The sequence below is a fragment of the Trachemys scripta genome, chromosome 1, assembly GCF_013100865.1.
Source record: "Trachemys scripta elegans isolate TJP31775 chromosome 1, CAS_Tse_1.0, whole genome shotgun sequence".
Taxonomy (NCBI): Eukaryota; Metazoa; Chordata; order Testudines; family Emydidae; genus Trachemys; species Trachemys scripta.
Window position 1 is genome coordinate 88,340,687 of NC_048298.1, and position 55,730 is coordinate 88,396,416.

General features: G+C 49.3%; 3 protein-coding genes across 6 annotated transcripts in view; 1 reads left to right on the forward strand and 2 right to left on the reverse strand.

The window, feature by feature from the left end:
• Window positions 1-3,057, reverse strand: part of LOC117886230 — a 46,169-nt gene extending 43,112 nt beyond the window's left edge. Inside the window, exon 1 of the mRNA XM_034788287.1 lies at window positions 2,970-3,057. Within this exon, the coding sequence (XP_034644178.1) occupies window positions 2,970-3,057 (88 nt within the window). The remainder of the gene's footprint in view (window positions 1-2,969) is intronic.
• A 7,391-nt stretch (window positions 3,058-10,448) lies between these two features.
• On the forward strand, window positions 10,449-31,300 carry NAGA (alpha-N-acetylgalactosaminidase). 2 transcript variants are annotated; one of them, XM_034775043.1, is made up of 9 exons: window positions 10,449-10,587; window positions 17,931-18,108; window positions 22,755-22,929; window positions 23,205-23,382; window positions 24,301-24,395; window positions 26,644-26,805; window positions 27,283-27,480; window positions 28,074-28,217; window positions 29,052-31,300. In XM_034775043.1, the coding sequence occupies exons 2-9, from the start codon at window positions 17,954-17,956 to the stop codon at window positions 29,232-29,234; spliced, it is 1,290 nt and encodes a 429-aa protein (XP_034630934.1). In that variant the 5' UTR covers window positions 10,449-10,587; window positions 17,931-17,953; the 3' UTR covers window positions 29,235-31,300. The 2 variants fall into 2 exon arrangements, with proteins under 2 accessions (XP_034630934.1, XP_034630926.1); XM_034775035.1 differs by having other exon boundaries at window positions 10,468-10,706.
• Window positions 31,301-37,259: 5,959 nt separating this feature from the next.
• Window positions 37,260-53,163, reverse strand: WBP2NL (WBP2 N-terminal like). Of its 3 annotated transcripts, XR_004646387.1 has the most exons (9): window positions 53,048-53,163; window positions 48,053-48,161; window positions 46,233-46,368; window positions 44,102-44,194; window positions 42,997-43,203; window positions 42,280-42,417; window positions 40,478-40,554; window positions 38,120-39,423; window positions 37,260-37,652 (listed from the first exon to the last, which is right to left on the reverse strand). XR_004646387.1 is itself a non-coding variant. In XM_034775056.1 (8 exons), the coding sequence occupies exons 1-8, from the start codon at window positions 53,104-53,106 to the stop codon at window positions 39,376-39,378; spliced, it is 867 nt and encodes a 288-aa protein (XP_034630947.1). In that variant the 5' UTR covers window positions 53,107-53,163; the 3' UTR covers window positions 37,260-39,375. The 3 variants fall into 3 exon arrangements, 2 of the variants coding, with proteins under 2 accessions (XP_034630947.1, XP_034630961.1); XM_034775056.1 differs by having other exon boundaries at window positions 37,260-39,423; XM_034775070.1 differs by lacking the exon at window positions 53,048-53,163 and adding an exon at window positions 49,311-49,461 and having other exon boundaries at window positions 37,260-39,423.
• Window positions 53,164-55,730: the final 2,567 nt, after the last annotated feature.

The following is a 55,730-nucleotide window of genomic DNA, read 5'->3' on the forward strand; positions in this document are numbered from 1 at the left end:
CTGCTCGGTGTTGCCGCGGTACAAAACCCGGAGGGCCGCACAGCCAGTGGAACAGCTGGGACTCGGCGGGATCCATTCACACAATCCCGGGCGGAGCCGGGCGCCAGGATTCCGAGCGGATCCGGGTTTTCCACTAGGCTTGAGTTTACATAGAGGGGCGGCTGGTCGCAGTCCGTTCCCCCCTCTTCCCCCCCCCCGCCAGGTCCTGGGAGACACGTAAGAGCGGAACCCAAGCGCTACATCGCTTCTGATCTGACTCCTTTGCACTTCAAGCCTCCCCGTCCCCGCTAACTCTAGGTTAGGCTGTGCTTTTACACCGGGCTCCTGCTGTGGTATTGTTTGGTCCTGCATCCATGAGCCAAACTTGCACCCAGTTCAGCTGCAGAGAGGGGAAAAGTTACTAGCCGTGACTCCACAGGCACTTGCACGTGTCCCTATATAGGTGGGACAGTCCCTAGAGTGGATTCACCCAGTGGGATGGTGTCACAAAGCAACTGTCCTTTCCCCACCTTCCACTCCTGTGTATTTCAATGGCGTTAAAGGGCATCTTCCTGCTTTTCTCTCCTAGCTTTCGAATGCGCACAGCTGTGCCCAGGCGGCATAAAACCCCACACCCTGCTGGTTAACCGTTGAGCTGCCTGATCCTGCTGTCTTTAAGGATATTAGACAAGGCCAATTCTCCACTGCATGGTGGCTCTTTTATGTTGCTCCACTGCCATAAAGGGGCCATATAGCGGGTGGAGCTGGCTTCCCACTTGGCACAGAGCTATATGAAGGGCCAGCATAGTGGGTGTGACAAGGAGGGAAAGCCCAGCACTCCAGCTATGTTTGGCTGCTGCAATGGCCCATAACTTAAGGCTACAATTTTTTCACTGAGGTCAAGGATGTCATAGAATCCACAGATTCCAGCGACCTCCATGACTTCAGCCTGGGCTGGGAGCTGTGGGGCTCACAACCACAATGGGTGGCAGGGGAACCCTGGAGCTCCAAGCTGCCGTGGGCAGTGCGGGGACTCCAGAGCTCAAACCCCTATAGGTGGTGGGGACCCCCAGAGCTTGGAGAGGGTCCCTACAGCTGCCCAGATGCTCCAGGCAATGTGGGGACCCTGCAGCTGAGTTCCCCATTTTGTTATGGATATTTTTAGTAAAAGTCACGGACAGGTCACAGACTTCTGTGAATTTTTCTTTATTGCCCGTGACTTTTACTAAAAATATCCATGACAAAATCTTAGCCTTACCCATAAGGGCCCCCAGAACTGCTCTACCTTTCACCAGAACAAGGCTTAACACTACCTTTGCCCTCCTGATGCCTACTGCTGAGATGGAAGAGGGCAGAATTGCAGTCTGCAAAGCAATGGTCTAACTTCTGTGTTGTGACAAACTGGTTCACCCCATCTCTTAGGCCAAGTAAAAACTCACCAGAGAGGCATTGCTCATCATCCAAACCAAAATAAACTCTTAACTGTAAAAAAAAAAAAAAAAAAAAAAGTGTTTACCTCTTGAGCATCCTGCTTTTGGAAGCAGAAGCACTGGATGTTCCCATGAACAGCTATCACGGTATTTCTGGTATGGATGAAACTAGAGAAGTGCCAGAAATCTCCAGAGGGGTCTGATCTTGTGAGAGTTCCAGGCTAATTAAGCATCTGAACTTTTAGAAACTTATTTATGGATTCCAAGGCCAGAAGGGACCATTGTGATCATCTGCTAGTCTGATGATCTTATATAACACAGGCCATACAACTTCCCTGAAATAATTCCTAAAGCATATTGTTTTAGAAAAACATCCAATCTTGATTTTAAAATTGCCACTAAAGGAGAATCCACCACAACCCTTGGTTAATTGTTCCACTGGTCAATTACCCTCATTGTTAAAAACTTGTACCTCATTTCCAGTTTGAATTTGTCTAGCTTCAACTTCCAGCCATTGCGTCATGTTATACCTTTCTCTGCTAGACTGAGCCCATTACCAAATATTTGTTCCTAATGTAGGTACTTATAGACTGTAATCAAGTCACTCCTTAACCATCTTCTCTGTACAATTTGTGGTTCACACTTGTTAATAGTTGTGAGGCCATGGAGAGAGAAGGTTCCCTAACCATGTTTAATTGTCCTACAAGATGGAGACTCACAGGATGTGAGACAGACCCCTGAAAATCAGACCCAGTGAATTTCAAGACAGGCGGTCACCCCAGTTACCACACCGTTCATGTCTCTGTCATGTAACCCAAGAACCCTAACTGTACAAGTCTACAGATTGGGGTTCCTGGTTCCCTGCACGGGACTTGAGTCCCCTCTCCCCGTCACCAAAACAATCAGAACCCAGTCACAGCAGATATACCACAAGCACAGCACATTGTTACGTGAGACTCAGTGTCTGTTTCTGCCATTTTTGAATTAAATTATGTAATGTGCACATCATTTTATTGGCTCAGGTACTGCTGTGGCTCCCATCATCTCTGCAGTATCTGGGTAATTTATTAATAAATAATGATATTTTGCACTTCTCTAGATCCTTCCATATTAGGATCTCAAAGCAGTTTACAAACATCAGGGAATTAATCCTCACACCCCTCTTGTGAGTCGGGAAAGTGAGTATGGTTGTTTCCATTTTACAGGGGGTGAACCTGAGGCACGGAGAAAAAACTGTTGGTTTTTTTTAAACTGCACAGAGACCTTAATTAAAAATATCTGGGGGGGGGAGGTTGAGGGTTTGTTTGTTTTTTCAAAATAATTCTACAGCTGATGAAATGTGCTTGCCTGACAGAGCTGGAGACTGCAGTCCTCTGTTTATCTGCAGAAGGATGATAAAGACACTGGCTGTGCATGCATCTCACAGCTATCCCCTGCCAGTCTGTCCATTCGTCATAAAAAGGAGGTGACAGCTTTCGGTGGGGGTTAAGTCTTATAGCTCTAGATCCTTAGCTTCTCTGCTGAGACTGCCAACAAACAAACTTTGCCTGGGTAGCCAACCATCCCGTTTGTCTACACTGGGAGGTGCCACCTCGTCGTATTTCTTCTGTGGAACACCATCATTACATGACAGCGTTTGTTTCTTCATCTTGCTAACTTGTTTTACATGCAAACATTAATTGTGGTTTGGTTCTTAGATATGGTTGTGATAACTGCCATCAAGTTCCACAGACTGACATCGTTGTATTGTGCCAATGGATGATGAGGCAAAGCCTGAAATAAATGTGGAATTCTTTAATATTTCTTGGCACACAGGAAAGAGCTGGGAAATGGGGATTGTACAACATATTTCAGTTCCCTGCACTTAGCAGCCTGCATCCCTTAACAAGCACCTGTAACAGTAGGCAGACAGCTGGCTCCTGTGACCACTGTCTTTCATGAGGACCAATGTAGTCCCATCATTTCTTTCTGCTCCCCCTTTGTTTTATCCACGTATTGCCTATAGACTTACACTTTGACTGTAAGATCTTTGGGGCTGTGGCTGTCACTATTATATCTATCTGAGGTACTTATTAGGCTGCCATTATTGTGATATCTGAGCATCTCACAGTCTTTAATGCAGAGGTGGGCAAACTATGGCCCGCGGGCCACATCCGGCCCAGGGGACCTTCCTGCCTGGCCCCTGAGCTCCTGGCCCGGAAGGCTAGCCCCCAGGCCCTCCCCTGCTGTTCCCCCTCCCCCACAGCCTCAGCTCACTGCGCCGCCATGCAATGCTCTGGGCTGCGGGGCTGCGAGCTCTTGCCGGCAGCACAGCTGCAGAGCTGTGCCCTGACCCGGTGCTCTGTGCTGCGCGGTGGCATGGTGCCTGTCCTGATGCTCTGGGTGGCACGGTTGTAGAGCCACCAGCCACCGGTGCTCCAGGCAGTGCAGTAAAGGGGCAGGGAGCGGGGAGGGGGGTTGGATAGAGGGCAGGGGAGTTCGGGGTGGGGGCGGGGGTGTGGATAGGGGTTGGGGCGGTCAGAGGGGGCAATAGGAGGTTTGAATGGGGGCACGGGGTCCTGGGGGGGGCAGTCAGGAAGGAGAGGGGGGGTGGATGGGGCGGTGAGGGGCAGTCAGGGGCAGGGGTTCTGGGGGCAGTCAGGGAGAAGGGGTGGTTGGATGGGGCAGGGGTCCCGGGGGAGCAGTCAGGAATGAGAAGAGGGGTTGGATGGGGCGGTGGGGGGCAGTCAGGGGCAGGGGTTCTGGGGGCAGTCAGGGAGAAGGGGTGGTTGGATGGGATAGGGATTCCGGGGGAGCAGTCAGAATGAGAAGAGGGGTTGGATGGGGCGGCGGGGGCCAGTCAGGGGCAGGGGCTCTAGGGGCAGTCAGGGGACTGATATGGTTTATCACATCGCGGTAATTGGCCTTGGTAATCTCCTCGAATGTCTCATCCAGAATGTGTGCAATGCGCTTGTGCAGGTTTATCGGGAGAGCCAACATGGTCCTTATCCCAGCCAGGCTAACATGTCCGCGCCATTGTGCAGCGAGGGGCGGGAGGACCATTGCTGCACACAGGCAAGCTGCATATGGGCCAGGGTGGAAGCCGCATTGCAGTAGAAGACCCTCCCTTGCTTCCCAGGTCACCCTCAGCAGCGAGATAGCGCCCAGGACAAACTCCTGTGGAAAATGTTGGGACAGTGTTCAGTGTAGGTGCCCCCTGAAGCTGTTGGCTCTCCCCAAGGCACAGAAACCCAGAGGACAGTGCAGCCCTGAAACAATCAGTCCCCCTTACTCACCATTTTGCGGCTCCCGTGGGATATGTGTGCTCTGTTTCGGATGGGAAAATTATGCTATTGTGTAGACCCTGTGTGTTTTCTACTCCTTAAGTGCGGGGGGAATCATTACTCTGTCTGGTATAAACAATGCTGCCTCTGTTAAATGTTGCATTTTGCCTATACAGCTGCATCAACCTTGAGACCTCAGCCGTCCTTCTTATCGCCTGCTCAGAGACTGCAAAGACTCAGGAAGAGACCACGAAAAAGCAAAGAAGACATGCTGCAAGAAGTGATGTGGCAATCTATTAAAGAGAATGAGAAAGCACAGAACTGGAGGGAGAGAGAAAGCAGGATCCGCCAGGAAAACGCAGCGCACCAGCCTCAAAGCACTGATAGGCTCATAAGCATCCTGGAGCACCAAGCAGACGCTATCCAGGAGCTGGTAGCCATGCAGAAAGAGAAGCAGAACCGCAAACGCAAACGCCCCCCCCCACAGCCCGTGTCCCAAAACTCTTTCCGTTGTGCCCCACTGTCACCTCCAACCCACTTTCCCCAACTTCCGTGTTCTTCACGCCACCCGCTGCCTCCAACACCAGTATCTTCACCAACCAGCCCTGAAAACCACGATCCTTACCCTCTGCACTCAACCCCCATCACCATGCAGTATAGCTATCCTGAAGTGCAGCACTCACTGCACAGCACACCAGACAGGACATACGCGAATCTGTGATTGTACTGTTCTCCACTCCACCCCCTTGTTTCTTTTCAATAAATCTTTTTTTTTCTTTTCAATAAATGGATTTTTTGGCTTTGAAAACATTCTTTATTATTGCATAAAGTACAAGACTCCTTAGCCCAGGAAATAAACAGGCACTGCAAGTCTGCTTGTCTGCTTAGCAGACACTGATTCCTAAAGATTGGAACTACTGCACTTCACTCCCATGCAGGGCACCAGATATCACTGCTGGTTTTCAGCCTCAAATTGCTCCCTCAAGGCATCCCTAATCCTTGCAGCCCCGCGCTGGGCCCCTGTAATAGCCCTGCTCTCTGACTGTGTAAATTCAGCCTCCAGGTGTTGAACCTCGGAGGTCCATGCCTGAGTGAAGCTTTCACCCTTCCCTTCACAAATATTATGGAGGGCACAGCACGCGGATATAACCGCAGGGATGCTGTTTTCGGCCAAGTCCAGCTTCCCATACAGAGATCACCAGCAGCCCTTTAAACGGCCAAAGGCACACTCCACAGTCATTTGGCACCGGCTCAGCCTGTAGTTGAACCGTTCCTTGCTGCTGTCAAGGCTCCCTGTGTAGGGTTTCATGAGCCACAGCATTAATGGGTAAGCAGGATCTCCAAGGATCACAATGGCCATTTCAACTTCCCCTACCGTGATCTTCCGCTCTGGGGAAAAAGTCCAGGCCTGCATCTTCCTGACCAGCCAAGTGTTCCAAAAGATGCGTGCGTCATGCACCTTTCCAGGCCAGCCTGTGTTAATGTCAGTGAAACGCCCACGGTGATCCACAAGCGCCTGGAGAACCATAGAGAAATACCCCTTCCGATTAACCTACTCGGATCCTAGGTGGGGTGATGCCAGAATAGGAATGTGCGTCCCATCTATCGCCCCTCCACAGTTAGGGAACCCCATTTGTGCAAAGCCATCCACTGTTTCCTGCACGTTACCCAGAGTCACGGTTCTTCTGAGTAGGATGCGATTAATGGCCTTGCAAACTTGCATCAACACGATTCCAACGGTCGACTTTCCCACTCCAAACTGGTTTGCGACCGACCGGTAGCTGTCTGGAGTTGCCCGCTTCCAGATTGCAATAGCCACCCGCTTCTCCACTGGCAAGGCAGCTCTCAATCTTGTGTCCTTGCACCGCAGGGTGGGGGCAAGCTCCTCACACAGTCCCATGGAAGTGGCTTTTCTCATCCGAAAGTTCTGCAGCCACTGCTCGTCATCCCAGACTTCCAAGACGATGTGATCCCACCAGTCAGTGCTTGTTTCCTGAGCCCAAAAGCGGCGTTCCACAGTGCTGAGCATGTCCGTGAATGCCACAAGCCATTTCATGTCGTACGCGTTACACGGCTCGATAGCATCGTCGGACTCCTCACCCTCACTCTCACTGTCACTTTGGAACTTAAGGAATAGTTCGACATCCAAACGTGATGTGCTGGCGAGACTCGTCAGCATACGCCTCAGCAGTTCGGACTCCATTTCCTGCAGACAGATCGCACTACACAGAAACCGTTGAAAGATGGCGCCAAAGGTGGACAGAAACAAAGGGATTTCTGGGATGCAAAGTGATGCATCACGAGGCATTGGGACAGCACCCAGAATGCCCCGCACCTACGCCCCCTTTCCACAACCCATGGCACCAGAATGGGAAAAGATGCTCTGTGGGATAGCTGCCCATAATGCACTGCTCCCAATAGCACTGCAATTGCCGCAAATGTGGCCACGACAGTGCGCTGGGCAGCTGTCAGTGTGGACAGACTGCAGCGCTTTCCCTACTCAGCTGCATGAAGTCAGGTTTAACTCACAGCGCTGTACATCTGCAAGTGTAGCCAAGGCCTATGAATCCAGTCAGGAGGGATCATCTCCTGCCCATCAAGAAGGCCTGTCAAAACTAAATAGGCCATCGTGTGACATCACAATACAAAGACTTTGTTAATTGCCCCCTTGAACCTATGAAGAGGATAGATGCAAAAGGACTTGTCCCATCAGCTTGAAACCTGGAAGAAGGAAGTAAAAATAGCTGACAAGAAAATTTCTCATCTCTTATGCTGTTTGGACTCTCACAGTGCCAAAGTTACAAAACAGAAGCAGAGATCCCCAGGTCAACCTGGGTTAGCCGTAAAAGACATTCACAGCTGACAGACTACTATAACTCCCTGATGATGACACAGCAAAACTTATTGCTGAGCTCTGTGACTTTATCCTCACGTACAATTATTTCAAATTTGGTGACAATATATACCTCCAGACCAGTGGCACCGCTATGGGCACCCGCATGGCCCCACAATATGCCAACATTTTTATGGCTGACCTGGAACAACGCTTCCTCAGCTCTCGTCCACTCATGCCCCTTCTCTACCTACGCTATATTGATGACATCTTCATCATCTGGACCCATGGGAAGGAGACCCTGGAAGAATTCCACCATGCTTTCAACAGCCTCCACCCCACCATCAACCTCAGCCTGGACCAATCTACACGGGAGGTCCACTTCCTGGACACCACCGTACAAATAAGCGATGGCCACATTAACACCACCCTATACCGAAAACCCACCGACCGCTACGCCTACCTTCATGCCTCCAGCTTCCACCCCGGTCACACCACACGATCCATCGTCTACAGCCAAGCACTGAGGTACAATCGCATCTGCTCCAACCCCTCAGACAGAGACCAACACCTACAAGATCTTCACCAAGCATTCTCAAAACTACGATACCCACACAAGGAAATAAAGAAACAAATCAACAGAGCCAGACGTGTACCCAGAAGCCTCCTGCTACAAGACAGGCCCAGAAGAGAAAACAACAGAACTCCACTGGCCATCACCTACAGTCCTCAGCTTAAACCTCTCCAACGCATCATCAGTGATCTACAACCCATCCTGGACAATGATCCCTCACTTTCACAGACCTTGGGAGGCAGGCCAGTCCTCGCCCACAGACAACTTGCCAACCTTAAGCATATTCTCACCAGCAACCACGCACCGCACCATAACAACTCTAACTCAGGAACCAACCCATGCAACAAACCTCGATGCCAACTCTGCCCACATATCTACACCAGCAACACCATCACTGGACCTAACCAGATCAGCTACAACATCACCAGCTCATTCACCTGCACGTCCACCAATGTTATATATGCCATCATATGCCAGCAATGCCCCTCTGCTATGTACATTGGCCAAACTGGACAGTCACTACGCAAGAGGATAAATGGACACAAGTCAGATATCAGGAATGGCAATATACAAAAACCTGTAGGAGAACACTTCAACCTCCCTGGCCACACAATAGCAGATGTAAAGGTAGCCATCTTACAGCAAAAAAACTTCAGGACCAGACTCCAAAGAGAAACTGCTGAGCTTCAGTTCATCTGCAAATTTGACACCATCAGATCAGGATTAAACAAAGACTGTGAATGGCTATCCAACTACAGAAACAGTTTCTCCTCCCTTGGTGTTCACACCTCAACTGCTAGCAGAGCACCTCACCCTCCCTGATTGAACTAACCTCGTTATCTCCACACTGATATATACCTGCCTCTGGAGATTTCCATTACTTGCATCTGAAGAAGTGAGGTTCTTACCCACGAAAGCTTATGCTCCCAGTACTTCTGTTAGTCTCAAAGGTGCCACAGGACCCTCTGTTGCTTTTTACAGATTCAGACTAACACGGCTACCCCTCTGATACTATAACTCTATCACCTTTTGGAACCATAGACTATAACTCATTTGTGTATACATGTCTGCCTGCTTTAAACTTGTAATAACTCTCATTTCTTTTATTTGTTAATAAATCCTTAGATAGTTTATTATAGGATTGGCCACAAGCATCTTTGGTGTGAGATCTAAGGTACAAATTGACCCAGTGTAAGTGACTGGTCTCTTGAGACTGGGAAAAACCTGAAATATTTTGTGATCTTTGGTGGATAGCAACCAACTATCACCAAGTCCAGCTTGCTTGAGTGACAAGATAGTCCTCTTGGGCATATACCACCAGTTTGGGGTCTCTGCCCTGCTTCTTTGCAGTCTGCTCTGAGGTTGGCATGTGTGGTTGCAACTCACCCCAGACAGTATCTATCTTCACAACATTCCCGGGAGGTAGGGAAGAGCCATTTTACAGGTGGTGAACAGAGGCACACATAGGTGCTGGAACTAGGGGTGCTGCCACACCCGCTGGCTTGAAGCGGTTTCCATCATATACAGGGTTTACAGTTTGGTTCAATGGCTCTGTGCCCCCAGTATAAAAATTGTTCCAGCACCCCTGGAGGCACAGAGGGTTGTCTACACAGCTGCGGCAGAGCTCTCCCAGCGCTGTAATAAAACCACCTCGGCGAGGGGACTAGCTCCCAGTGCTGTAGCGCTATCTACGCTGCCACTTTACAGCGCTGAAACTTGCATCGCTGAGGGGTGTATTTTTTCACACCCCTGAGTGAAGAAAGTTTTAGCGCTGTAAGTGGCAGTGTAGACAAGGCCTAACGCCCAGATCTTCAAAGGTATTTAGGCATTTATCTGCCATTGTTTTTACAAAAATGTTTTTGAGGATCTGGGCCTTGTCCAAGGTCATACAGGAAGTCTAGCAGAGGAAAGAATTGAACGTGGGGTCTCTCAGGTCCTAAGCTAGTACTGTAACCACTGGACGATTGTGCGTGTGTAGACACAGGGTGAGTATAGGGCCTAATGCAGTGGAACCCCTCTAAGTTCTACCATATTACAACTATAATAATAGTGCCTTTAGGAACCACAATCATATCTAGAGAGGTAAATACTGTGTGCGCCCAGGCTGACCTGGTATTGATCACAGGCTCAGCAATCGCACACCTCCTAATGTGACCAGATGTCCCGGTTTTTCGGTCTTTTTCTTATATAGGATCCTATTACCTCCTACCCCCGTTCTGATTTTTCACATTTGCCGTCCTGTCACCCGCCCCAGCCAGCCAGGCTGCTCTCTCAGGATTATGATGATCGTACAGCCTGAGGCCCCACAATGCGGAATCGGGAAGAGGAGGGCGTTGTTCTTCTGCCTCCGACTCCTCCTATCGGGAGTCGGGAAGTGGGCGTCTTTGCTCCCCTCCCACACCGGGAGCGGCCGCGGCGGCTCCCGAGGGACACAACAGCTCGGGAGTCCGGCAGGGCTCCGGTCAGCTGACGCTCTGAACGTCCCGACTTTCCGAAGTCACCAAACCGGTTAGTCAGGAGATCAGTGGCTGGGGAATCACGTGATTGCCCGCCCTCCCCTGGCTAAGTTGGTAAGAGCTGTTCAGTTGCAGCAGCTACCGGCGCCTGGACCATCCCTCTCCTCCCAGGTAAGTGAGCCGGCAGGGGGCCCGGGCAGGCACACGGGGCTGCGGGCACACGGGGCTGCCGCGCTGCCGGCTACAAGGGCCTCCACGGAGTGGAGGAGGCACAAGAACCGGACAGATCCTGCCAGCCGCGGGGAGGGCTGATGCTGCTTGTTCCTTCGCTCCAAAGGCGGCTGCTTGGCAGCGGGGTGGGCGGGGGGGCTCTAGCTGTACAATCTTAAAAGTGCCCTGGGATCCTGCAGGATGAGGTGCTGCAGACTTCGGGTTGCTAGTTCGGCAGCTACGTCTTTCCATCTCCGCCTACCCAGAGCTCAGCCATGTGCTTCTTTCCAGGCGCTTAGTTTCCAGTGGTTGATGAGTTTGAATTGGGTTCCTAGATGCAGACTACTCCATTAGCATGGACCGTGCAGTGTTCCACCCTGTAGGGTGACCAGACAGCAAGTGTGAAAAGTTGGGGCAGCGGGTGGGGGGTAATAGGAGCCTATATAAGAAAAAGACCCAAAAATCGGGAGTGTCCCTATAAAATCGGGGCATCTGGTCACCCTACCACCCTGTCTGAGACCAGAGTTGGTTTATGGTCACTTCCTATCCAGGGACTGCTCTTTTTCAGTTGATAAGGTGCAATAATACCATCCCGCCATTCAGATTTTCTTTTGCTTCCTTGGTGAAGAGTGCCAGTTGACTAGCACAGGAGACCAGAGTGCTCTGCTTAGCTGCAGAGTAGGTACAGTGCATATTGAACCAGCTTCCTGCATTAATGTACTTCAAGGCAGGGCTAGTCCTAAAGATGAAAAAAAAAAACCTATTTTTCATGATCTAGCACTGAGTGATTGGAGGCAAAACGATTCACAAACATTTGTCCCAGCCCTGGATTGCTTTTTTCCTCTCAGCCTGTCCCCTGCCTGGCTCTTTGTTTAACGTTTTTGGAGTCGGTTTTTGTTTGCACAACGTTGGGGAGTGGCTGCTCCTGATGTGAACACCCGAATTCAGATGCAGACAAGGGGGATCACAGTTGGTGTCAGGAGTGTTCACCCTCTTTATATGGCCCCTGTCACCGTAGTATCTGAGTCTCTCACCATCTTTAATGTACGTGAGGTAGGGAAGTGCTAGTATCCCCATTGTATGGATAGGGAATGGATGCACAGAGAGACCAAGTGACTTGCCCAAGGTCACACAGGAAGTCTGGGGTGGAACAGGAATTTTGTTATTAAAGTTTTGGTCTTTTGAGTTGAGGAGCACAAACAGTCCCATGTGACTTGGGGAACCAGTAAAACACCCTGAATAATGAATAACTGAAACTAATAATTCACAGTCACCCCATAAGCTAGCATATGTTCATTGCACAATTATGAATAACAAAGATGAGTCAAAATCATGGCTAATTCCTGAAACCAGGATCAAATTCATTAGCTATGTTGTTCATAAGGAATAGTTCACTCGACTCTAGACCTGGTTAATTCTTGACCTCTGCTGAGGCTGCAAGCTGTGTAGGTGATTTTTTGCAACGTGAGCAATCTGTCCCGGTAGGAGCTGGCCTGAGACCCTTCAGTGCTCCATGCAGTTCACGGAAAGCCATCAGATGGTAACAACTTGCAATCGCTACTGACCTGGGGCTAGTTTGGGACAAATAAACTAAAAGTTAAAGATTCCATGTCCCCGTTCCCCAGGTCTCTGAGCTGCTTATCCCCTCATTGTAAGTATGTTTAGATTACTACTGTTTCCCCAAGGTGGGGGCCTCAAACTTCTCAGATCTCTGGGGATCTTTCTCAATTTTATCTTAGGGGAGATTGCAAAATCCAATGCCCGTTAAAGTCAAGGGAAAGACTCCTGTTGATTTCCCTGGTGTTGGACTGGGGCCCCTAGGAAGAAGCAGTGTGTTATGAACAGTCAGTTGTATTAAAGAATTTAGGGGGCACATTCAGCATCTCCATGATCATCGTCTGATATCCATTGGAGTTTTGTGCACAGATCAAAGCGAGAAGGTGATCCTAAGCTTTTAGAGCAGGCCATGTCCCAGTCCTTTCTTTAACACGTCTCCTTTATCAATAAAAAATAACACTTTGCGCTTCTGTAGGACCTTCCCTTTGAAGGTCTCAAAGCACTAGAGAAACGTTAACGCAGTAAGCGTCACAACCCCCTGGGAGAGGTTATTGTCCCAGTTTAGAGATTGGGGGGGAAAGTGATGCCAGAGGATCTGGGCCAGACAGACTTGCCCAAGATCACACAGCATATCAGTGGCAGAAGTTAGGGACGTGTCTCCAGCCAGTCCTGTGCTCCAGACCACAGAGGAGTTCTGCTTCTCTTTATTTTTTATTGTCTGGACAAATGCAGCTGCCTACGCACCACTTTTCTTTAGCGTTCAGCATAAGCCCAACATCTCAGTATGGTATAAATCATTTTCTCCTTCATGTTTTGGGAGGAGTTTGTGACCTTGAGAACCTGAACATACTTGCCCAGTGGGGGGTAAGCTGCAGGTGGGTGCTCTGATTGTGGCAGGTCAAAAGGTAGGTATTTCTCTGCTGGGACCAGCCCAGTCAGTTTGGTGATATGGTTACAATCTGGCCCATATACAAGGGCCCAATTTTTTCCCAAAGGAAACTCATTGCTTTATATGACTGGATTCAGATTAGCTACTGTTCACCCTTCATTAATGCCAATTTACTGCACACAGATTGCAGCTGCACCTGACTCCTGACCTACGTTGCACCGCCACTGCTTGTTGTTTTTGCCCTAGATTTCTCTACACAGCTCTGGCAGTACAACTTGGTCCTGACAAGGAGCATCCCTTCTCCCTGCTATTTTAGTCCATGTGGACCCTCCTGTGCAGAAACTGTAATGGAATCATAGAAATGTAGGGCTGGAGAGGTCTTCTAGTCCAGCTCCCTGCACTGAGGCAAGACCAAGTACACCTAGACCATCCCTGATGACTGGTGTCTGTCCAACCTGTTCTTAAAAACTTCCACAACCTCCCTTGGAAGCCTACTGCAGAGTTTAACTATCCTTACAGTTAAAAAGTTTTTCCTAATATCTTAATCTCAATCTCTCTTGATGCAGATTAATCCTGTTACTTCTTGTCCTCCCTTCAGTGGACGGGGAGAACATTTGATCACCGTCCTCTTTCTACCAGCCCTTAACTTATTTGAAGACTGTTATCAGGTGCCTGCTCAGTCTTCTTTTCTTAAGACTAAACATGCCCAGTTTTTGTAACCTTTCCTCATAAGGTCAGATTTTCTAAACCCTTTATCATTTTTGTTGCTTTCCTCTGGACTCGCTTCGGTTTGTCCACATCTTCCCCAGAGCTGGACACGGTACTCCAGCTGAGGCCTCACCAGTGCTGACTGGAGTTGAAGTGAATGAGGTTTTCATCATATGGACCCATCTCCTCAGGGAGTAATGAGACCTGCCATGCTTGATTCTATCTTATCTATCTAGGTATTTATAATGTGGCTGTTGCCCTGGTGTCTGCAGCTAAAGTTACAAAAAAACAAACAGTCTGTACAGCTGTAATCTCCCTGCTGTCTGTGTGTATCTCTCTGTGAACTTGTGACCACTTCAAGATTTGATTCCTTATCTCCAGACTAGATTTATACCTTGTTCAACAGAAAGGGGAAGCCTAGAGGCAGCTGCCCAGACCTCGACCACAGCTTCTCCTTTCTGTACTATTTAGACCAAGTTTCTCTTTCTGGTTGGGCAAGCAACACAAGGCCCTACACTCCACTCAACGGCATTTCTCTGTCACTTTTGAGAACTGCACCAGACCAATTCCAAAATTTCGGGGAATGTTCTAGGTATCGATGGATAGAACCCTAGTGAGCTGGGTGAAAACCAGAAAAGTCTCATTTCCACTGAAATCAGGCCCACAGAATGCCCGTTTGGTACTGCAGGCAGAGGAAGCTCTGGTGCCCTCTGCAAGCTGCTGCCTGCACATAGAACAGACCAGTCAGTCACACACCTCGTTCCTTATGTAGGCTGAGTTGAACACTCAGCCGGGCCCCTTCCTCACTCCAGCCGTTCCCTCCCCTAGTGAGGCTTTACGTTGTATCCTCACTTCTGACTCCGGGCAAATAGCACCCGCAATTTGTCTTTGTCGTTAACTTAAACAGACAGGTAGAAGATCCACAGGGAGCAGATGAGGAAGACAGTACCATTTTTACACAATCATGTATGTTCAACATTGTCAATCCCAAGCATTCAAAATCATGAGATAGTCCCCCAAAATCATGCAATTGGCTGAAATCAGTTTTTTTTTAAAGTAATACCTTTGGGGTTCGTTCTGTCTTTGTGGGATATAGCATTTAAGGGGTCATGGTCTCAAGCTTTTAACCTTCATGGTTGTGGAGAGAAACTGTAGCTTGGTTGGGTTTTTTTGTTTGTTTGTTTTTTAAATGCTGAGCATCTCCCACATAATCACATGACTCCAGGAGCTGGGGCTTGAAGGAAAGCACCAACTATTCCAAGAGTCGCAATGAAATTGCGCAAGTTGACAACATTGCACTTTTTCTAACCACAACCACATTTAAACGCCTGATGCAAGCCCTTTAGAACCTCTTTCCGTGAGAGAAGCACTGTGTTGTGTAGATGTGCTCAGAACAGGGTTAGAAGGCTGGCAGCCTGTCTGTACTAGTGCTCCAGAGAGGGGCAGTTTACCCTGAGCACCTGTTTGAGAGCTGAATGGCATTGAGACCTGGCCCGGGGGTCGCAGTGCCACTCATGGAATTTGGCCTGGTGGCCCCTCCAAAATGAGAGCCAAACCTGAGTGGCCCGGTGATCCCATGTGCCAGGTCACAACGCCCAGAGCGGAGCTGGGCCTAACCCCATGGGACAGGAGCTGAACCACTGCTGTGGGGTGAGTGCGGTGTGGACTCCCCTCCAACCCACCTCTACCCCCTGGACTGCCCTTCAGTGATAGTCTTTTTTTTTTTTTAAAGGGAGGGCCTCAGTTTCAGATTTTGCCCCACGCCTCCCAAAACCCTCTGTTCAGCCCTGAGTGCCAGCACCCCCCAAAGGGAACAATCAGGAGGGAAAAGTGGCTAGAGCGTAGTGCAGGGCAGAGTGCGTAGGAACAAGAAATGAGAGCAGAAGTGGAGTCAGATTCTGGGGAGGTTGGGGAGCAAGGAGACCTTTGAGCTGTATGGTGAACATGAGGAGAAATCAGTGCAGATTCAAGAAGAGGGGAGGGACTTGGGGCCAGCAGAAGGGAAGGAAGACTATCCTGGCAGCAAAGTGTTAAATGGGCCAGAGGGAGGAAGCCGGGTGGCTAAAGAGGAGGAAGGTGCTACGGCCAAAACAGAGATTACTAGAGCAGGACTAATACCTTGGCAGTGGGAATGGAGAGGGAAGGACACAGTTTGGAGATGTTGTGCAGATAAGCAGCAGGATCTGACTTTAAACACAGTGCAAGCCAAAGCAAATACATTTCTTCCGCTCAACCTATTATTGAAGGTCTCCTAAGGCAGAAGTGAGAATCAAAGACTAGAAAAAGACAAGCCAAACCAGGAAGGACTGGGGCTGCCAAGTAAATGGGTGTAGTTGAATGCACCCCACGCATCCAGATCCTCTCTGCTCCTGTCTGGAGTATCTCCCAGGACAGAGCTCATTGGAATGAGCACAAAGCAGGCTTCTTTACTGAGGCTGCTGGACACACACTGGCTCTGTAGTTGTCTCTGGCTCTGTAACAACCTGAGTAGCCAACCACACAGCCTGTGCTGCCTGAAGTCACCACAGAGGACCCCCCTAGTTACATGTGCACTGCATTGTAAACCCTGGGCTTGTGGACTCTGTTTTGAGCGCTATGCTTGAGCCCACGCTGCATTAGAAACCTGGGCTTACAATTGCTGGACCCGGGGCTCACAGCCATGCTAACGTGTCCATACTGCACTACGGACTCGGGTATGCAGCTTGAGCTGCGTCCACACTGCAAAATGACAGGGCTTGGACCTGAGTCGCAGCAGGACCTGGCTCTGATCCATCCTTCTAGCAGGGCCCTAGGACCCAGGTGCTGAGTGCTTGCCACTCGAGTCAGACTGGCTTGTGTGTGGACAGAAGTGGGGCTTGGGCTCAAACTTTTGTCAGAGCCTGGGGTTAGTGTGCTGTGTAGACACACTCCCTCCCCCGCCCCATGTCTGCACTACCCTGTCGTTGAGATTTTGATCACCTGTTTGTTCCCATCACACTTGTGGCCCAGGAGCAGAAAGGCCTTACAGCTATGAGCCAGAGAACACTGCATCCTCCTCAGGACAGCAGAAACAGAGAGTTCGCCGCAGCCAAAGCCAATGGTCCAGCTCAGAGAGGATATTGGGAGGGTGTGTCGCTGAACTACGGGGCTGGCAGCGAGTGTACGTTCGGGACGTCTGAGTGCGCTGGGCCATTGCTAGTAGATGATGGCACTGGAGTACACTGGGTAGGGATACAGTGGTGCTTTGGGGTGCAACTGTCACCACTGAGGTGCTTGGGGGGGGGACAGATGGGGCATTGGACTAAGCCATTTTGCTATGGCAGACTGGCATGCATGGGGCGTAAGGGAGTGAATGCAGGAGGATTGCTGTGCAAACCAGAATGAGTAATTGAGAGGAGGACCTGACACCATGGTGCTTTGAAGGATGTGTGGGCCAGGATGCAAGTATCTTCCTCTGGAGCTTTGGGGGTGCAGGACGGTATGTGATGGCATAGTGGCGTACAGGTAGAATATTAGGAGGCCATATGGGTGGAATGCTGGGGTGCAGGTGGTGTAGTAACATGCATAATTACAGTCTGGGCTCTGGGTTACTCACGGATTGCTATACTGGAGATGGGGTTTGTGGAGAAACAATGACAACACGCTCAGGCAGCTGGACTAGAGGGAAGAGGAAGTGGGGCAATGGAAGGAACCCTAACGCAGTAATGAGTAGATGATACAACCTCCCCTCCGAGCTAAACAAAGGCCGAGAGGGGTGATTAACAACTAGAGCCACTGTAGAACCCTACATAAATAGGTCAGCTGGGGTGGCCTGAAGCTGATAACAAAGGGCCATGATTTGCATAAAGCTGGGTTGGGGGAATGGGTTGGACATGCCATATCTCCTCATATTCCTCCCCATGGACAGTCTGTGTGTGGTGGATGGGTGGGTGGAGCCCTGTGACCTGCTGGATGACCCACTGCAGAGGGAGGATCCCCCGAGTGGACCCCATTGATTTCTGAGGCAGGAGAGGGCTCTTTCCACTGAAAGGTTTTTGTCTCTCTCTTGTCAGCATTTATCCCTCTCTCCAGATCAATGAAGTTGGCAGCCTTTGTGTCTGGCCTGGCCCTAGTGGCCCGTGCCCTGGCTCTGGAGAATGGGCTCATGCAGGCGCCTCCGATGGGCTGGCTGGCGTGGGAGAGATTTCGCTGCAACACTGACTGCGAGACGGACCCTGACAACTGCATCAGGTGAGTGAGGCAACACCGGGGGCTGTATCTGGAAGTTCTGTGTGGAGATGACAAGGCGTCAAGGGAGAAAGGGCAAACTACCCCCACTTTTGGCTCGCCCTGCAGCTGAGGGCACCATGAAGAGTTCCCACGCTTCCCCTCTGCATGTCAAGGGCTAAAGCATCACCTTTTTGTAGTGCTCTGTTTGAATAGCTTTTGGCTTCAGTGCTTTGGAGGAGCGAAGGCAGAGGGGGAACTCTGAACCTTGGGCTGAGCCAGTGCCCCTTCCCACCTCACTCAGAGACACCCTGAGCAGCACCAGCATCCCCCTCCTTTCATGTGCTCCCCCGCCATTCAGAGACACCTCAGTCAGAGTCCATCCCTCCCATGCCCTATCTCCTCCACACCCCTCACTCACTCTCAGTCCCTGGACATGAGTCCCCCCACCCTTGCCCTTACCAGCTCTTTGGCAGCTGGGGGAAATAAAAGGCATGGGTGGTAGTTAGGGGGTTGGAACAGAGACATTTTGGGGAGTGGCGGAGGAGGCTGCAGAGAAGCAGGAGCTAAGTTGTGCCATAGCATCCGGCTCATGAGGATCTGAGGTGAGAGAACCAGACTCATTTCACATGTGACTCAAGTCAGATGTGAGGCAAAGATTGCTAACTCCTGCACCATCACATCTCTGTGCCATGAAGAGTAATTTTAAAACATTGTGAAAGCCATTGAAGACATGGAAACCGCCGCACTGGTCCATCTCATCTGTCTCCCACCGCTAGCAGCACCAAGTCTTCAGAGGAAGACTTAAAATTGTCATCACACACTTAATTATGCAATATGACATCCTGGAGGGACACTTCTTCCTGGCCCCAGCTAGGTAATTTTACACCTAGCAAAATGAATTATGCCTGCACACATTAGGGCACCCCACCTTTTCCCCATTCGTAGGGCTCCAGGCAAAAAGCACCTACCCTTTCCCAGTACGTAGGGCTCCGGGTGTATACTACTTCTGCAGGACCTTTTACCAGTGAAAGAGCCTTACACAGTAATATACTACATCACCTCTATTTATTAACAATCACCAAAACCAGAATGCACATGCTACACATACAGTGCTCGCCACTCTCAATAAGACAGATGAACTTTTCTTGATGTCCAGTCAGGATCAGGTCCATCTGGGGGACTCCAGTTTCTGCACGGTGTCGTTGGCCGAGTGGTGAGGTCTGGCAGCTCTGATCTTTGGGGCTGTGTACTGGAGTTGATTCCCAAATAACTTCCTTTTGGACCCCAGTTTATATACACCTCTATCCCGATATAACGCTGTCCTTGGGAGCCAAAATATCTTACCGCGTTATAGGTCAAACTGCGTTATATCGAACTTGCTTTGATCCACTGGACTGCACAGCCCCACTCCCCCGGAGCGCTGCTTTACCGCGTTATATAAAATTCGTGTTATATTGAGTCACGTTATATCGGGGTAGAGGTGTAGTGAAATTTGAGTTCTTTTTAGCTGGAACTTAACCAATCATTATACTAAAATGTTACTAATCAATCGTAACATAGTGTAACAAAATTCTTGAACCAATCCTACCCCACCACCTTAATTTACACCTAGTAAAATTAATTATGTAACAGACAGAAACAATTAAAGAACGACACAGAGACCATACAGATAAACAATAGGGAAGTGGAGACCATAATGACAAAACAATAAAGAAATGAAGATTTCACAACCACAACTACTGATAAGTAATAATAATGATTTATTGACAGACAGGATGCTATCAAACTAAGGTTTTCTTTTTTTTTTTTTTCTTTTTTTTAACCATCTTAAGATCTGTTTCTTTATCTGGTGATAGCGGGTGCTATTAGGACAGGATCGCCTTCTTAACAGCCCGATATTACGTTGTTTTAATGTAATTTAGCTGGAATGTGAGGATGTGACTTCCTGCTTCTCAGCTCATGGCTGCTGCTTGGCTGCTCTTGGAATCTGGCTGCAGACGAAGGCCTTAGGCTTTAGGCCTTACAATCTGGCTGCAGCCAACGGCCTTCTCCTTACAGGAGGGATGGGGTGTTCCACGTGTGACCTGAAGCCACAGGGTTGACATCCCCTAATTGTACTCCAGCGGGTGTCTCTGTGTTTGCTGTTCTTATTCATGGAAATGTCAGATCTAATTTGGGAATCTCCTGTCCAGTGTATGGAATCCCAGCAGACCTTTCAACACCCCCCCCTCCCCCATAGAAACAAGACACTGTTTTTTGAAGGGGAGGGACAATGTTTCCTCTCTCTCCAGCAGCAGAAACACACCGGGGCCCCCACGCTGTGGTGAATCAGGAGGCTGCTTGTTTCTGTGCTGAGGACACCAAGAAGTACTGTGCTTAAAGCAAAGGCCAAAGGGCATTCTGTAGCACCAGCCTGAGGTCTGAAACATTGTCAGCCCGTCCCTCTCGGCCCTGTAAAATGATCAAGCAGCCATTTCCCTGGCTCCCCTCCTCACTCTTTGATCCTGCTGACAGTCAGGGAAGGTGGAGGATGATGATCTTGCAGTGTGGCGTGGGTGCGAAAGGACTCATGCTTTGGAGCTGAGTATGAAGAGACATCACAGCCTGGGTGCCCCGCAGGGTTTGCTGATGTACATATAATATGAATGAGCCCCGACCATGTATTTTTTTTCACTTATCTAGTCTATATAATTATATATTCCTGTCACTGTGACTCTTGCACAACCTCCTCCCCTCCCTGTGGTCATTCTGTGATGCCCCTTCACAGCAGCTCGTCTCAGAGGCCAAGCTCTTCTGCATGGGCACCATCTCCCGGCACTGTGCAGTCCTGGTCCTGCTTGGGGTACAATACAAATCATAACTGTAGCCACTCCCCCGGAGGGGTGGACAAAGCCTCCCCCCATTTCTTCTCCCACCAATCACCAATATTTGGAGCTTGTCCATTCTCTTTGCGTTGCCTGGCTTTTTCCTTCCTGGTGCCTCCACTCAAGGGACTCCTTGCTGTGCCAGGTACACAGGGGGGCCAGCCCTTGAGAAATCAGTGACCATACTATTAGCTGGCAAGGGGTGGAAAGCCCAAGACACAGGGGACAATAGAGTAAATAAAACAAATCCCAGCAAAGGAATGGCACACCAAAAATAACTGCATAACAAAGGGGGACTTTATTAGGAACAGGAAGCTAGGATCTGGGGAAGGAAAGGGTTACGGTTAACTAATTGATGAACATGGATAAATAAGCCATTTCCCCACCTCCGCACACTCTCAAACTCCTCCAACCCTTTCTTCCCAAGGAAGATGCTAGGCTGAGGTGGTGCATCCTGAGATGGAGTGTTGCAGCCCTGTGGCATTGGCTAACTTCAATTAAAAGTCACCTTCACGTTTTTTCTTCAACCCTGGGCAGGACAGGGTGTTCTCCAGACTCTGGCCAGGCTCGCTCTTCCCTGGCCTGGAATCCTCCTGGTCTCAACTCCCTCTTGGCAGCACGTGCGGGGTTGGATCGATCTCTCTCTGGTTGCCAGTCCCTGCAGTGCTGGAGCTGCCCAATCCATGCAACTAGAGTTTCAGAGCAGTGGGAGTTCAATGGCGACTCCCTGATCCGCACTCACTATCTCTCTCTAGGCCCAGATCACCTCATGCAGAAGCCTCCCAAGTCCCTGTTGTCCCCGATAGAGGTTTCTAACTCCTTCTGTTCCCTCCCCTAGCTCCAAGCAGGCCAGGAATGGGGTGAGGGGACTTTGGCAGCAATATGGGTCGTAGCCCTTTTTGTAGGCCCCCCTGAGGCTCAGTCTGGAGCCCAGAAGCTGACAAACTCCAGGTGGGATGGCTGATGAGGGAGGGGGCTAGCCCCTCTCCGTACAAGCCTCATGAGGTCCCCACCGACAATTGCGTGTTCTGTTCTGGGACCTCAGTAACGGAGAGAGATTGAGAAACTGGAGAGAGAATTTAAAGAACAAAACTGCTGATGGGGGTTGGAGGGCATGATTTGAAAGGAGAGAGTGAATGGACAAAATGTGTCTGTCTGCACAGGCCACGAGGACTGAGGGAGGGATCTAGCTTCTATTGACAAATGCATGAAGGGTGTAAACAGCAAGGCGAGTAAAGAGAGGGAGGATGGTTCAGTGGTTACAGCACTAGTCTGGGACTTGGGAGCCCCAGGTTCATTTTGCTGCTCCCCATGGACTCCCTATATGACCTCAGCCTCCATTGCCCCATCTTCAAAATGGGGATAACAGCACTTTCCTGTCTCACAGGGGCATGGTGAGGGGCTCAGATACTAGTCACGGAGGGCAGATAAGTGCCTTAGAATTGTTCAGGCTCCGCGAGCTACAAGGAGGAATAATGGGAAACATTTCCTATTGATGAGATCTGGTGGACAAGGGAAGAGACTCCCAGGAGAAGTGGACATTACTGGGGTCCTTTAAAACTGGACTGGACAAAGCCTTCGAGACTCTGCTGTGGAGACCGACCCCTGCATTGGCAGTGATGGAGAAGATGGAACCTAAAAGGTCTTTTCCATCTTGGTTAAAGGTTGAATGACTCAATGGTTTTTGTAGCAGCCTTTGGGAATACAGAAGAGCAGGTGCTAAGTGTTGTTATTAATAATGGGTTTGTTTTGTTACCTCTGTCTGCTCTGAGCCTGTTCTCTCTCTCCCCATCCCCGAGGAAGTGAGAAACTTTTTGTTGACATGATAGATCGTCTAGCGGATGATGGCTGGAAGGAACTGGGCTACGTATATGTGAACATAGATGATTGCTGGATGGCGAAGAAGCGGGACGCAACAGGGAAACTGATCCCAGATCCCAAGCGTTTTCCCAGAGGGATCAAAGCTTTGGCAGATTACGTGAGCTGATTCTTTTGGTGTAAAGGCAGGATCCAGAGAGGGAAGGGGCAGGAGATGGGGAGCAGGGTGGGTTCTCGGTATTTCAGTCACATCACATCTCGTGGCCTTGAGGCATGAGGTCCGTGACCCTGAGAGATGTGGGAAGGGACGCTCTAGAGCAGTGAGAGAAGCTAAAGTGCTGTCCACTCTGACATGCTCCCCCCCACAAACACACACCTGCTCCAAGTGGCAGCCGGGGGCTTTCAGGCTCTCTCACACCCCTCTCCTTTGCACAGGCGCACTCCCGGGGACTGAAGCTGGGCATCTATGGAGACATGGGCAACTACACATGCGGTGGCTACCCAGGCACCACGCTGGACCGGATCAAACAGGATGCCCTGACCTTTGCGGAGTGGGGCGTGGACATGCTGAAGCTGGATGGCTGCTACTCATCAGAAGACGAGCAGGCTCAGGGTAAAGACTGTCTCCTGGGCTGTGTGGACTTGGAACCACACCACTGTTACTGTCCTCGGTGTCAGAGGAACTGAGAAGACATTTTTTCTTTATGCTAAAGCAAAGGCTCTCACAGCCTGTGGGGGCTCTTGCACGTGTCAGGAGAATTGGGCTGCCATCTCAATTCCTACTCCCCATCTCCATAACTCATTGCATTGATGCTCATGGTGCTTCCCATGAAGCACCAGGGGAAGTGGGGCAGTCTCTGAGGATGCTGGTGGCACGTTTCAAGAGGGGTGCGCAGAAATGGCTGAATATGGGACTTTGGCTTGGTAAAAGGCTGAGAACCCCTCTGCTAACGGGCACAAACTCACGTCGTGGCATTTCCTTGTGCCTCCCGTTCTGGATCTTCATCTCCAGGCTAGGTCCCTAGCTAAGATTTTAGAAGGTGTCCAAGATACCTGCTCTACAGTGGGGCTACAGAACCTTCAGAGAAGACCCTTACACGTGCATAGGATGTTGTCATGGGGAGCACGGGGGAGATTGTCCTTACTGGCCATAAGACAGCTATTTTTCTACAGAAATCCCATTGGTGGTCGGAGAGTGGCTTGTCTGATGGGTCTGTGTTTTGGTGGGGGACCTGGTGGTTTGGCAGTTCTGATGGTGTGGGGGGATAGGTTTCAGCCTCAGGATCTGAGTATGGGTGGAGAAGCCCTCAAATATTTGATTTCTTAAGGAAGGCAGCTTCTGTTATTCACCTCTCCTCTCCCCCACCATCCCTGAGCCCCTTTCTTTCTACTTGTGTGTCTCTTAAAATAGCACATTAAAAATCCATGTAACTACGTTCATCTGAGTGATCGTTCCAGAAAGTGCTGCTGTTTTTCCCCCTGGTCAATGCCAGCCATTTCCTTGACCAATTGGATTTCTTGTCTCTCAAAGGCTACCCTAAAATGGCAATGGCCTTGAATGCAACAGGCCGTCCCATTGCCTATTCCTGCAGCTGGCCAGCGTATCAGGGAGGGCTTCCACCCAAGGTAAGGCTCGCCCTGGCAGATCTGGGGTTCCTTTGATTTTCCTCTAAACGTCCTGCACTGACTGTCCTGGGGGGGGAGCTTTTATTCAGCGTTGTATGAATTCCTAATGCCTTCCTTTCCTACCCCTCCTCCACCCCAGTTGCTATGATTGGCTTGTGTGCACTGATCTCCCAAAGGGACTGTGAGCAGTCAGACAGGCTGTGGATCCACGTGGAAGGATGCCAGGTTGGGGTGCAGGAGGAAGGGCAGTGGTACCAATCTTTGGGCCGGGTTGTTAATGTAAAAGGACACTCCTGAAAAGTGATGATGTCTACAGGAGAATCACTGAAGTTAAATGTGGAAAAGAGGCCTGTAGGACACCTCTTCTCCATCCCTATCCCAGCCAACCCAGGATCATTCCCTACCCATCTATTCTTCAGAGCATTGTCCAGTTTTAAATGTCTCCAATGATTGGCCTTCCACCAACTCCCCTGGGAGGCTCCTCCACAGTGGATCATGAGTTTTCCCTTGGTGCACTCTCATTCCACCCCCACCTGTGCTCTAGGCCTTTGAATCACCCTGAACAATCCCCCTCATCCCCCCCATAGCTTACACGCTTCAAGTGTACTCGTGGATGGTCATTGTATCCTCCCCCACCCCCAGTTGCCTCTAGCTGGTTAGGCGGGCTGTTCCGCTTTCCCCACAAATGAGGCACCTTGCCCCTTAGTTGCTTGGTGTTGCACTTCTCTGGATTCCCTCAAATCCATCAACACCTTTTGGCCACTAAGGCTCTCTGAACCAGGGCCGGCTCTAAGTTTTTTGCCGTCCCAAGCAAAAAAAATGTTTGGCTGCCCCCCCCCCCCGCCCCGGGGGCCCCCCCCCCCCCCCCCCCGCCGCCCCCCCCCTGGGCTCCCCCCCCCCCCCACCTGCACCCCCTGCCACCCCAGCTCTGGGCCTCCCCCACACGCATCCCCTGCTGCCCCAGCCCTGGGCTCTCCAGGTCAGTGGTAACTTGCTCCCAGGGCGGGTCATAGAGCAGGAATTTTGGATGTGCACAGAACACAGACAGAATTGGTTCCCATATGGTTACAGAACTGCAGTAAAATGGAACAATTTTCAGCTTGTGTGATTGGAGGATATCTGGATGCATATTATAAGACTCTCCTACATAAATGAAGAAAAGTTGAGGTGCCTTTACTATTCTTTTGTTCCACTCTTTCTTTCTATGGGGAATTTGCCAATGCAATATCACTGTCTTCCTTTTAAACAAACAAACAAACAAACAAAAAGCAATGGCTGTTGAAAATAGCAATTCCAGTCCTAAAAATCACTGGGAAGCATTTCTTGCTCAATTTATCCTACTTTTTCTACAGCAAGTTACAGTGGATCGGTATATTTGATTTGGGAGAAATGAAGTAACAGCTGCCCAAACTGAGCTTGAGCACTCCTGAATTTTGAGGTGTTCAAATCTGGAAGGCAGGTGCTGGATTCCCTTTCTGAATATTAGCTAAATCTGGAAAGGAAAAGTCAATTTCTGTTTCCATGGCTCAGAAGTGGAAATCCTCCTACATGCCTGGTACTGTATCTAAAGCTGCCCAAGTCCTCTAGCCTCCCCTCCCTTACTTTTCATTTTAAATTCTAGCGGGATCCACGTACCTACCTTGCTAGGTTTCAGATAGAGAGGGGCACTGTCCATTCATTCCTCCCAATTCCTTCTTTGGGAGCTGCAAGGTGAGGTCACACCAGTATCCCTAATCCAGTCTGGGGATGTCTTCTCAAGGGGATATCTGGGCCAAAGCCACCTGCTCCTTAGGCACACTTGTTCCCTGTTCACAGTTCACTCCCTCCTGCTCCCTTTCCTGTTGGTAGTGGCCAAGGGAATGCTGGGAAATGTAGTTCTTTCCCTGTTCCAGGGCTGGCTCTATAGGCAGGGAGCTAACCAAGGAACTACAGCTCCCAGGGTCCCATGGGGTCTCAGCTCCAAGGTTGGATCCCTGCCAGCTGCCGCCCCTGCAAATGGGCTGCCCCAAGTACCTGCTTGCTTTGCTGGTGCCTAGAGCCGCCCCTGCTCTGAACTGAGCCCAGCGTTCCCAGTGAGTCTCATCAGTGGCTTCTGAACTAGCGATGATAAGTACAGTGTGAGTGTGTGTGTGTGGGGGGTATTTTTCCTCCCGCTCCATGACAGAGGTGTATCCCACAGCTCTGTGGTCACATCCCCTCTCTCCCATTCACCCGAGCGCCTCCCCCTGTACACCTTGTTCTCTTCCAGGTGAACTACACCCTCCTGGCGAACATCTGTAACCTCTGGCGTAACTATGGTGACATTCAGGACTCCTGGAGGAGCGTCCTTAACATCGTGGACTGGTTTTCAGCAAATCAGGATGTGCTGCAGCCGGTGGCTGGCCCTGGCCACTGGAATGACCCGGACATGGTAATTTTGGGCTGTGGATGGTGGAGAGGAAGGTCTCCAGGGATTTCCTGTCTAGAAGCAGGGTGGAGAATTGGAGATCATGGCTGGCAGGAATTCATTAGCCCGTGGCACACAATACAGGTCTGTAGGCTGCCAGAGCTACCTAACCCTCACGCCACATCCCTCATCCACCGTGAAAGGCCCTGTCTAGACTAGGGGCAAGGTGGGGTTTTAAAATGTTGGTATTATAATTAATACATATTTAACATCACTGAGCACAGATGGGGCTGGACATCTTTACGACTGTGTTAGCTGGGCATGCTCCACCTGCAGGGGAGGGAAAGGGCTTGCCAGGATGCCAGTGCTCTCCATGGGCTGGGTCCTGCCACTGAGAGCAGCAGTTGTCTCGCTAATGTGTATTCCCCGGCCCTTCTGCTCTTCCACTCTCTCCCTCTCCACCCCACCCCGCTGCCTGGCTCCTCCCCCTCTGTGCCACAGCTGATCATTGGAAACTTTGGCCTCAGCGATGAACAGTCCCGATCCCAGATGGCCTTATGGACGGTGCTGGCTGCCCCACTCTTCATGTCCACAGACCTCCGCACCCTCTCCCGCAACTCCAGGGAAATCCTGCAGAACCGACTGATGATCAAAATCAACCAGGACCCCTTGGGAATCCAGGGCCGCAGAGTCCTTAGGGTACAGAAGAGCGCGTGTGGGAACCCAACTGCATAAGGGCCAGGGAGAGGGGAGTAGATGGGGGGGAAAGCCGTTGAGAGGGACTGGCTGGGCGTCAGGGGAGCCAAGTCAGGGAATGGCTGTGGTTAGCTGGGAATTTATGGGGTAAGCACAATATTGGGGAGGCCTCCCCAGGGGAAGAGTTGAACTAAGACATGCTTGTTAAACAGCTCTAGTATTCCCCTCCTCCATTCCCTCCCCACCGGACTCAGCTGCTTGGTTTGTCCTCCCATGCCCTTTCTTGTCTCTTGGTTTGGAATGGGTTATTCTTGGGACTCACTCTGGGGCCACGGTGGGTAGGAGGGCGGCCATCAAACAACCCCAGTTCACTCCCTCCTACTGATGCTTGATGTGTCAGTGTGTGGCTGGGCATCTCATGCCCAGCAGAGAGACTTGATCCATGCTGCTTCCAGGCCCCTGCCAGGGCAGGTTCATGAGCCATCCCAAGAGCTGACGAGCGTTTGGGGGAGTGGGTGGCAGCTGCAGGGAGAGGTGCAGAGAAGCTGGAAATGCACCTAAACTCCCTCTTTCTACTCCCCCCTGTGCTTCCCTAGGAGAAGTCTCATATTGAGGTGTTCCTGCGCCCGCTTTCCCACTCAGCCAGTGCCCTGGTCTTCCTCAGCCGGCGGACAGACATGCCGTACCGCTACACCACCTCCCTCAGCAAGCTCAACTTCTCCACCAGCGCCATGTACGAGGTGAGCAGGGAAAGCACACCAGGTCCCATCCCAACGCCCCTGCCACGGAGGCCCCTTATCTCCACAGAGTGGGGAGCCCCGCCCCCATGTTCACGCACGATGCTTTGTGGTTCAGAGTCCCCCTTCCTACTCTCTTCCCCAGAATGTAGTGTTCTGTCTCCCCACCCTCAGCCTCACACAACACGTAGTACTTTTGGAGACCACAAGCCAAAGCCACAGACCCAGTTACATTCACCCACTAGTGCTGGGACTCATCCCTCCCTTGGCATAGTCACGCCAGGGATTAGGCTGGACTCTGAATGCTGCAGTCCTGAATGTGGGCGCTGGGCCCTACACGTTGTGGGGGGTGGGGAAACAGCTCCAAAGCTCCTGCCCCTATTCTCACTCCAAGATGGTGCTGCAACCGTACCAAATCACTGACTAGCCTGGCTCTGGGACTTTGATGGTGTGCTTGCAGTTAGGCTGTGGTCCCCGTGGCTCTCACAGATCAAAGTGAGTTAGGCCTGGTCAGTGTGTGGATGAGATTTCTAGGAGGTGATAGGGGGAGCATTATCATGGGCCTTGGGTTTCCTGGGATCATTCTGCCTCTGGGTATTTTCAATGGAGTCGTTCCCACTCCTGCAGCCTCTGATCAAAATCCCTTGGGGCTGGATACAATAGTCTGCCCTTGTTGTGTAGCGTTACCGTGCCCCGCTGCACAGCTGCTTACTTGGCCTGCCAGATCGGGCTACACTTCCTGGGATCTCTCATCTGCCTTGGAAGTAAAGGGTTTTTTTACATACTTTGGGATGAGAGGAACCATGGAAATGCTGGTAACAACCATGTCTCTTCCAGGCACAGGATGTGTACAGTGGCGGGATCATCAGCGGCCTGAAGGCTGGAGAGAACTTCACTGTCATCGTTAACCCCTCGGGCGTAGTCATGTGGTACCTCTATCCCACAATGTACCTGGATCAACCCATGGACTTTGTCAGACAGCACCCCCAGCGGAGGGGCTTCCATCCATTTGCACTGTGAAGCCAAAGGAAGAGGATGGGGGGCCAGCTCTGATTTTATCCAGCCCCAATGGGTACATGTTGCTCTCTGGCCAGGAGTGACTCCCCTGAGTGTTTCCATCGCTGCATGGAACAGACATTTTGCTTGTTCACAGTCACAAACTAATGATCTACATTTAACCTCTTTGTGCCTTGGTTTTCCTCTCTGTCAACCAGAGAGAATTGTTACCTCCCTCCCAGGCATGAGATGAGGGTTAATTCATTACTGATTGTAAAGTGCTTTGAGACCCTTCCCTGGATGGTACCAGGCAAGTGCAGAACACGGTCACTGTGAGCCTTTGATACCTCTCGTTACTTGAACGCTTGGCTTTGATCCCGCGCTAGAGTAGTAGGAGCTGAAGGTAATATTGCAGCTCGGTGAAGAGGTCATTTTCCCTAGATTTGCAATAGGGCCTTAGAGCTGACCCCTGTCGTACCTATCACGAGGAGCGATCTCCCTGGAGGTGCTATACTGGCAATCACATGTTCCAGTGGAGGAGAACTTTCCTACCATTTCCTTCGCTTAGAATGACAACTTCAGTCAGTGGAACTCACACCCTTCCAGTTGTAAAACCACTAGCGCCTGTAGGAGGCAGCATTGTTCATTAGCCAGAGCAGGGTCCTGGGAGTATGAAACTCATGAATTTCAATGCTGACTCTGCACATACCCTAGCAGTTGCTAAAGGCAATGTCTGCACTACCCCTGCTACAGTGGCACACCTGTGGGGCTGCAGCACCCTCATGTAGACCCTTCCTGCACTGATGGTGGGGCTTTTCCATTGGTGTTGTTAATCCCACCTCTCCAAGAGGCAGGTGGCTAGGTAGATGGATGAATTCTTCTGCCATGCCAACAGCAGGGGCTAGACCAACCTAACTGCAGTGCTCAGGGCGGATAATTTGTCACAGCCCTGAGCGATGGAGCTAGGTTGATCTAATTTTTAAGTGTAGACCAGTGGTTCTCAACCCAAGGCCCAATCAGCACACAGCTGCGGCCCATGTGACATCCTCACAGCCATACAGGTAGTGTATATATTGTGTGGATGCAGCCCATGTAACACAGAGAGAGCTGCATATGTGGCCCACAAGGGTAAATCAGTTGAGGACCACGGGTGTAGACCAAGCTTTAGTTTCCCTGTCTGTAAATTGGGGACAATACCACACCCATACCTGAAGATTATTAGTCATATTTAGCACTTAACATCTTCCAAGTGCCCTACAAATAAAAGCTTGATCGTCACAGATTCCCAGCCTGGGTGAACCTTAGTATTGCCCTGTTGCTGGATACTGAGGCAGAGGGAGGCTATACAATAAGTCAGTGGCAGAGCAGAAATTAAACAGGACTGCCTGGCTCCCCGGCTTCTGCTCCACGCAGCCTTCCTCTTCAGTTAGTCCACAGAACAGTGTGGAGATTTACAGTATTCTCCACTGATTTATGGTTAGAAAAACACCACTGCTAAATGTACACAGCAGAGAAAGCTGTGTCCAGTGTCTGTTTCATTGCCTGACTGGGGCTCAGAAACACTTGTGCATCCACAATCTTGTCCAGCCGAGAACTGCCTCATGTTAGCACTAGCCTACCCAGCACCTGAACTTTTTGGTTCCTGCTGGATGGGAACAGACTCCCTTCCGTCTCTAGCTGCCCAACATTCCAGGATTTCTCAGGGAAAGGCAGCTGTGTATGTATTTGTAAGTTTCCATGACCAACAGCCTTTTAGCCATTAATACACTGCCAGGGGACTGCATTAGGAGCCTGTCACTTGCATTGTGGGCCCCAGAGCCACAGCTGGTTGCACTCCATCGTCTGAAAGGGAACTCTGTCACTATGTGTTACAGTGTAAGTTGTGCGAGAGAATTAATGTTTGAATAATGTATTTGTATGAGCAGAAGAGGAGCGTTGTAACGAAGGAAAACAGCCTATCTTCTTCATCCCAGCTGTGTCCAAACTGACAGCTCAAGGGCTGGGGGAAGTGGGGTATGGGCTACCCAGGGAGAATTCTGCACCAAAAAATTAAAAATTCTGCACCCGATATTAAAATTTTGCAAAATTCAGCATATTTTATTTGTCAAAATAATGTAATCATGCTGGTTTCAATTATTTAGGTAATTTATTTAAACTACAATACAATGGATGGAGAAGGGGAGTGAGTAGCATTGGAAGAAATCCCCAAACCCCTTTGCCTAATAGTAATGTAGCGAGGTTTGATCCTTTATTTCTAGTTATTAGTCAACCAATATATACAGCCATATGCTCAGTGTTACATCATAGGCAATTGAAGAGCAAGTGAGGGCTGGGGAATCAAACTCAATTTATATCAGTTACTGACCATCACCAGAAAAGTCAGTAGCAAACAGTGCAGGGAGCACATTTTTTCAGTCCAAAAATTTAGACCAATTCTAATCAGTAAAGCACCATAAGCATTTTTAAGGCCTACTGTCCTTCACACCACTCTGGCAATGTAAAGGAGCCTTAAAACTTTTAGAACTGTTTTATACTTCTGGGGGAATTCACTAAGCAGGCCGGCTGCTACATTCTGCTCTGCCTGAAGGGACAGAGCCTGCCCCATGCCTACCTCCTCAGAAACATCCTGAAGTCCTGTCCCTCCACACCAAGTGTGCCACAATAGCAAGTGAAAGGGACGGTGTCTCTCTCTCACACACATATGACTGCCCAGCTCCCCTCCTGGCAGTGATTTATGTCTACCAGCTGCTCTGGGTGCCTGAACCAACCTGCCTGTATTGCCAGGGAGGGATATGTGACCACTCTTGTGGCTTCCCCATCAGAAGTCATTTTTCTGCAGGGAAGCAAAGAAATCTGCAGGGGACATGAATTCTGCACATGTGCAGTGATGCAGAATTCCTCCAGTGGTATGGGCTTAGCTCCTCACTCAGTGGGAAGAATATTTCAGAACACTAGTGGCCCCTTAGGCTGGATGAATGGGACAGGCTACAGCATATGGATTCGAGGAATATGTGGCATAGAAGAGGTTAACTAGTTGGTGAGGGGACTTTGCAACAGGGCTCTAAGCCAGGCTTTTGCATGCACCAAGTGACACCAGCAAATGGCTGCCCACTGCTCTCCCCATCTCCCATACAGCAACCTACCTAGGGCTCTGATAAGTAACACCTGACTCACTGCAGTAGAATGTACTGTTGATACAATGGGAGATGCCTATGCTTAAAAAAAAGCTGGGTACTGACTAGCTGCTAGCAGAGCGGCTTTGGCCATTTTGGACAGAACTGCAAGAGTCTTTTGCGAGGTGATCCTCCCCCTACAATGTAATCAATACCTGTTTATTAGTGCACTACAAGCTGCAGGGCTGGCCTGAGACATGAGTGAGAATCTCTGCTAGGTTCCCCCCCCCCCAGGGCAGACGTAGAAGCCAGCTGCTTGTTCCTTTCCACTTCAGCAAGCTGATAACATTGATTTCCAGCTGTTTGTTTTCACTAGGGTTACCATATCTCATAAATAAAAAAAGAGGACCCTCCACAGGCCCTGGCCCCGCCCATTTCCCCACCCCTAGCCCCGCCCTAACTCCGCCCCCTCCTCCCTCCCACTCCCAGCCAGGGGGAAAGGGCTGCCCCAGCGCTACCAGCTTCAGGGTTTGCTGGGCAGCCCCCAGACCCTGCACCCCCAGCCCACGCTTCCCCAGCGCAGCTGGAGCCCGGGAAGGGAAGCGCCCGGGAAGGGAAGCGCCCTCCTGGGGGCGCAGGGTCTGGAGGCTGCCCGGGAAACCGTGAAGCCGGTAGCGCTCAGGCTTTGGGCAGCCCCTATGCCTCCGGACCCTGCACCCCCAGCCGGGCACTTCCCCTCCCGGGCTCCGGCAGCGCAGGGTCCAGAGGCACGGGGGCTGCCCAAAGCCGGTAGTGCTCGGGCAGCCCAGCTCTTAAACAGAGCCGAAGAAGAGCAGAGCCGCCATTTTCCCGGACATGTTCGGCTTTTTGACAATTCCCCCCGGACGGGGGTTTGACTGCCGAAAAGCCGGACATGTCCGGGAAAAAGAGAACGTATGGTAACCCTAGTTTTCACGCCTTCCTCTGCAAGGAAAAAGCCTAGACCCCTGCTGTAGGACAGACATTCTGCATTCCCCGCATAGTTCCCCCATCCAGCAATGACAGTAGAGAGTGGCACAGGCTTTGCAGAACCAGCCAGGTGCTGGTGAAGAGAACTCTAAACATTGCTTTCCACTGAAAATAAATCGCACTTGAGCACTGTAGGCAGGACAGTAGTTTCTAGCTCGATTTTATTTTAACTAGAGACGTGAGTCACAGCTCTGTTTTGCTGAAACTGCTGGCCGACTAAGCAGCGTAAATGTTACCAGCTAGCACAGGGGTTATCATACCAGATGTCCCCTTTTTAAAAGGGCAGACCAATTTTTTGGGACTGTTTCTTAGCTAGGCACCTATTACCCCCCAGCCCCTGTCCCATTTTTTCCACAGTTGCTATCTGGTCACCCCAGTTACCACTCATACTTGTAATGTACCATCTTAGGCTGGAGGGCCAGTGCTATAAAACCCATGCTAGGAAATGGAATTGTGTATATTAGAGAGGGTGAGATGATACAGACCAGGGCCTAGTTCAAAAGTATTATGGGGCAGGGTTAATTCTTAATGAGGACTCAGGCTTCACTGCCACAACCAATCCGATTTTTTTTTTTTTTGTAATGAAAAGTCCTCTCTCAAACCTGTAACTTTGTCTACAATAAAAACAACAAATTTAAGATTGTCTCCTCCTGCATAAGAGTCACTGTTAGATCTTCCTTTTATCCTTGTGCCACAAAGACAATCTAGCAAGTCAAGTTGTTATGAGGTACGGACCCACTTTCTGTCCTCATGCTGTCTGGGGGGAGGGCTGGCTAGAGGGGAGAGAACATGGGCTCTGTGTAGGACCTCTATAAACAGTGCAATTCTTTTGTTGACTTTGTTACTGGCCAGAAAACATTCCCAGAGCAATAGTAGTCTCCCCCACCACATGTCACTCACTGGAGTTTTAAGGAGTCAAAAGTTGGCACCAGCTTCCTTTCGCTCTTCACTAGATGGACACTGGGAGTTAGAGCAGCCAGCTGGAGGACAGCAGTGAGAGTGGCCCTGTCCATCCTAACAGCTCCTGCTGCAAGCTCAAAGAAGGGCTTAAGCTTTTCTCCTTCCCATTCAGGGGCAGCTCTAGCCACCAGCAAAGCAAGCACGTGCTTGGGGCAGCCCATTTGCAGGGGCGGCAGGGATCCAGCATGGGAACTGAGAACCAACAGGGGGCCCTGGGAGCTGTAGTTCCTTGGTTAGCTCCCTACCTATAGAGCCAGCCCTGGAGCAGGGAAAGAACTACATTTCCCAGCATTCCCTTGGCCACTACCAACAGGAAAGGGGGAGGGAGTGAGGAAGCTGAGACCTCATGCTACAGCCTGCTATGAATGGAGAGCTGCACTGGGAAGGGCAGGGATACCGTATTTTAACATTCAAAAAATAGGATACTCCACGGGGAGGGAGGGTAGCCCCACCCTGCCACCATCCACTCCCTCTGACTGCTCCCCACAGAAACCCCAACCCATCCAACCCCCCTGCTCCCTGTCCCCTGATCACCCTCTCCCAGGACCCCTGCCCCAACTGCCCCCCAGGACCGCCCTCCTATCTAAGCCCCACTGGTCCTTGTCCCCTGATTGCCCCCTTCTGGGACCCCACCCCCTATTTAAGCCTCCCCTCTCCTTGTCCCCAACTGCCCCCTCCTGAGACCCTCCCCCAAGTTCCCCCCTAGGACCCCACCCCCTACCTGTCCCCTGACAAACCCCTGGGATTCCCATGCCTATCCAACTGCTGCCTGGCCCCTCAGTGCCCCTCCAAACCCCATCTACCCCCTTCTCCCTGCCCAACTGCCCCCCCGAACCACCGCCCCATCCAACCCCCCCTGCTCCCTGTCCCTTGACTGCCCCCCCACGGAACCCCCTACCCCTTCTCCAACCCCCCCAACCCCCTTACCGTGCTACTCAGACAGCGTGTCTGGCTTTGCGCAGTGCCAGACACGCTGCTGCATACATGCTGCCATGCTCCCCTGCGGAGCCACAACCCTCCCCCCCACAGCAACTGCCTTCCAGATTTGAACACCTCAAAATTCAGGAGTGCTCAAGCTCAGTTTGGGCAGCTGTTACTTCATTTCTCCCAAATCAAATATACTGACCCACTGTAACTTGCTGTAAAAAAAAGTAGGATAAAATTGAGCAAGAAATGCTTCCCAGTGGTTATTAGGACTGGAATTGCTATTTTCAACAGCCATTGCTTTTTGTTTGTTTGTTTAAAAGGAAGACAGTGATATTGCATTGGCAAATTCCCCATAGAAAGAAAGAGTGAAACAAAAGAATAATAAAGGCACCTCAACTTTTCCTCATTTATGGAGGACAGTCTTATACGCATCCAGATATCCTCCAATCACACAAGCTGAAAATTGTTCCACTTTACTGCAGTTCTGTAACCATATGGGAACCAATCCTGTCTGTGTTCTGTGCACATCTAAAATTCCTGCTGAATGATCTGCCCTGGGAGCGAGTTACCAGTGACCCAGGGCTGCAGCAGAAGGAGGGTGCAGGTGTCGGGGGGTGGGGGGGAAGAGCCCAGGGTTGGGGCAGCAGGTGTGTGTGGGGGGCAATGGTGAAGGGGTAGGAGGAGCCTAGGGCTAGGAGGGCAGGGAGGTGCGGGGGGGGGAGGGGTGAGAGCCCAGGGCTGGGGCAGCAGGGGGGTGCGGGTGGTGGGGGAGAGCCCAGGGTTTGGGCAGCAGGGAGGTGTGGCGAGGAACCCAGGGCTGGGACGGGGGGGCAGCCAAAATTTTTTTTGCTTGGGGCGGCAAAGAACCTAGAGCCGGCCCTGTTCCCATGAGACAGAGGGCTCAGTCTATGCTACTGAGCCAGCCAACCTGGGTGCAGGCAACAGCTGGCTGCAGTCACACTTTTGCCAAGAGCTTCTTTCTTTTCCTCCTCTCCTAGCACAGCCTTTGTAGCATTGCAAACCAAGCTACTAGTGTCAAGCCCACCACTGCAAACATATCACAGGGATGTAGGTAAGAAACTGTGCTAGTGTGATGACAAGTAGGACCTTAGGCACATTCAGTACCTAAGCTAAAGCCTCACTCCAGCCAAAGCTCTCAGTCAAGTTACAGAAGACAGAGGCGGTTCTACGTGTCCTACAGCTTGGAGTGTTGTAACAGGGCTCCCTGGCAGGTGGAGCCTAGAGGCCGCAATTCTCAGCCTTGTGTGATTATCCCAAGCCTGCCCTCACTCCCATCTTCAGGAGAAGCAGTTTTGTCTGACTGCTTTTTCTCCAGCTACCTACCCCCTTGAAGCTAGCCCACATTTAGTGCCGCTCTTTCCGCGAAGCAGGTGTCGGATGCACGAGCCAAGCTGTACAAGTGCAGGTGAATGTGGAAGAAAGGTATTTTGTCCCCAGGAATTTAACCTACACCCAGAAGATGGAACAGCTGACCACCATTACAACTGGGCAGCGGGGTAAGAACTGGGAACCTTCCACTTGTGCTCCTTCACTAATAAAAGAATCAGTGCTAGTTGTGGGACCAGGGCAAACAAGCCCTTGAGAACAGCTGTTTATAGAAGAGCTGCAGGAATACTGCATTAGCAGAGAACTCCCACAGCCCGTTAGCGGTGCTTGGCATGCCACAAGAAAGGGTTAGCGTGCCAGTTTGAGTTAACTAGGACATTAGTTACAGCAGCTAAGGCAGTGATGGCAAAAGGCAGCCTCCCTCCCCTCCCAGCCTAAGGGATAGGCTATAAACACAGCTGGAGGTGCAAGTGGAGTGGGATTTTCAATTAGAGGCCATTTTCCCCACTCTAGTTCTACAGCCCAGCTAAGCAGTGCTCCGGGGGAGGGACCATGCATTGATCACAAAACCACGAAAACAATCCCACAACCAATTATATTTTTTTGCAATTCTTATCCTATCCATTCCATTTTTCTTGCCCATTGCACGGCACATTGGTGGTTACACGCACACCACTGAACTGACGCACAGGCCTGAAGATTCCAATGCTTCTGTATTAAAGTGCAATGCAAAAGATATTACAAACATTGATGGCAGAACATTTTTAATTCCAGAAAGTCAGAGAATCTTTGACTCAGATTAAAAAGGTTTCTTAGAAAAGAAAGTTCCTCTCTTGCAGATGGCTGCTATGCGGAAGAATGTCAGGCAGCTACAGGAATACACACACGTTGTGTGAGCCTTGCTTGTATGATAACCTAGCACATAGGGAGCAAAGGGGGAAGAAAAAAAAAACCAAACAAACAGTCCCTACCCTGAGTCAGAACAGGGGGTGGGGAGGGGCTGAGCAGGCCCTACACTGGGAATCGGAGGTGCTCCACTAGACAAGTGTGATTCTCTTTGGAAAGCAAGTTCGCAGGGCATCAGCTCCTAAGGGAGAAGAGAAGGTCCCAACTGAGTTGCTCTATTCTCAGTAACAGCTGAGGGTTAGCAGTAACAGCTACATTACAAACAATATTGGTTATTACTGGTGAACGGGCACTGTCTCACCAAGGGGGGGATGCCATGCAAGCAGTAAAGAGCCATCCAGTTACCCCACCGCCATTGAACAAACCAACCCACCCCACTCACTGAGATTCTCTTCCTCACCCCCACTACTGTTCGGATGGCAGCACATTCACACCAGCACGGCTTTAGTTGCACGTGGAGGGAAGACAGACCCCTCTCCGCCCCCACCCAGTGCTTTCTAAGGAAGCCAGCACAGGGGATGAGGTTGCTCAGTAGTCAAAGCAATAGCTTCTGACCCCATCCCTATGGTGAGGCTGTTGCCAAGGGTTATTCTCTCCTTGGTGAAACATGTGCTGTCGGAGTAGAATACCCTAATACTTCTCACTCACCCGCACCCGCAGCATGGCTGCTGCTGCACACAGCACTGCTGCACAGAGGGGCCAGTTTCTAGGAGAATGAAAGGAAGATTTGGATTAATTCCCACTCCCATTGGCTCAGAGCTCTGTAGCCCAGATTCCACTCCCCTCCACCCAGTCCCAATTTGCTTTTCTACTGCCCATCTACACAGGCGTACTGCTTTTAGACAGCCACTGCCCATTTCCAGGTTAGAAGCACGGGTTCCTCCCAAGTCTTTCATTGGCCACCTGCAGCAGGTGGACACAGAGTCTCGCTTCCACTGCGCTGAACACATCCCCCTCTCCTCAGAAGTACGTTTACAATACAGAAGAGAAGCTTCTCACAATAGAGGGGAGAGGAGGAGGAAGAACCAGGCATCCTTGGATGTCTGCACACCCCAGCAAGTGAGGCATCTCGCCTCTTCCAGCCATCTCCCGTTTTGAGAGAGGCAGGTTTCCTGGGAAAGGAGACAGGTGCATACGGGGGGCTTCGCTGTGTCCAAGACAGGTGTAAAACTGCACCTGTGTTTGCTCCTCTTTCCCGCAGGGCCAGTGATTTAGCCAAAGCCAGTTCATACTCCCTTGCTGCTACTGCTTAGTTAGCATTGTACTTGGCCTCTCTACACTGAAGCCCACACTGCAAAATGTTTAACTAGGTTGAGTGTGTCTCAGGAGCCGTCTCCCAGGTTACAACGTGGCCCAGTTCCAATGAAGCTGAGGTGACAAGCCTCCAGCACTTCACTCGATTCCCTTACAAACGGAACAGCACCCATGAAAAGTGTAACATGCTCCTCCTTTATACCAACATGGGGAAACCCAGCAGCCCACTGCCTCGGTCCTTCTTACTTACGGTTGCCTCAGAGGAAGTTTAAAACCACTGTCTCAAACCATTTTCCTTCACTCAAAAAATCAAGAAGCCGTAATGTTTTAGTCCTACGTTAGTGATGCGCTCGCTCTGCTGGTCTAAGATTTCAGCCCTCCCCTCAAACTCATGGCAAAAGCCTCCGAGGGACAGTGCTCTGGCCCTGGGATGGAAAGCAATCAGGCAGGAAAACACTGCTGCCGCTTCTGCTGTTCCACTTGTATTGTCACACTCAATGTTTAAAGAGGGCAGGTGTTAGGCCACCCAACGCTATGTATATTAGACACACATGAAGCCTAGAGATACACTGAACTGAGGGGGTGGTGGTCAGGACAGAAGTGTCTTTGGGGAGAAGGAACGTGAGCAGTTGGTGGGTGGGTTCCTTCTATTAGTTGTTCTTTTTCTCAGCAGGAGGTGCATAAGGAGGCGGCTGGTCCTGCAAAGTGAGAAAAAACAGACATGGTGACTGATTCGATCTACAATCAGCAGTGTTGTGTGTAGCTGTTCAGCTTTCCAGGCACTCCCAGGCTTAGCTTATGCACCCAACCTTTGCCATCGGCTACAGCTTGAGAGATACTGAGCTGACAGTGACAGGGGTGGGGCCTATATGTTAGGCTACAGCTACCCCTGGATGTTTCTTCCCAGTTTCAGTTACATCCCAGAACCTTTGCCAGTCCCATAATGCTTCAAATGAGGCACCACACAAAAAAGATGAACACCAAAAGAGTCCCTTTAAAAGCCCATCAGGATGTGTGTACTTCATTAAGAGCAGCACTGTGATTGGACATTGTTTTGATCCTCATCTTCCTCTCACCCTCCCCAGTGACTCTGTGGTTCCTGTGGCAGTTTGTTAGGACAGATCTTGTCCGTCTCCCCTGGCCCAGAACAGTCTAAACCTGCACTACCCTTTCCCTTTAAGTTCCTATATCTGGCTACCCCCATTCTTGCAGAAGCTGAGAAATATATTGTTTCTGTACAGGAACAACTTTTGTGCAGGTCTTAGAGTTCCCGGCCTTCTTGATCAGAAAAATACTAAGACTGAGTCCAGGAACAGTGATTAAGCATGAGTATTTTGATGAGCCTTCTTTGTAGGAAAGAGTGGCTAGATCATTTCTAAATAGCATAGTCGTGATCGTAAACCTCCTGCTTTGGGGAGCCAATTGCCTGTGGGGGTCAGAAAGAAATGAGACACCTAGACCCATCTAAGTTCAACTGATCTGGTGCATGTGGGTGGGTCCACTCTCCTCTTGAGGATCAAGCACTGCCCGCAGCTAGATAGATGGGCAAAGAGCCTGCTTAGGTACACCCAGAAGCAGGATACTAGACTTGGTGCGCCCTGGCCCAGCATGAGCTATGCACTGTGACCTGAGCAGCTGCTGCAGTAGAATGACAAGCTGCCCAGGATTCAGCTGTAGCAGCTGAACAGCAAGTGCGTTAGCTCCGCTTGCCCCTTTGCCCTCCAGCCCAACAGACAACTCAATGTTGCTTACCATAGGCATATAGACATTGTGGGGATTGGCTGGGTTGTAATAGGCACTCGAAGCTGCTTCTGCTGCTTTACTGCCACCTACAGGGTAAGGCAAAAAACACAGTCTTCTTAAGTGTTATAAATAGGAATTCAGCTTCCCAGCCCCCATCTAACAGAGAGAATACCTGTTTTTAAGGTGGGGAAAACACAGTCCCAGACAAGTTAACTGACTTTCCTAAGGTCACAAAATAAGTCTGTAGCAGAGCAGGGAACAGAACCCACATCTCCCAGCTGTGCTTAAACCACCAGACAATGCTTCCTTGTTAACAGATATCCTGGGCTTTACAGCTCTCTGGGAGTAAGACAAGTCTCCCCTCACATCAGCTAGGTCACACTTGATTTTAGCCTTAAGATAACCACGGCATAGTTGTGGACATTAGCCAGGCATAATGCTACACTATAAAAACGATCTGGAACATTACATCTCCAATTCCAACTGATAGTATTCGGCAGCAGTTTGGCCTGTACCTGTGGTCATCAACGCAGACCTCCTGTTCCAAAAGGATCCCCAGGTAACACTTTCAGGAGGGTCTCCTTCCTGCTATAGCAAGTGGCTTCTGTGTGCCATACCTTTTAACATAGCTTTCTTAAGCAGACTCTAGAGGCAAAAGGTGGCAAGAGGACCAGCTCGCAACATCAGAGCCAGCTCTCTTACTTTTACTTTGGGCCTGCTCATGAGAGCAAGGGACTTGCTCATGCTGGACAGAACCATGCTGGAAACTGCCATGTCATCCTCCCCCACCCACCACAAACTGCCTAGAAATGCGTGTGACATAACTATAAAGGGAAGGGTAACAGCCCTCCTGTGTACAATACTATAAAATCCCTCCTGGCCAGAGACACCAAAAACCTTTTACCTGTAAAGGATTAAGAAGATCAGGTAGTCTGGCTGACACCTGACCCGAAGGACCAATAAGGGGACAAGATACTTTCAAATCTTGGTAGGGGGGAAGGCTTTTGTTTGTGCTCTTTGTTTTGGGGGTTGTTCGCTCTTGGGACTAAGAGGGACCGGACATCAATCCATGCTCTCCAAATCTTTCTGAACAAGTCTCTCATATTTCAAACTTGTAAGTAACAGCTAGGCAAGGCCTGTTAGGTTTATCTTTGTTTTCTCAACTTGTAAATGTTCCTTTTGCTAGAGGGTTTACCTCTGTTTGCTGTAACTTTGAACCTAAGGCTAGAGGGGGTTCCCTCTGGGCTCTTTAAATTGGATTACTCTGTAAAGTTATTTTCCATCCTGATTTTACAGAGATGATTTTTACCTTTCTTTCTTTAATTAAAAGCCTTCTTTTTAAGAACCTGATTGATTTTTCCTTGATTTAAGATCCAAGGGGGTTGGATCTGGACTCACCAGGAATTGGTGGGGGGGAAGGAGGGAGAATGGTTAATTTCTCCTTGTTTTTAAGATCCAAGGGTTTGGATCGGTGTTCACAAGGAAATTGGTGGAGAAGTCTCTCAAAGCTACCCAGGGAAGGGTTATAGTACTTGGGAGGGAGATATTCTGGGGGGGGAGAGGTAGACAGAGTTTCCCAAATAACTCATAAATAATTTGGGTGGTGGCAGTAAAAGCAGATTTAAGCTGGTAGTTAAGCTTAGAGGTTTTCATGCAGGTCCCCACATCTGTACCCTAGAGTTCAGAGTGGGGAAGGAACCTTGACAGGGTGACTCAAAGAGCCTGTAACGAGAGAAATTCCATCATTCACATCTACACCAGAGACAATCCCTTTTGGAACTGCACCCTGAGAGTCCCTCCCGCTCCCTTACCTGGCATTCCAGGCTCCATGCAGGCTGTAGGGGCTGTGGGAGCTGTGGGGGCTGAAGGTCCTGCAGTAGGAGGGCCAGGGTAGGGGGGAGGAGGAGCCATATACAGGGGGTTCATGTCAGGAGGAGGTGGGTACATGCCTGTAGAAAGGAGACACATTAAAAAGGTGCTTTAAACCATTCCTGTAGGACATATTGCAGGTCTAGTTTACAGGCCTGTTGCTTCTGTCCAGAGCGGATATACACAGATTAAGACAAGTCACCCAAGCTTAAACAGCAGCAGCTCCACAGCAGGATTTTATATGGCTGTAGCGCCTTTGACCCCAGAGGGCTTTGCAGACAACAATCACTCCCCGAATTTGCTTGCCATTCTCTGCCAGAAGGCGTCACCCAGCTTAGGATGTCACATCCTTTATTACCTGTCCCACTGGATCTCTAGGGAGATGCAACGATAATCAAGCTGGATTTTACCAGGACACCCCAGTCCTTGCAAGGAAATGCTTCAGTGACCCGGAGGATTCAGGGCCCTTATAAGACTAACAATGCTGCTCAGAGAGAATGGGCTGCTGCTATAAAAGTCATCCCCCAGCTATGATGTAGTCTTGGGTTCTTTACTCTGACACAGTCCTTTACAGCTCCCGGTACATACAGCATGTGCACGCTGCCTCTCTCACAACACTGGTATGTTACAAGAGGTTGAAGCCCATCAGAAGGTTTTACCTGGAGGTGGTGCATAAGGGTATCCCATGGGTTGTGGAGCTGGTCCATATCCATTCATTGATGGGGGCACATAAGGGGAAGGTCCATTAGCTGGGTGGGGGGCATAGCCCCCTGGTGCAGGTGAATAACCTCCTGGAGCAGGGGTGTACCCCCCAAAGGCAGGCATATAGCCATAGCCAGTATTCTGGGCAGGAGCCCCTCTGGAAGCTAAAAAGAATTAAGTTTAGCAAGTCTGACTCACACTGCCATGCAATTAAAATGGAGAAGCAAAGAAAAGGAAAGAATGGTCACATTTAGTCTGATCTGTCATTGCAACAGAGCTCTGAGCCACTGGGTCCTGGAGCAATGGCTTTGCCTGAAACCCATCTAGCAATAATCTCTTCTTCTCCCAAGTTCACACACTGCTGTGGTAGTTAGCTTTGCCAGCTTGGACATTGGGGAGCAGGGGTGGACCCTAAGCTGGGAAGAGCTTATGGAAATGACTTAGATTAACCCTGCTCTGCAATATCTACACAGATACTAGCCACTAAAGCTCGCCAAAAACATCTCCACCGAAGAATGTGGTTTCATTAAGGGAAAAACCCCACACAGTTAAGAAGTTTTTCTGATCAGGAAAATCTATACAAGAAGTTTGTTCCCAACCAAAATGAATTTTTTTGTTTAGATTTATCATCAATTTTTGGAAGCCAAAAATAGGAAGTTTTCCTCCCTCCACTCCATTTTTAATACACTTTCTCCCCTTTGGGAAAATAGGGTTGGGTAAGCTAAGTGTGAGAGTAGTTCCCCCATACTAATCTCATGTTTTCCTACTTTTTCCAGTTGGAAGACAGAGGGGAAAAGATTTTTTTTTTTTAAAAGGGAATAGGGGGTCATTCCAAGAATTGGGAATATTAAGTTTTTCAGTTTTCCAAAACCAGAGCATTAAGACCAACAATAGGGTGTAGAATGAGGACAAAAGTTCTCATGGAAAAGTCAATCTTTTTTGATTGAGAAGTTTAGAAGGGTTATTCCCCCTGCTCACCCCAAGGAGTTTACTGCAGCAAAAGTTAGTTTTCCAGCCAACTCTTCTAGCTAAAGAATAGTCACACCTCTGAAGGTCACTTACCATTAGTGGCAACCCTGAACATCAATTGTCCAAACTCAATGGCTCCTCCGCTGTTGAAGGTCATTTTAAAGGAAGCCTGCCCTTCCCAGCCCCCTAAAGGAGAAAGTGGGAATTACAAATGAAACCATTAAGTATACTCTGAAAGATTAACACCAAGAAACTAGTTTGAAATTGGATACAGATTATTAGTTGATTTGTTTCCTAGAAGCTCCCAACTTAAACAAGAGACCAAACAGGGTTTGGACAACTATTGCAGATCTGCCAGCAGGACGGCACCACCAGCTTCTTCGCACTGGTCACTCAGCCCACTTGTATACAAGATAATCTCAGGGAGACCAGGAGAGGGTTTATCTGGGAATTTCCTTATTTTTTTTAAAAGGAGAGTCTAAAATATGGACATGCAAGAGTTGCTGTAGATCTATATTTTCTGCTGGCAGGCTAACAGAGAATCCAATTACAAATACGATGTAGAAAGGACACATTTCATTCAGCAGGAGCCTGCCCACTGAATGGGAGTCCTTCCACCAAACTAAATGGACTTTGAATCAGGGCCTGAAACGGAAGCCAGGACTGGAATCAAATATTCCATCAGCAGACTCTTCACCCTCTTTGAAGCAGAGCAGCTTAGATAAAGATTACCCAGTTTTAGGCCTAACGGGAGTTTTTAGAAATTCATTAGCACATGCTAAAACCCCAAGATAAGTCACCCAAACTGTACAAAGGGGTGGGTTTCCTCATTGGAGGACACATGGATAAAGCAAATTGGGAGTTTTTAAAACAAATTGTCAGATGGGAGATTAAAGTTTGAGTTTTAAAACAAAAAGCCCAGGTTCCAAAATCCCTTGTCTGATTAACTTCTGCCAAGAAAAGTTGTCCAGAGATACTGTATGAGAAGTTTGGGGTTTTTCTGCACAATGTTAGAGGAGGAATAAAAAAAAAAAAAAATAACCATCAGGCATATAAATGGACAGGGAATGGCTGGTTCCACAACACACTTAAACACTGTGTTGCTCAAGTTTTATTCTTTCCTATTGTCTTATCAGTAGTAGTTAAGCTTGGGCAAGTTACCCAATGAATCAGCAACCTACCGCTATACTTCCCATCATGAAGCAACACCCCAAGCCAGCAAGAAAGGCTGGGGTAGAAGGAAAGGATTTCAAGAAGCATGACAAATGAACTGGCATAGTAAAAAAGGTATCTGAGACCACTGCAGTGTACGTGCAGAGTAGATTATGCAGAAAGCTCTAGCTACTCAAGAACCAGAGTGACCCGGACATGAGTCACCATTACTATAGCAGAATCTCCACAAAGAGTGATTTTATTGCCAGGGAAAGGTGCTGGATTCACAGCCTGGAGACCTAGCCCTCACTAGAGCAAATACAGAAGCAGCCAGCAGAGATGTAAGGTTTCCCAACACACCGCCCTCTCCTATCCAGGTGCCTCGACCCCAGAGGAGCTAGTACTATGACTGAGGGGAGTTGTCTCAGGCCTTTTGTTCTGATTTTTTGTTCTGTAAGTGCCAACAATAATTAGTGCCAACTGTGACTGTTGTTTCTGAGATGACTACTAGGAACTAGAACAAGACCACCAAGTCATTTCAAACGGGGCATCACAAGTGTCAGATGGTAACAATTTTCAGCCACTACTAGCTTGGGGTCAAGTCTGAACCAGTGATATACAGAGATGCACACGCCTGCATTTCAGCGAAGAAAGGTCTGCTGATCTCCAGAGAAGCGTGCTCACTTTGTATAATCGTGAATAGCAGCCAACAAGATCAGCAGTTGAAGTTGGTGAACCCATCACTCGCCTACCCCCTCCAACTCCCCCTCAAGCTGAGCCTAGGAAGCAACTAACACATGCAGAAATTCAAAGATCAAGTAATTTTCTTATAACATTTGGATCATGGTTACAAGTTTATACTGGACAAAAATATCCATTATGAGGCTTTTGGGGGGCTTTCCACTAAACTGAGGACATGCCTATGTGGGAAAATTGACTGGCATATTTCACTATTGCTATGCCAGTCAATTTCTCATGTGGACAAGCCCTGGGCTAGAAATTCAGCAGAAGGGAAAAAGTACTTGGGAAGCTCAGTTAAGTGTGCTTGGAGCGGCAATGCATTAACACACACCTCCTGCCTCAGCCTGGATCACGCCTTTGATGTAATTGGCAGCGAAGACAGGCTGCTCGATGGAGCACCCTTTCACCAAGTAGAATGGCATCATGAAGGACATCATGGGGTCCTTGCCTTTAGACACAAAGATCATCTGCAAGATAGAGGGGACATTTTAAAGTTGTTAATTTACAATCAGTCTTTATACCTAGAGTGAAACAGGCAGTTTCAAGAGTGTTCAAAGCAGAGACTGCTTTAAAAAGCTGGTAAAGAGAAACTACAGCTCTGGAACAATTATACATGGAAGTTCCTATTCTACAGCTACATAGCAGTTTTTATCCTGAGAGATCCAAAAGAACTTTGACAATCACATATGTAGGGCTCCCACACCTGAAACACGTGTAACTTCCACAGTAGCGTGCAGTTGACTGAGAAATATTTTCTCCCTTTAAAACCTCAAATCACTGCACTATTTTCGTGCCAGTCTGCAGCACTGCAGCTTGAAGTTCCACTGCACTGAAGTGGACCAGAAGTTCTGGACAGATTAGATGTATGGTCTTTCTGCTCAAATCTAGCAGCCTGTTTGAATAGTAACTTAGCAGTTACTATGATCATTCTTACATAAGGAAAACCAAAGGCAGGGGATAGAAGAGCAGTACCCTGGCCTAACATTTCCTCTCTCATTAAAAGGTCTAATGTCACAGGCTATGTGTAACTCACTGCAGCATACAGGAAAGCTGCTGCATTGCATCTTTCACAGCTATTACACCCTTCCGGGATCTAACTCATTGGTGTGTCCAGTGCTTTGGCAGATTCAGTGCAGCATATCTAGTTAAAGCTAAAGTCAAAACAGGACACTCAAACCAAATGAGCAGTGTCCATCTACAGACTTACAAACCAAAAGCTGTGAATTCAGACCAGCTTAGTTTGTTTGGTGACTGTCTCTAGAGAAGCACCGGCTAAGTGAAGAATTCTAGAGTGCTGCTGGCACCCGAAGACTGGATACAGTCCAAAGGGATGAGGAGTACCTGTGGGCATGCAAAATTTTGCATGAGCCACATCATAAGCCACAGGACTGAAGACAGGAAAGATTTACTGTCCATCCCCTCAAGCCAGTACAGAACTGACCCCTTTAGGAGGTTCTCCAGGGCTTTCCTAGTCCAGTTTTTTGGACTACACTGAACAGTTTCCCCTAGTCCTTTGTACTTTCACTCATCAAAACACTTGCAGAAGCATCATAGTCACCTTCAGTAATCCCTGGAACAGCAGGAGAGAGTTTTTTGCCTCCAGCTTTCAAATGTTTACTAAGAAGGGGTTTGTTTCAATCAGGTTAGTCCACTGTGCCTGTATGATAAGCCATAACAGGTCAAAGCCTATGCCCATTTACGTGGATCTAGAGTACATTATAAGTCAACTCCTGTTCCCGTTTAAAAGGCTACATACAGCGGCAACAGGCATGAGAACTGAGAAGCCACGTTAAACAGTGGTTGGCGTTCAGGACAGAGACTTTGGATGTGCGTATGGAGGGTTTGTGTGTCTCTCTCTCTCTCAGCAAGGATTGTGAAGGAGACTTTCAAAGGAAATGGTGGAACCCCCACTGACTGACACTGGAAACAGGACAATGTAAAAGACACATGAAAACATGCTGTAGAGAATAATCTGGCACCAGCCCTAGCTGGGAAAGAGGACTGTGGAGAATAGGACAAGCATGGACCTATTTCCACCACCCTCTCCCATCTTGAATTTCTAGCCTCCTCATAACTAGGAGATTTAGCCAATCATTTACAAGCCTCCAGGACTAGAAGCCTGTGGGAGAATGCTGCTGGCTCAAGACTTACCCTGTAGGGGGTGAGGTATACCATTCCCTTCTTGGTGCCTTTGAAGATTTCAGCCTTGTCAGACACATCGCTGAAGGAAAGCTCCACGTCTTTACAATGCTTAAGAATACTGCAGGAGGAGGAAGAGACAGACATCAGGGATGCATAGTATCAAACAGTCCTAAAGCATGTGCAATCAACATACGTTAGTTGGCATGCCAAGGAACAGGTCATTTCCCTAAAAGGCTCAGTTCAGATACGGAGCCCACCTTCTCTCTCTGCATATGCATGCACTGTTTACGCTACTCTCTCAATAAGTAGAGCAGCCAACCCTACTCCGCCAAGGGAAGCCTCTAGCCTCGGGACAGTTTGTTTCTCCCTGCATTTCCAAAGCCATTTGAGACAGTTGTTGGGGAAACCGTTCATTTCTCATTGAAAGAGACTTAGTACAAAAGGTCACAGCACAGAATAAGCACAACTAACTGCAATATTTCTTTCTGGAATAAGCGCGTTGCCTCAGAGCAAGTCCCTGTCTGACTAGTCCAGTATCCATATGTTGATGCTACACAGGAAAGCATAACCCCAGTAATGCAACCCCCGTTGTGTCAACTGTACTAAAGACGACGCTTCTTCATAACTAGGCTAACTACAGATGCAGTCACTATTTCCTGTAAATGACCGAGGACTATCAGCAAAGATTAGTGATAAAGAGCAATGCATCCAGGGATAGGAGAACTGGGGAAACACTGTTCCTTGTGGCGGGGTTTAATCTTTTTCAATGATCTAGAACAGGGAGCCAACATGTTAGTGAAGTTTGCTACAGACACTACCCGTGAACACTAGCAATGACAGGAAAAATATAGAGGAACTTAGGGATAACAAATGTGAGTAGAAAAAGTCAATTTGGGAAAATGTGGGGGAAGTGATCCAAAACAGACAGACAATCAAAGAGAAGCGGAAATACTGAAAGACTTAGGGAGTGATAAGTTTGCAGTGTATTATGCCAGCAAAACAAAAACAAACAAAAATGCACTGCAATCCTAAGCAGCATACAGAGGCATCATAGATGAGGTGGCTACATAGGGCTTGATGAGACCATATTTCAAATGCTCCATTCAGTTTTAGGGACCCTGCTACAGGAATATGGGCAAATTAGAAAACAGCAAAATTATCGAAAGGGAAGAATTAAAGGGACTTGCTTCTGAAGTAAACAACTGAAAGCTGGATAACATTTAGTGGAACTATTTAAGGGAGACACAAGATAACAATCCACAAGTACCTGAAAGGTGTAGCTGTCAAGGACTGAGGGAAATGTAGGGTATTACTGAAAATGCAATACTCTAGTCACACTCCTGCAAGGCTGGGAGGGACAGACTGAATGACCTAATACAGGGGTAGCCAACTTGAGCCTGAAAAGGAGCCAGAATTTACCAATGTACATTGCCAAAGAGCCACAGTAATACATCAGCAGCCTCCCCTCTCCCCATCAGCTCCCCAGCGCCTCCTGCCTGCCCACAGGCCCCACCAATCAGCACCTACTCCCACCACAATCAGCTGTTTCAGTGCGCAGGATGCTATGGGAGGAGGGAGGGCTGTGAGGGCATGCAAGGCTCAGGGGAAGGAGCAGGGCCTTGGGGCAAGGGGTGGAGTGGGGGCAGGGCTTGGGGCAGAGCAGGGGGTTGAGCAGTGAGCACCCTCCAGCACATTGGAAAGTTAGCATCTATAGCTCCAGCCCTGGAATCAGTGCCTAGGCAAGGAGCCACAGGCCTAATAGGTTCTCTCCAATTCTCAGATGCTATGGGGAGACATTTCTTCTTAACTAGGGCAATTGCTCATGTCTAAGCCAGCTCTGAATCCCACCAAACTCTTTGCCTCAGCAATATTCTATGGTAGCAAATTTCATAGGTCACTTTTACATAGTGTAAAAATAACTGTCATGTATTAAATTTAAAATGTGCCTTTTTAAAGAGCTTTTTTTAATCATACTTTATACGTATGTAAGTAAAACAGCACTTAATACTTTTAGTATACCAGTGCAGTGGTAATTACACTAAACAATTTTACTTATAAATATAGGACTGTCACAGGGAGGGCTGGCCCCTTAAGGAAAATTGGCTTTACCCCACCTGTGACTAAGCTTTATCCCAAGTAATGGGTTTGAGGTCAGAGATCAAGTGATTCTGGCAGGTCACCTGGCTCTTAGTTAAGAGGCCAACAAGTAGCAGATATGGGGAAGGATCTGGAAAGGGGCTAGGACCTGGTTTATTTAATTTATGTTGGAGTTTTTGAGATGTAAACCCATCCCTGAAGAAGACTAAAATTCTGCTGCTGTTGGGAATTTATATACTGTCCAGCAAGATGGCCTAGCAGCTTACAAGGTAAACTACAGCTGGTCATATAACATTTGCTAAATATTACTTGACAAGTTTTAAAGTTTTGAGCTTCATAATATTACTTATTATTCACCCAGCTTAAAGGACAATTTAGTAATCTAGAAGGCAGTTTTCTTTCCCACACTTCTCCATTCAATGTCTTGTGTCTGTCCAGGATCTCAGAGCTACCTTCACACAATTTAAGCAGATTGCCTCCTGACTTGCAGATCAGGTCCAGCACCAGTGGCAGAACCATCCCAAGACACCTGGTTTGGATTTCATAAGTGAAGTTACTTCCTGCTACAAGGAGGTGAGGAATTTGCTCTGCTCAGACCCACCCCCTCCCCCATCTTCAGAGACAGCATTTTGCTAGTTCCATCCTTGCCCTACTTATTAGTTACTGTTTTGTCATCTACATTGCAAGGGACTGAACTTGTGATTGACTTTGGTGGTACTGATTAGGATACATCTCCCCAACAGGGATAGGCCAACATATAATCATATTTGAAAGCAGACTGCTCACATACAACCATTTTGCCCAGAGGCTGTTGACTTTTCACCAGTGATGCTGTTTGAAATACAAGTAAATAAATACCAAGCTTGAATAGTGAAACTAGGCTGACCAGTTTCATGATTTATAGCCAGGCTTACTTCCTTTTTCATGCACTAACCCAGTGCAGCTGTTTCAGGGCAGCCAGGGAACCAAACAAACCCCATGAATCCATTGTTTTTAAATGGCACAAAATCATTCTAACTCCCTCTGTATTGATTTTTTTTTTTTTAAAGGGCCTGACTTAGCATGACTATGTGCCTTTAGATTATACCAGCAGCCCAGACACTGACCATCCGTCAGGGTGCTCTTAGGGCCAAGCCACAGCCTCAAGTTCCAAGACCATTTTGGATAACACAGGAAGCACCACCATGGCCACTCCGGCCTAAGGGCTCATTCCCAAACTCTGAAATCTTCAATCTTTTCAGATTGCAGATTATCCAGAGGGAAACGGGGCAGTTGCAATGGTTGTTCTAGGTCTGAAACGACCAACTGCCAATGACATGTATACTAGATAAAGAAGGAGAGAGAAAAAATGTTCAGTAGCTTGGGAAAGCCCAAGCACGAACAACAGGTTGAATAAACAATCTAATACTACTACCATGGGTGCAGCTTAATGCAAAAGATTAATGTCTGTAAAGGTGCTGCTTTATGTTGATGGTTCACCAGTTGTGAATAATTGTGCCAAACCTTCATACAGAATCAGACCAGGAAAACACAGGGCTTGTCCAAAATCACTCCTCTCCAGCTCACTATTTACCAGAAGAGATGAGAAGTGGTCTAGATGAATCTTTAGGGATAGCAGTATTCCTGTAATCTCCTTAAGAGGTACACTAATGAAGTGAGGAGGCCCAGAGTTTGAACTGTTTTTGGTGGTGGGTTGTTTTGGGCATAGTCCCCTAAGAATACTATGGAATCTCTAATGGCCATGAGCAGCCAGACTCAGAATTACATCTCATTTGGAAAAAGCAAAATAGGAGTTAGAAAGTCAGTACCTCCTGTACATACCTCAGTTGTTTAAAGCTAGTGCAGATTTGTGGACAGGGAGAATTAGGTCTCAAACTAGAGGTATGTTTAATATTTAAGAGTATGTTTATTGGAGTAATTTACTGCAGGTCTATTCAGAAAGTGACTACTTCCCTATTTGCAACCGGAGCATATTTAGTTCAGACCTCAGCACACACCCAAATCCATGCAGATGTTGCTAATGACCTAGGATTGCACACACTGCTAATGAAAGTGCAGGTAATGCCTTGTGATGGAGCTCGGACACTAATCTGCTGACAAGCTAAAGCTCATGTGACTACAGATTCACGCCTATCCATTTCCTCTGGGGTTGTCACGCCCATTATTAGTGAGCAACAGCTTTCAGAAAAAAAACAAACTGCCCTGCTGCCAACTTGGGAGTTGGTCAGAGAGCACAGGAAAAAACTGATGCCGAACTCAAGGAAACAGTCTGTAGAGAAGAAAAGCTCCTTAAAGAGAGTGGGCTAAAGGAAGCTGGGTTGATCCGGGCAATGATCTAATCACTGCTCATCTCCCAGCGGCCTCTGGCCAGTTCCCCCAAAGAGCTTGTCAGTGCTACGCACCCCTCAGTCTCCCCTCCGCTCCCTGCCCGACACACCGACTTTTCCCACCAACTTTTTAATTACTCGGCAGTCAGTGACCGATGGCACCTGGGTCAGGCCTGAAGCTACCGGGACCGGGTTTGAAGAACTGAAGTTAGATACGGATTAACCCGCAACAGCGAGTGTCCCGGGCAGGGCTGCCTCAGCCGGGCCAAAGGGCGAGACCCGAGCGGCAGGGCAGCCCCCCGTCCCCGTCCCTCCGCTCTTCGGGCCGGGGAACCCCGGGGCCTCCGCGGCGCCCGCAACGTAAACAAACGAAGCGCCTCAAGTCCTGCGCCGGGGGCGGGCCGGGAAAAGCCCAGCCCGGGGCGGCCGAGCAGGGACATCGGATCCTCCCGGCACGGGGCAGGGCTGGGGCCAGTGGCCGGGCCGGGATCTGGTTCGGCTCGGGCCGGACCCGCCTCAGTCTCGGAGGGGAGGGGCCGCGCCCCTCCCGGCACGCCCCGGTCCCCCCGCGCCCCGGTACCTCTCCCCGGGGGGAACGATGACCCCGCCGCCCTGCGAGTGGTTCCTGTTCAGCGCCATCTTCCCGGCCAATGGCAGCGAGCGCCCCCCCCCCCCGCCTTATGCCGCGGCCCCGCCCCGTGACCTCATCGCGCACAGCCCCGCCCCATGACCGCATCACGCACAGCCCCGCCCGCGGGGACTCGGGGTAGAGCCGGGGGCGGAGGTAGTCGGGTGGGCGGGGAGCTAGAGCGCCAGGCAGAAGCGGGGCTGGACACATGGGGCGGTGTTGGAGGGATGGGTGGATGGACGGACGGAGGAGTGGAAGGATGGGTTGACAGACAGAAGGACGGAGAGATCAATGGGTGGATGGGTTGACAGACAGAAGGACAGAGGGATGGGTGGATGGACAGACAGGTAGGGGCAGAGGGACGGGTGCATGGACGGACACAGGAGCGGATGGGTGGACAGAGAGGAGTGGAGGGATGAGTGGATGGACAAACAGAGAAGTGAATGGATGGGCAGACAGAAGGATGGGAGGGATGGGCAATGGCCAGACAGAAGGATGGGAGGGATGGGCAATGGCCAGACAGAAGGTTGGGAGGGATGGGCAATGGCCAGACAGGGATAGAAGGATGGGTCTTTTCCAGTTTTATAGCGCTGTGACAAAGCTGTAGCTGAATGGCTAATTTCTCTGTCTCGTAAACTTTTTAATCAAAGAGTTGTTTGCTCTTGAGGTTGGTGAAATCCACATTTTTGTTTGCTTGTTTCTCATTGGTCTAGAAGGGCCGGTTTGATAACCTGTTACTAAAATGCCAACTCAAAGAGGTAGGAGAATATTAACCTGATGGGAAAGGACAGCTGAGAAGAAAAATAGCGTAATGCAGGTTGAGAGTAAGCAGAAGATTGAGGCCACTGAACCAGATTCCAGATGGTTTCACCTTGCTAATATGGTTTTATAAGGCAATGTAATGTGCAGACCACCAGCTTGATTCAGAAGGGCAGCAGGTGCCTTTTGGTAGAACGAAAGTGATGTATTCCTTACAAAGGGGTAAAGGAGTTCCAGTTCCCCATAGACCTTCCTCGTGACATTTGACAGACTGAAAGACAGAGACAGCTTTGCTATTAGACCAAAGGCTCGTCTACCGTGTACAGTTTTTCATGTATCTAACCCAATATTCTGTAGCCTAAGGTTTGGGCCGGCTTTCTTGTAGTAGCTGTGCAGGTGAGTGCAGATTTTACTTATCCTCTTATGGTTTCTTCTCTTGGTTTCAATAATTTGCCAATAAAATCTATTTTTAGTTGCAAGTACCGTAAGTGGGTTTTGAATACTATTCAGCGCGGATAATCACCTCAGAGAGAATCTGACTTCTGACTAACAGGGAGGTAGGGACACAAACCATAAAAGCCGGAGTTCAAGGTCTCAGGCACAGCGGCTATTGGGTTCCCCATTCTCAAACACTGCCTGAGCAGCTGGCATGGTCCCATGTGGTACAGGGAGAAGCAAATCAGTGATCTAGTGATCAGACACTGAGAATGTGGGTGTGACCTGCCAGCCAGACACATGGAAAAGAATTCTCTGTAGCAACTCAGAGGCCTCCCCGTCTAGTGGCCCATCTCTGGCTACAGAGGCTATTTGCCAATCACAGATCAGCTACATGCCATTGTAGACAATCACGTCATACCATCCCCTCCATAAAAAGCTATTCAGTACAGCCCTCCTGCTCAGTCGGGCTCTGCAGAGACCTCACATCACTCCTTGCAGGCCAATGACAGAAGGACCGCTCATAAACGTGTGGGAAAAGGATTCTCCGACTGTCCTACAATTCAGAAGGCAGTCCTCAATCTACTGGCTCTACCCCACACACCTGTGAGCCTAGCTTTCACGATAGTTCCAGATTTCCAACTGTATGTACATAGAGGTTAAACTCAATCCCCCTCTGCCACCCAGAATTCCAGTTCTGTGAGCCAATCTGATTCATCTCCACCAGTTCCCTGCCTGGGTGGACCCTGGCTTGTGCAGGTTTAGGCCAGACCTTGAATTGAGAAGAAGCTTGGAGGGGGATCTTCTAGAAGAGCTGATTCCATCTAGTCTTCCTACGTCAAGCTCTGGTCTTCATGACATCACCAGATTTCAGAAAAGCATCCAAACACTGATGGGAGTTGAGAGAAGAGCAACCCGGATCATTAAAGAGGCTGGCATGTTGACTTGTGAAGAAAGAGAGAGAAATATTTAAGGTTGCTAAATGACAACTGAGAGACTCTGAAGGGTGTAAACACCAAGCAGCGAGAAAAATAGTTCAGGATGTTTTAGGGGAGTATAAGTAGGAATAATAGGGGTTACCACTTTAATATATGACACATCCGCTAGTTGGAAACTCTCCTGCATGAGAAGATTATCTAATAGGTCTTCTCTGCTGTAATTTAAAGAAAGCAAAAGAATATCCCAGCCAAATATCAAGGAACTTTGCCTAGTCTATTAGGCAGTGAAATGTTCTCCCAAGAGAATAGGGGGAAGTCTCATCACTGGAGTGATTAAAATCAGATTGGACAAAGTCCAGGATAATATACAAAATGTAAGGAATCAGTGAGCACTGGATGGGGGACTGGGAGTAGGGTGACCAGACAGCAAGTGTAAAAAATTGGGATGGGGGTGGGGGGGTAATAGGAGCCTATATAAGAAAAAGACCCAAAAATCAGGACTG

Coding starts and splice junctions, on each gene's coding strand:
- NAGA (XM_034775043.1), top strand. CDS start 17,954: ATGAAGTTGGCAGCCTTTGTGTCTGGCCTGGCCCTAGTGGCCCGTGCC. Junction 18,109..22,754: donor GACCCTGACAACTGCATCAG/GTGAGTGAGGCA, acceptor TCCCCGAGGAAG/TGAGAAACTTTTTGTTGACA. Junction 22,930..23,204: donor TCAAAGCTTTGGCAGATTAC/GTGAGCTGATTC, acceptor TCCTTTGCACAG/GCGCACTCCCGGGGACTGAA.
- WBP2NL (XM_034775056.1), bottom strand. CDS start 53,106: ATGGCGCTGAACAGGAACCACTCGCAGGGCGGCGGGGTCATCGTTCCC. Junction 43,204..44,101: donor GTTCAGGGTTGCCACTAATG/GTAAGTGACCTT, acceptor AATTCTTTTTAG/CTTCCAGAGGGGCTCCTGCC. Junction 40,555..42,279: donor CATGGAGCCTGGAATGCCAG/GTAAGGGAGCGG, acceptor CTTACCCTGTAG/GTGGCAGTAAAGCAGCAGAA.